This window comes from Cygnus atratus, chromosome 4 (genome assembly GCF_013377495.2).
Source record: "Cygnus atratus isolate AKBS03 ecotype Queensland, Australia chromosome 4, CAtr_DNAZoo_HiC_assembly, whole genome shotgun sequence".
Classification (NCBI taxonomy): Eukaryota; Metazoa; Chordata; class Aves; order Anseriformes; family Anatidae; genus Cygnus; species Cygnus atratus.
The window spans coordinates 71,399,901-71,462,530 of NC_066365.1; the positions used below are offsets into that span (position 1 = coordinate 71,399,901).

The 62,630-nt window shown below is 45.5% G+C and overlaps 1 protein-coding gene across 17 annotated transcripts; it reads right to left on the bottom strand.

Annotated features, from left to right (window-relative positions):
* Positions 1–1,878: 1,878 nt before the first annotated feature.
* ST3GAL5 (ST3 beta-galactoside alpha-2,3-sialyltransferase 5) lies at positions 1,879–28,577 on the bottom strand. 17 transcript variants are annotated; one of them, XM_035547383.2, is made up of 7 exons: positions 28,434–28,577; positions 14,336–14,447; positions 12,956–13,070; positions 10,046–10,389; positions 8,478–8,664; positions 5,819–5,977; positions 1,879–4,545 (listed from the first exon to the last, which is right to left on the bottom strand). In XM_035547383.2, the coding sequence occupies exons 1-7, from the start codon at positions 28,468–28,470 to the stop codon at positions 4,282–4,284; spliced, it is 1,218 nt and encodes a 405-aa protein (XP_035403276.1). In that variant the 5' UTR covers positions 28,471–28,577; the 3' UTR covers positions 1,879–4,281. The 17 variants fall into 17 exon arrangements, with proteins under 17 accessions (XP_035403276.1, XP_050566455.1, XP_035403284.1 ...); XM_050710498.1 differs by having other exon boundaries at positions 12,962–13,070; positions 14,326–14,447; positions 28,434–28,553; XM_035547391.2 differs by having other exon boundaries at positions 14,326–14,447; positions 28,434–28,553.
* Between the last annotated feature and the right edge of the window lie 34,053 nt (positions 28,578–62,630).

The window sequence follows — 62,630 nt, forward strand, 5'->3', positions numbered from 1 at the left end:
TTTAGCAAGAAAAGTGCTTTTTTGTGCCCCCCTGCCCCGAGGGAAGTTGAGGAGCCCATCTTCCAACGCCCCGTGAGACATGGGGCAAGGCTGATGACAAACTGCTCAAACCTGTTGCAACCAGGACGTTCTACACTGGTCTACCAACTTAACTCCCAGATGCCTCAGGAGCCTTCAGGTCAAGAGCCGTGCTGCTTCAGGAAGGCAAACAGTTCCAGAGCTGGGAGGCTGCAGAACAAAGAGGTTGCATTTCACAGCCGGGCTTAGATGTTCCTCTTCACTTTTGTCCTTTAGTTCACGTTTGGACCTGGCCAACGTCACTTCGGGCAATGGATTTTTTTTCAGTGACGCGTATAAATATCATGTTGTCCAGTTATTCTCCGGATCCAGGGGCCGCCAACATCAGGTTATTTGTACAAAACCTTGCTGCTGGAAGACTGGAGGAAGAAAGTCACAGCAGCAGTGCCCCTGTGCTAGAGGTACATGAGCTCTTCCTTTACCTGCCCTAGGCGACAGGCACAAGAGACCTTGCTGGTGCTACACACCTGCCCCTTCCCATCCCCTCCCGTCTCTTGCTGGAGCTCCAAATGCAGGAGGCTAAGTGAAGTCAGAAGCACCCAGAGATGCTGAACCACCCGTCCTTATCAGTTCCTTATCAGCATCTCAGCCAAGAGCCCTGCGTGCTCAACATCCACTTCTGATGTCAACTGGTCAACGCCATGGCCCAAAACCACCCCCTCCAGCACAATCCCACACTGCGGACAAGTGGCTCGCGCTCCTCGTGTACCTCTGGCACACGCTTGTGGTATCGTAACAAAAGAATTGTGACCTTACCCACGGTACTTTTCCAAGGTGGCATCGTTTTATCTCCAGCTCAAGATAAACTGCCTGGGCACGGGATTCACGTATACTTGAAAGACAGCACCGTAAATTCACACTTAGTTCCCAGCATTTGTTTGAACAAACGGGACCTAGCCAAAGTAGACAAGCTGCTCATCTCTTTTGCCATTCTCTAAAGAGCCACACAATTCTGGAAAAAAAAAAAAAAAAAAGGAAAAAAAAAGCTTCACAAGTTTATAAATCCTGAAAATGCTTTCAGTTGTTCAGTCCTAATGTGAGAATTTCTATTTATTTCACCCAAAGGTGAGAACTAAAGCTTAACAATTATGTAAGTACTCACAACCACTCTACAGTGAAAGGAGGAGAAAGTTGAAGCTGTGTTTAAAACACACACACAAACCCCTGCACAGGAACCAGGAAAAAAAAAAAAAATCAACCTCATCACAGGTCAAACACACAACTGTGATTCCTCCTAGGACAATTACCAAGAGCAATTCTGTTGTGCAACACAACAGGTGTATCGCAGCTCCCAGACTCTGTTGATTTGTTGATGTTTTTAAACAAACACTAGTAATGCGTATGTACAAACGACAAGGCACTCTTTGCAAAGCCTAAGTTCTGGGACACAGCGGCACAGACACAACTTTTCTTGTTAACTCACCTCGAGCAAGATTGAGGCACAGACCAGGAGACACAGAACTGTCTCCACCTCCTTAAGGAGACCCATCGCTGAATTTAAGGCCAGTGCTAAAACCCGGTCTGAAATATTCGCATCCACATTAACTTCAAGAATCTGGACGCCTGTGGCATGGTCATTGTTAAGATGGGTTAAGATGGATTCCCTCCTTCCAGGCACCAGAGATGGAATTCCAGTGACAGGTATCAAAAAGGCATAAAAGAAAGGAGACAGACTGAAGAACCAGCCTGAGATCTTCTTCAGTGCCCGGGATCGCACTGAAACTTTAAGCTGGATCCGTAAAACATGTAAGAACCTCAATAAATGAGGCAGAACAAATGACAAACTGTGAGACAAATACATAAATAGAAAGTGGTTTCATCAGTTTATTGCTTTTTGCAACCCGAACTTTGCTGCCATTTCACGTATGGTCGAGTCTGTGCAGGAATACTCAATGCCATATACACTACAACAAAAAACAATGTTTTATCACGAGCCATACAACTGGTGGGAAAACAATCTAACCCCACATCGACATCATTTGAGAATCTGACAATAAATACATCATATCTCCAAAAAAGCTACTGGCATTTACATTAATCAACTGATTATTTTTCAAGTTACTGAATAAAGCAAAACTGGTGAGGGATCAAGTGCTCTGAAACGCATGCTTTTGGTGTATTCAAGACATCCTCCCAACGCACACATTCTGAACTCTTCCATAATTTCATTAATACCTAAATAAAATTAAGGTACTTTGTTTCCAGTTTAAATACCAGGAGAAAATAATTAGCACATTTCAATATATTAACTAAAAGACCATCTGTATAAAACTCTTCACACACGAAATATTTTAAATTAAACAATATAATTATTATACTTACAGGAAAACAAACTAGAAATTTATTGCTAGTACAAAAATTAATGTGTTTTGAGGAGAAGTTAGATTAATATTATTGCTATAAACACAAACAGTGCCAGAGACAAGAATCTGATTTTCATATTTGCTTATCATCCACAACCGGCTTTCAAGGACACGCAGGTACGTGGGACTTAGGAAAGCTGAGCTCCACAACTTCTTTCAGAATTCTGCTTTACGATCTGATGTCATTTTATTGCCTTTTAGTGTAACGGCCAGAATCAGTCTGCTGCTCCTGTGGTCTAACATTATCATTCATTAGATCTCCTCTCCGTGGAGAAAATAACCCTCGAAAAATCGGCAACCACCATGATCTTGCTTTCCCTCGTTAGTTGCTTGAATATTTTAAACTCAATACTGCTTTTATGTTAGCCCACAGCAAAAATAAACAAGTGGGAATGTTCACTATGTGGAGAGTCCATAACAATGTTTCGATGGCAAACTTTGATCAATTTGCTAACAAGCTTTCAATCCCCCCAAAAAAGCATTTTTCACATCCAGTGGATTGCGTAACAACACTACTCAGTGCAAACCGTCACACCTGCTACTCCACTAGTAACAGAACCAAAAGGAACGACACCGGCTCGCAGGTCTGCACGGTCCAGTTTCTTTGCAATGCACTGGTTTCCAGTCACAAGAGCGTATATTCACATCGGTTGCTTTTTTTTTTGTTGTTTTAGAAAAGCATGGTGCTTTTAATGGCCACTTAGCTTGCTGCTGGGTCATATTTTCTCACCATTATTTTGTGATTTTCTTCTTACACACACACAGCTAGTTGTTGACTTAAAAGTTGATCTGGAAAAACTAACAGTTCAGCCTCTCCATTCAATTAAACAGTCAACACTGGAGTTCATACGGGTTATCATCAGGGTAAACTATTAAGATTACAATAGCTGTAATTAATTACTAAAGGACTGTGAAGTAAATCAATGGAAATTTTAGCCTGGTCATAGATTCTATTATTGCTAAATGAAAGGTTTATACAAACCAGTGTTTTATGGACCTAGCAATTCTCAAGTCACTCAAAAAAAAAAAGTGTTAAAGCCACTTCTTTAATCGGGGTGGCTGAAGTCTGGTGCAAATCAAGTATTTAGAAATAATTGTCTAGGTCTGAAGGAACAGAAATGTCCAAGACCAGGTTCAGGTGAAAGCCTCCTACTGGTCACATCACCTTACAACATGCCATGGGATCCAAGCATGCCTCACGATAAAGCAGGATTCTAACCCGACACATTAATGCACCAATGATTTTAACATCAAGCGTGAACGCTAGAGTACTTACTAGACAGTTGTTGCCACAACAGTTCCTTTTCCTTCACCCCCACTCCCACATTCCTCCTTCCAAAAGAAATATTAGCACAAAAACAAAAGAATATTCATATTTGAAGGAGAAACAAAACAGTCAAGTTGCAAGTGAGAGACTTGAGAAGCACACGCCTTTCTTTTCTTTTGAAAAGGAGTCATACAGCAGGAACTGGATCCACAGCGACAGTAGTTCAATGGAAAATAATTACTGTATGCTGTCAGACAACTGAGGCTAGCATTGTGCGTACCACATACATCTGAAAACAAAAACTCTTCCACAACTTAAAATATTAAATATTTTAACCGGATCTCTTTGAACTCCACTTTGTATTTACATAGCTATCCACAATAACGTGCAAAAGTAAAATTCAACATCAAAATAAATTTAAAAGTCCAACAAATTCAACTTGACATTAAAAAAGGCAGCAGAGGTTCCGAGTCCATTTTGTACACAATTTAAAGAGCTACTGAAGACAGTGAAAAAGTTGTTCCAACGAAGCTTCTGGGATTTATCAAATCCAACTGTTGGGCACTTCCACCACTAGCTGTCTTTGCTGCAGAATTCACAATGTATCCCACCAGTGAGGTCTTTAACAACTTTTTCTTTGACCAGTTTCTGCAGTAATTTTGTTTCGCCTGTCACGTTGTGCATAGTTTGTCTGTTCATGGCAGCCATGCAGAGGTTGTTGTAATAGTGCAAAGGAGTACTGGGCTGATCGAGGTCATATCCAAATCCTGCTATGCTCACTTCATCACATAAATGCGTGGCTAGAATAACCGCCATGACCCCAATTGTGGGTACATTCTAAAAAGCAGGGAGGGGAAAAAAAAGCCTGTTGAATTCAAATGGCTTCACATATTCTCCTTTACCAGTTTTATAACACTTCACAGTATTTAATACATTTGACTACTCCCTCTACTCACTTAAAAATTAATATCAATTAAAATAATAACCAGTTAAAATTAAAAATCAAGTAAAGATCAAGTGAAACTAAACATTTCAGGGTCAGATATCGATATAACTTGAGTATTTGCCTTCAGCAGTAATTTTGGCTTTCGATGCTACATTTTTTTCTGTGAACTGAAGGCAAGACACACTATTGCTAGGCAATTTAACAGCAAGTAAACTCTTACTCCAAACACTCAAACTGACAGGCAGTTACAACTTGGCATTGCTTGATATGTGCTTGCTTCAGTCTTGGACAACAAGCACTCCAGCAGTATTCTTCAGGAAACTACTTTTCACTGAACAGCCTCTGAAGGTGAGTATACTCCGATACACGTAGAAGATAAATAGCTTGGTATATTACATTATTTAGATAAATAAACATTCCAAGATGTGAAAATCCTTCAAAACATTTGTGCAGCACGTTACCATTAACAGCCTTCCCACAAAGTAAAAAGGCTACTGCCGTTCAGTACTTCTCATAGCTCAAGAGAACTACTGATGCCCAATTTGTCAAATAGTTGAAATTTAACAAAAATGCAGTGCTTAATTAAATCAGGCAATTCATCACTCTGTCCCACTGCCAAAGCTCAGGACACAGCGGGAGGATATAGCAGCATTTACTGCTGAGCACTAGGGCATACGCAGCAATTCCCACAGTCAGAAGTACCTGCCAGAGGGAAGCCTGCTTTACGCTTCTCATCCTTTCCCCACTGCTGGAGACAGATCTGTCTGTAGGGAATCTCTGGATTGACTTAACAGGGCTGCTCTTTACACACCACTCAATCAGATGTCTGTTTTGAATATTTAACACCAATCAAAATGACGTGTGAGTGAACACCCTACTGGAGTGAATTTGTGCCTTGCTGCATCCAGATGCTCTGTAAAGCAGGCCATCTCATGTCAGTGTGCACAGGCATAACACCTCATCTGAAAAAGGTGAACTGAAATCCTGATTCGATTTTATACAAATAGAGAAAATGCAAGTCTTCTGAGAGACAGTTAATTTCCCATTACTTCAGACCAGCTGACATCCCACAGAAGAACTATACTGAAAGAACCACCAAAACCTTTTTTCAGTTTCTTATTTTATTCTTTTATACAGTTTCTCTCCTAAAATGAAACTTCTTACCTTATCCCAACCCCAGAATATTGATCGAGGTTTGGGGAACTGTAAAATGTCCAGAGCTGTCTCTTTAACAATGACTGGATTCAGAATCCGAAACTGTTTTGATGTAAAAGGAATTTTCTTAGCAACCTCCTTCCAAAAGAAAAGTCGTATCCACAGAGACTAAGAGAAAAAAAAAAATAGTTGACCAAACGGAAACTCTGACACCATGAAGTGTACAGCAGACATGGGGCATGAGTTATAGAATTCACCATTGATACTGAGAAACTCAGGAAACAGCTTAGAGCCGATTTAGTTCAGAAATACCAGCATACTGTTTGAGCGATTGGCCTAGAAGAGGAAAGACCTTCAAAGTATTTGGAATTGCAGAGGGTAGCAGGGGGAAAGTTTGCTTATTCTGAATATTTGACTGAGCTTGGTGTTTAATCAGTCAACATATCCACCAGCTCCTCCAGGTTCTCTGGACCCTCCCCAGCACAACCGAGCAGCAGCAGTCTTTGAAGAAATGGGAAAGGGAATCAGTTTTCCACAAACATTAACCAGGTCGTTCTGAAGCGAGCGCTGGACTTAAAACAATTGCTCAGGCTTTGAAGTGAACAGCTGTTGTTTGACAACATCCACCTAGTGATAAATGTACCACTTCAGAAGAGGATTTACACTAGACTCAGCAAACTAGTCTCTGATCTCATGCCATGTGCAGTCAATTAGATGCATATGAATGAAAAAAAAACACACACACCTCAATCAGGCTCATTTTACAAATCTCTCCACATAACATGTAACACTACACGTATGATAAAACTGACATAGCTCCAACATAGGTCTGTGTTTTATAAACAGGCTTCTTTCCTGCTCCAAGGTGCAACTCCACAACAGCTTAAACTGATGTAGTTGGTAAAAAAAAAAAAAAAAAAAAAAACATTTTGCTGTGGTCCCATCTTTCTACCTGTGCTCTGAACGCTTCAGTAAAGTACCAGTGCCTGCACAGGAAGCTGATCCAACTGAAAGCCTAATATTTGAAACAATAAGTAAAAACATTCAGCTTCCAGAGCAGTTCCCAAAACTGGCTCTCTGTAACAGCAAACACACCAGAACAAGGAAAAAGGTGGGAATGGACAGACACTGATGGGGACAGAGCAGAGACATGGCAGTCTGGTCTTGAGTTTTGATTAATTTAAGTTGCTCTGCAGCAACCCCAGCAATCCCATTTCTTTATGCTCCTTTTCAGCACAAATACAAACATCGTGTTTAGTCATCTACAGCATGTGAACAGTAAGAAGGAAAGAGCTTGGGAAAAGAGCAGGATGCCAAGCCTAACAGAGCAGGACAAGGAGACTGGGACCAGACACCAGAAGACCAGGTACGGGGATAGACCTGGGTTTTCTATTCTCCTCTTCAATTGGGTATTTACATAACATTGATGCATATTAACCCAGTTCTGCTCCTAAGACATGCAACTCAATAAAAGGTACCTTTTTCATAAAACATATACTTGAACTCACTGACAGAGGACGTTGTAGATGCCAAAAAGCAACCATACTTTCATTCCCCAAAAAATAGATTTTAATTCAAAAAGGTGTCCTCGTACTAGTCATTCTTGAAAAACAAATCTTTCAAACATGAAATAGCAAGACAGCTTGTACAACAAGAGAGGGATTCAACTTAAGTCAGAAAGTTGCTGGTTGGCAAAATTATCACGCTCCTGCGGGACCAACAGGACAGACCAACATTGTCTTGTCCCTGGTAAAAAATCATTAGACAGCAGCAGCTCTTAAATTTGCACTCAGGAATATCTCCTCTATAAAAAAACATACCCTGGTTATTCAAAACAAGGCCATATCCCTGGACTAAAGCAGTAGTAGATAGTCATAGTCAATATTAAACAGGCCTTCCATATGCCTTCATGTCATAAAAAAAATAAATCACAGAATTAAGAAGGGAACTTGGAGTACCTAAACTGTTATGCATCATATTGTTAAGAGAAGAAAGGCTGTCAAATTTCTATCTCAAAAATGTAGAGCGGTTGTTTCCAATCCGTGGACAGAAAACCCTAGCTAGGGGCTTTCAACTTATGGAAACTACCTGCCTGCAAACTGAAAGAGCCAAAAACCACTAGTTTAAAGAGTTTGGAAACACAGAGCTCTTCTATCAGTTCCTTAGGAATCCCTGCACTTCTGTAAATATTCAATGAGAAATGAGTAATTTCTTAATTCTGGAAGACCACAGACAAATGTGAATTAACAACTGCAGTTCTTCAGTTATACATTAACTGCAAGTATGCCACTGAAGGAGCATGGACCTCAGTGGTTAAAAACGTGGAACTAGCAGCCAGAAATCTCATTGCTATTTCAGGCTCTGCAGATTCAAACAAGTCACTGAAACCTAATGTGAAATTAGTTCTACTTTATTAAACACTCAATATGTCACATAGCTTAGTGTCTGAAATCTACCAGTATCAGTGGAAAAAACCGTTACTGTCAGCATGTGGCTTAACCGGAGTGCTGTTACCGACTGTAACTAGGAGACATAGCTAAAAAAAAGTTACATAAAAGATCCCCAGTATAATAAACCAGGAAATAGGGCATCAGTCAACTTCTTAAGCATTAGACAACAAAAACTGAACGGCAAAATCATAGGTACATGCCACTGCCACTTTACATACCAAGGTTTCATTTTTTACCATTGCTTGTAGCCAATTGAAATCAACACTTTTAAACAAAACAGCCACAAATAAGCTAGCAGGAGGATACTCGTGTTCAGAAAGCGGGGCTCCTTCTGGGTAAGTCATCCTTATCGTCGTTTTGTTACCAACGTGATCTGTGTATCCTTGGACTGGCGCATCATTTAACCTAACAAAAAAAGTTGAGAGAAACTGTATTTAATAAACAGTGCGCAACCTCATTAAAACATCAGACACTAAGCAAAGGACTTGTATTTGACCCTCAGATTTTTATTTTTAACAGAGCAGAGGACAGTGTTTTCTCAGTATCTCCGTGTTCCTCACCTCTCACACTCATCCATCCCCTATCTTTGAGGAGAAGCCAGTTCTATTTCTGGGTTAGCTGGCAAAAGAGCAAAACTTCAAAAGGAAGAACTTGAATAGAAAAGTGACTTAAAAGAGCATTGCAGAATTTCACATTCACTGCCTTGTGCTAACTCAGAATCTTAACAGAAGGGAAAGAAAACACACAGACAGTTTCCTGCTTTCTTTTGTTTACACACACACACGAGTATTATACACAGCAAAGGCACACAAATTATCCCTTCACAAACACACAGGGCAAAGTAACACATCCTGTGGGTTTGCATCATTCCAGCTCACAAAAAAATAAATCAGAAGCTAGCACACTGCTTACAAGAACAGTGTCATCCAGCTCCATCAGTTCTGCAGAACAGGAGAAATCTCACAACCTTTTCTGTATCAACAGGAAAGCCACTTTCAAGCAGCCAGCCCTGATTTCAAAGAACAGCTAGCGCAAGTTCTCTGCCCCTCTCCATGTCGAGATTTGTTCACTTATATATAAGAGGTATTGACTTGCTGTACCAATTCTTCCCTTTGTAAAAGGAAGAAGTCTTGCTTTACAAAGCTACTTATGGAAGTGCTTATATTACAAATTTGTGATTTCACATGATTCAAAATACAAAGAACAGCTCCAGCAGTAACATTCAGAATGCACAAACAGACCATATTCTGGACTTTAGCAAATACAGGTAATCATAGAAACCATGCACTGTTCCTGTAAACATAAGGAAAGATAAGCAGCATGCTCTGCAGTGTGTAAGCAAGCTGTACACTGAAACACTAATGCATTTTTATTGTGCTTAAAACAGCTATTAAAAAAAAAATCATATAAGCTTCCCAACCAAACAAGGGGAAAAAGACAGTCTTTAGGACTCCTTTTTATCTCAGAAAGCTTAAATATACGAATAAATAAAAACACTACTGCTTATTTCTGTAAGATCTCATTGGTTTCTACTTCAGTTGTGCCTGTGCTTTTTGGTATCTGAAGTCCACAAATAATTACACTGAATTCCTGCCTTGTGAACACAATGTTATTCTGCTCTTAAGACTCTGAATTCTATCAATTCACAAGTAAATTTCAAAAAAGCACTTTCAGAAGTAGTCTGATGTATTGCATAAAAAGTTGGAGATATTTTCCCCTCAAAAACCAACATCAGTTCATAAAGTCAAGCGGAAGTAGTTTGAAGCCTGAAATAGAAAATACATACCTTATAACAATATCAAACTGATTCAGTAAGTGACCTAGCTCAGATCCATAAAGAATTCCACCACTGCCAACAACAACACAACGTTTACAGTGTTTTGACTTCAAATCTTCTGGCAGATCATGCTCAGGTAAGAGTTCGAGGAGATTTTTAAGCTTATCAAAGAACCTGTGAAATCCAAAGGGAGGTCCGTATTTAAATAAAGCTTCATCTTCATCTATGTTTTTTCCTACAAAGGGAGATATGTCCATGCTGTATTTCTCTGCAAATAACTTTCCCATTTCTTTTTTCACATAAGAAGGTCGGCACTGTTCCTGCAACACAGCACTGGCATATTGTTGTGCTCTCTAAAAGAAAATAAACATGATTTCAGTTAGGAAAGCTAGCTTCAGGAACAGAAAAAGGCATCTTAGAGCAACCCGCCAGGTGACAAACAGCAGTTAAGCAAACACTGGGTTTTGTAAAGAAAACTTAAACATGGAAATATAAAACATTTTAAGAGCAGCACAAGGTAAAAACCTGCAAGTGAATGTCTCTCCATCCAATCATTTAAATCTGGATAGGAGGGGTTTTTTTACTAGGCTTGTTTATCCTTCAGAAAAGAGGGAAGTGAAAATGCTACCTTTTTTCAAGAAAGATCTGCCCCAAAGGCTGCTGGAGAATGCCTGCACTGTTACTCACACAGAAAAATTAAATGTAAAATTACCTTCACCCATCTAATTCAGCAGTGAGACAGCAAGAGGAATTCTACACCACTGCTCAACTGCATGACCCGAATTTTGCCTGTCGTAGGTTTATACCAGATACACACCAGCTGGTTAGAAGTTGTCAAATGGCAGGTTGGACTTGCTTACTAATCAAAATAAAGCAATGCTTCTTCCAGAAGTGTTGCTAATGGTATTGCTAATGACTAAACCACAACTCAAAGAATGCAAGGGGGATGGGGAGTGGGGGAGTTTTAGGTCTTGTTTCAAAGACATGCCACCAAAATTAAAGGTTGTGGTAACAAACTCCATAAAAATATTAAGCTGTAAGATAAACCACAGAAATTGCTCTGTAAAAGTTAATCATACATATATTTCAGAAATCCATAGGGGCAAACTGGTATCTGAAGCAAGGAAGAAGAGAAATAGCAAGATATTTTTAGTCACTGAAAATAATCCTTTTGCATATCTTCTTCCCTGCTTATCTTTCCTCCACTTTAATCAAAACAAACAAAAAAAACTACATTAGGCAAACACACAGGTCAGAGAAAGATTCAAATCTAGTGCTAACGCAGTTCCCCTTTTGTACTGCTACAGAAAGGGAAGTGCCTATTTGGGTGCACAAAGGGTGGCACGGGAAGCAAGTTTTGTATATATTTTATTTTTAAAAAAGATGAATCTACAGAACTACCTCTGCCACAAAAGGCTCTGCAAATCCAGGCATAAACACCAAACTTCTTCCTGGGCAAAGTACAACTGAGCAGCTTCAGGCTGCATTTCACCAAGTGCATCTTCGGGAGAGCCTCATTTTGCAGGCTGACAGATGTGCAGCCTACCAGTGAAAGCTAAGGCCGGTCAGCAGACGACTGCCCCCAAACAGCTTACAAATGGCTACTGCCTTGCTAGACAAAAAGCAACACCGTTTCTCCTCATCCCGCATCTAACACAAACAAAAGGAATTGTGGGACGGCAATAAATACACATCCACACAGTCTTTAGGCTTGCTTGGATTAAGGTGGTGGTTGTTTGGAAGCAGGAATGTGTTCTTGAGAAAAGAAGTAAGTCAAATGAAATGCGAAGGGGAGGCAAAGAGGTTCCCAAGGTGAACCTGTAAAAAGCCTACTGAAGAAGGTGGGGAAGGAAAGACACACACAGTGATGCTGAGATACTAAATCAGGGCTTCTGCTACATGTAAATTGTGTCTGAGGTATGAATGTAAAACATTCAAACACAGAAAAGTAACAAGTCTAAGCCAAGGTAAATACTGTGTTGTAAAGAGCAAGCAGGTTAAGTAGCAAAGGCAGAGAAGTGTCAGCAAGAACTCTAAGAAAGCTTTATTGGCTTTTGCTTAAAAGACACATGCAAAACTGCAGCAGAAGTATGTGCTACCTTAAATGCACAATTAAATAAAGAGCTGCACCCTCCTGCACATTAGACTTGTGATTCCAAAAACATCTGAGCGGCTACAAGGTAAAGCAGAGCGGGGCCTTGGTAACTACAACCTTTTGGTTAAATGTGTTGGGTCTGATTTTAAAAAAGCGTTACTTTCTATTTGCATTAATTTCCTGATCACGAGCTTTGCACCGACACCACAGAAAGGTAACAAGCAAGGAGCAGAGGAGACAGCTCCCTGAAACTGAGCGTCAGCTGGAAGCCGGCGTGACGGTAGTCTCCCCTGGGGCTGTCCCCTCTAGGCAGCATTCGCCTGGTGGCAGTCAGGCAAGGCCTCTGCTCCTGCTGAGGCACCACACCAGGTGGGCCCAGCGCTGAGGAGCTGTGACCGTGGCTGGGCTCAAAGCCCCCCTGGGGCAGGAGCCCAGCTGCAGGTGCCTTTGTGGCTGACCCAGTTCCCAGGGGACTGGAACAACCCGACGGGCTCGCTGCTCTTCGCTTTTCTGAAGCTTGGTCTCACGCAGTAACCATGCTAGGAAGGCGTGGCCATTTCATACATTACCCTTAAGTCACACAGTTGGATCATTTTACCCCTAAAAATCTAGTTTCCTTTTGCACTTCCACAGGAAGTAGAAAACAGACAAACAACAAAAAAAACAGTTCTACATCATGAAGAAAACATGAACAAAATATGTTTTCCCCTCACAGGATGATCTCAGCATTCAAGTCCTTCGTTACAGACCCTTATAACACTCATACTGAGGACTAATAAAACGTTTTTGTTTTAACCAAGTAGAAAATACCAAAAAATACCAACCCTTACACGATCGAGGTCCACATACGGTGTTTTTGTTCTGTCACATTCTTCAGGGTAAAAGTGTAACTTGAGGATATAAAGAAAGCACCCTCCAACCACAAACAGTACAAGAAGTCTAGAAACAAACAAGTTCATGTAGGGGTTAGGAGAAGGGGAAAAAAGCAATCCTCTAACTCCTAAATAGTATTTTTAAACAATTTCAAGACACTTGAAGAATTTCAGGTGAATATTCGCATTTGATTCAAACCAAGACAACTGATGGCTTTGTTTCCTCCAAGTCTTTCACAACTCTTTAGAGCTACTTGCAGGGAAGTATGAAAATATACAGATGCTTTGATACGAAAACCACTGCATACTGATTTTACATATTTCTATACCTGCATCATATATTTTAAATGCCTCTCTGATGGATCCAAACACCTCTGATCATATAAAGAAACCATAAAAGTGACTTCTACTATAAAGGAAACGCTATTTTGAAATATGCATTTTCATGCAAGTTGTGTTTTTTTTTTTTTTAAGCAAACAAAAGAACCGCAAATTGCAAGGTTTTCAGATAACAACCACTGCTCACAAACAAAATTTCAGCTCTCTGGCAGGCCAGACCGCAGAATTTAGATGCTTGGGTTTGTGCTAAGAAACCTAGTTTAATTCTTTTTTCTTCTGCATGTTTTGGGTGCTTAGTTCACTCAGTTTTAAAGGGTTATCTGTATTTTTGACCTACTCATTTATCATTACTAAGGAATCTCACTGTTGATCTCCAGCGTTGACTCATGTGACATCCAAACTGATTTGCAAGAATTACATCATTATTTGGTTAGACTGTGGTTGTCGCTCAGGTATATAGTTTGAGCCTTACCATTGATTTTCATTTTAAATTATTTCCTACGGTTGCCTAAGGACTGCACGTTTGTTTAAATGTTCTAAAAAAATATATAAGCTGCAAAGTATTCAGTGCTTCTTGAAACTCATTCAGACAAATTTAAATAGAGGTTCCTGAGATTTTAGGGAGGGAAGCATAAAAAGCTTGTATAAATAAATAAACCCACTAAACCTCACTGCCTTTCATTTTCCCCAATTATCAGACCTTACAAAGGACTTAACATTGTTACTTATTCGGATCCAAAAAAGACTGGAAGCACTTGAGAGCAAAATACTGGGATCTCATACCAGCTAGGAAAAATACGTGTAATACTACGAGAGAGTTGATGCTCCTCCAAGTGTTTTAGGCACCCCAACAAAATCTGGGTGCCTAACCCTCCATTCAGGTCCTGTGGTAATCCCATACCTTGATTTTTGCATCCTTTTTGTAACTGCTCAAGCTAGGGGGAGAGCAACTGCCTCTATATTACCACTGCAATGACACTTACTTGGGAGTACCTTTTAAAAACCAGATTGGTCTTCTCATCTTCATGTGCAACTACCTTACACCATTGCACAGGAGGCGAACGATCACTTTTCAGCTTTACAGAGGTATTGTCACTCAGCATTGCTGTAAAAAAAAAAAAAAAGAGGAAAAAAAGGTTTTATCACGACTTTTTCTGAATAGAGAAGTTCAGAGGACACTCAAATGTTCAAATGACTCAACTTGCTCCATTTGCCAGCAAAGACTGATTCTTTCTTTCTGTGATTATCATGTTAGGAATACTGAATCACTCTTGACATCCTTATGATCGGGAACATACTCATTTTGGATGCAGTGCCAGGAAATGGTTCTAAAAACACGTAAGTGTTTCTATGTATAAGTCTAATAACTGCAACTCTTGTCAGACACTTGTTTGATCTCAGTCAAACACCAGTTTGTTTGAGCATTCTTTACAATTCAGACAGAAAAATCTGCGTGGTATGCTTAGGGTTATTGAGGACGCCTGAATCAAGATGTCCAAGTACTGTAATACCCTGCAGGCTTCAAGCATGCTCCCAGCACGCAAAACCTGTGAGCACCACCCCATCCCCAAAACTGGAGCCCACAGCTCCCATCAATTTCCCAAGGCTAATTGAACCTAGAATCACAGAATATCCTGAGTTGGAAGGGACCCACTAAGACCGTCAAGCCCAACTCCTGGCTCCACACAGGACCACCCAGCAATCCGCCCACGTGTCTGACAGCGCTGTCCAAACACTTCTTGAACTCCAGCAGCTCGATGCTGTGACCACTGCCCTGGGGAGCCTGTCCCAGTGCCCAACCACCTCTGGGTGCAGAACCTTTCCCTCACACCCAGCCTGACCCTCCCCTGTCCCAGCTCCATGCCGTTCCCTCGGGTCCTGTCGCTGTCCCCAGAGAGCAGAGCTCAGTGCCTGCCCCTCCGCTCCCCTCGTGAGGGAGCTGCAGGCCGCCATGAGGCCTCCCCTCGGCCTGCTCTGCTCTGGGCTGAACAAACCAAGGGCCCTCAGCCGCTCCTCACACACCGTTCCCTCTAGACCCTTCCCCACCTTCATAGCCCTCCTTTGGGCACTCATAGTTTTATGTCCTTCTTATACTGTGGCACCCAGAACTGCACCCAATGCTCAAGGTGAGGCCGCCCCAGCACAGATCAGAGCAGGATTATCCCTGCCTTCAGCCAGCTAGCCATGCCGTGGTTGGTGATTGCCCAGCCCTCTAGTCCATCGAGATCTCTCTGATCATTAGTCTGACCTCTTCAGAAGCCCCAGCAACACGGCCGGCAACTTCAGCAGCAAGCACCAGAAGGGACACGCAGAAAACTCTGCCTGGAGGGCAGCAGGGCCGGGAGGCTGCCAGCACAGCAGCAGTTTCTGTGCCCAGCAGCAGCTCCCCCCAGAACACCACGAGCCCAGCAGGGGTGCACAGCACTCCCGCACAGATGGGCAAGTCACTCATCAGTAGCTAAGGAGAAGCAATCTCACCACTTTGCAGGAGGCAGTTTGTAAGCTCCCACGAGTTTCTATCGGCGTGCTCCAATTCTGATTTTGGAAAGAAAAACACAGGCTGGCACGTCAACTTCTCATAGGCTGCTGCCATTAATCTAAGATGGGAGCAAACACAGAAACGCTATGCAAAGCCTAACTACACAAGTTTGCTGTCTTTGCACTGAACAGAGAAGGGACACAGGCAAGGGTTTTAGAGCCTTACTGACCTCCTGAAGCAGCTCCCTTTGATCAGCCATCCACAGGACAAACAGCCTGATCCTCCGCAGCAGAGCTCAGCCCTACTCACTGCCTTTGATCTCAGCGCTTACGGCTCCCTGCTCTCCACTGCAAGGACGTTCACACTCCTGCTCTCTTGCCAAGAACTCTGTCACAGGGAAGTTTTTTTTTTTATTGGAAAAAAAACAAAAGCAGGTCTAAGAGAAGGCTTTTATCCAGAGGCAATTCCCAATTCTCTCTTTTCTGCTCCACCTCATTTGACTTTATATGGGGATATTGCCCGCTTAAATTAGCCTGCACTGCCACTCTGACCCACTGCCTATTCAAACAGCCAACCGATGTTCTCAGACACAAGGATGAAGGAGCTGGTGAGACGGACAGGTCCCCTCCAGTCCTCCAATCCAGCCCACTAAAATCTAGTTCAGCAGATGACACAAAGGCTTCCTCTTTGCACCACCACATATTGTTTCTCAGTAACAAATCCAAGATTCACCACAGTAGGTCAAAAGCCACAAACGGTAATAGCAGGGCAGAGATCAATGCCAGCATCTTCCATCCTTTGAAGAGCAGACAACGGTTAAGTGATGCTCTCTAGAGCCACCTGCAAGCAGTCACATACCACAAAACAGTTTAAAAAGAAGCCTTATTTTTTTTTTGCCAGCAGAAGATTTCACCACTTACCTCTAACATAACAATATTGAAATAACCAAGCTGCCTAAGAACCTCAAAATACCCACCTAGCTGTATTTCTCAATGCCACAGACTCTCTGAGCTGTCACAAGCATTTGCAGGCCTTTGTAACAAAGCAGCAATACCTTACTCAAAACAACGCTCCAGTAGGTCTGAAAGCACTGAACAAACAGGTCGGTATCATTATGCTTGCCATGGAACATGGCAAACCAAAACCCAAGGGTTAAGCAATGGCCAAAGTCCCCCAGAATGCTAACAGTTAAGCTGAAAATCAATTCCAGCTCTCACACCACCTACGAGGACACAAGGCCGCAGGTCACAGGGAATCGATCAATCGAGCAATATCTCGTCTCTTCTGACTGCATCTACACAATTGAAAAAATCAGCACAGAGGAGGAAAAATGGGTGTTGACACCACCAGGCACCTACAAGTCCATTTTGCTCTCACCAAAGCCCACGTGGGTAGAGACTTTGCAAGCGTCAGGAAAATTTGCTCGAAGGACCATAGCCCAGAGCCAGGATGGATTACCGAGCTGACCTGCTCTGCCTTGAGACGTCCAGCACTACCCCAACAGGAGCTGCCCGATCACCTTACATTCCAAACACATCCCTCCCACCACGCTACACAGACACCACAGCTAAGCACCCCTCATCATCATGGACCCAGAAATTTATACCCACATGGCCTGGAGACCAGCTATCACACAGAGATCACGTTGCCAGCACGCACTGGGAGCAGCCCCGGCTCAGGGCCGGCATGGTCCCACAGGGTGCAGGAGGCGAGCGGTGATCAGAGCCTGCTGCAGAGTGGGAGGAGAGCATGAGCAAAGGCTTGCAGAACACGTGCAAAGTCCAGGATTGCTCCACGCACACGGAGCCAGGTCACTGCGGAGACTGGCTCGGAGCAGCGCAAGCAAGGGGCACTCGGCGCTGTTTAACAAGAGGGAAGCAGATCACTCCCTGATACAGACGGCTTTACGGCACGGACGTGATCACCCGGTGCTGCACGTACAATAAAACAGTAATTCCATCTGGTGCTTCCACAGACACAGCTGGGGCAAAGTATAAAAAAGGGAGCCTTTCTTTGAAAAGGTAAAAAAGGTTGATGAAAAAACAGGTAACAAGCTTCAGCAATTTGCACTACGGAACAACGCACTAATTATCTCTTGGATAAGCAATATAAAGAGGAGATTTGGTCACAGTCCATAGGACACTAGAGCAGAGCATTCTGCATGGAAGAACCACTGCCAGACTAGGTACGGAAGGATCCTGCTGCAAGGGAAGTATTACAACAACACACCAAGTGATGCAGGGAGTTCTGGCCCTAGTACCAGCAGAATTTATGCAGGAATACGCTCCAGATTAAGCACACGTTATCCAGCAGTTTGAATCAAATCCATAAAGTTTTATGGCTTGAAATACAAGGGTAGGATGAAAGCCTTGCTACCTTTGCTTCGTTCAAAGCAGATTTTTATTTGTTTGCAGATCAGTCTTTCCTACCCTAGGACCCAGGTTTCGTTGCAATTTGACAACAATGCTTGTGAAAACCCATCCGATGTATATAAAACATGATACTGCCTAATGTAACAACATGCTCCTGCAGCATGGAATGCCACGGCCAATCTCCTCTGCAGCATAAATCATCAAAAAGCAGTCTGCAAGCAGTCAGCTTTCAAGAATTTCCACGGACAAGAACCTCCTACTACAGCACTGCACACAGAGTTCCTACAACAGACACACATTTCACGAAGCCTTTCAAAACAAAGAAACGGGAAGGCTGCAGACATCTGAAAGAGAAGGAACCGAAGAGATGGAAAGCGGTGAAGACAGAAGGGGATTAGCGAGGAATGCAAGGCTGCAATGAGCAGGTACTATCAGTCTTCCCTACCTCTGAGCAAAATAAATTCCAGTTCGCCTCACTCATCCTGGATGTGCAAGAAGAAAGCGAGCTTATTAAACAAGGAAACAAGAGGATTTCATTAATCATCTCGGCACAGTCTCTTTGAGTCCAACTCTTATTATTTAGCATACTCAGTATTTTTATTTAGTCTGTTTATATGACAAATAACGTCAGTTTTCATTTCATCTGCAACAGTCTACTTCAGGCTGACTTTTGTCAGTTCTGTTTACTTAAGATGATCCCTTTGCTGATGAAGTAAAAATATACATATCTACGTTCAGTGCAGCGGTTTTTTTATTTTATTTTATTTTTACAAATTGTTTGGAGTTTGATCCTGCACTTTGAACTGAGTCAATAAGGCAAGGCTTCCCCAAGGGCAAATCATGCCTGCCCGATCTGGTGGCCTTCTGTGGTGGAGGGACTGCATCAGTCGACAAGGGAAGCCCGACTGATGGCATCTACTTGGACTTCTGTAAGGCCTTTGGAACAATCCCACACAACAACCTAACCTCTAAATTGGAGAGAGACAGATTTGAAGGGTGGACCATCCTGTGGAATTGGCTCGATGGCTGCACGCAGAAATTGCTGGTCAATGGTTCCATATCCAGGTGGAGGTTGGTGACAAGCAGTGTCCCTCAGGGGGCTGTCCTGGGACCAGTACTTTTCAGTATCTTCATCAATGACATAGAAAATGGGACTGAGGGCACATCAGCACGTCTGCAGATGGTACCAAGCTGAGTTGATACCAAAAAAGGAATAGATGCCATCCAAAGGGACCTGGACAGGCTGGAGAAGTGGGCCCATGTGAACCAAAAGAGGTTCAACAAGTCCAAGGGCAAGGTGCTGCACCTGGGTGGGGGCAATCCCAGACTGGGAGAAGAACTCATGGAGAGCAGCCCTGCAGAGAAGGACTTGGGGGTTGTGGTGGATGATAGAACAAGGGGGTCTTAAGGGGAGTCTTAAAGGGGGAGGGGTCTTAAGGGGAGTCAAACTCTTAAGAGGATAGATTTAGATTAGACATTAGGAAGAAATTCTTCACTGTAAGGGGAGTGAGACACAGGAACAGGCTGCCCAGAGGAGCTGTGGGTGCCCCATCCCTGGAGGTGCCCAAGGCCAGGCTGGATGGGGCTTTGGGCAGCCTGGGCTGGTGGGAGGTGTCCCTGCCCATGGCAGGGGCTTAGAACTGGATAGGCTTTAAGGTCCCTTCCAACCCAAACCTTTCTATGATTCTATGAATAAGTGCCTTCCACTAACTGGAACTGCGTAAGAGTGCTTAAAAAGGCAAGGCAGGCAGTAACACCAGAGAAGGCACCTCTCCCACAATCTTCATAAGCTTCAAAAAAAAAAAAAAAAACACAACTAAAAGTCTTCAAGTTTACAGAGAAAACCAGTTAAGTTTGCAGTTAAGAAAGCAAGCAGTGCCGAACAGCTATGCCTGCAGTGCAGTACATATATTCCGATGTTGCCATTTGCATTTAAATGCCACTATGTCCCTTCAGAAAGGGACAGTGCCACATTTGCTTTGAGAGCGGTAAGTGTCTCAATTTGCTTACAAAAGATGTCTCAGTAGTAATGCTGCCTTACAATCACATTTTGCATTGACATTCCCACAGCTACCCATTGTGGTGTAATTAGTGAAGACTCGAGGGACTTAAACTTGCTTTTCATCTACTGAACTTAAGTGATCCCTGTAAAGCTGCTGTGAAAGCTAAATTGTCCATCAGTAGGAGCACACTCCAAAGCTTTTTGTGGTGTTATTCTTCTCACCATAATTTACTTTTGTCTCATTGTTATTCTTAAGTAGACAAGATTTCCACACTTAGAATATTTCAGAAGCAATTAATTTAAGTCTTCGGGACTTAGTCTTTTTATGTGGGAATGCTAAGCAACAAAAAGCAGCGTGTGTCGAGTCGAGCACAACCACTGCCACACCCTGAACAATTGCATTTGGTTATGTCGAGCACCTGCATATACCCGAGGACAAAGGGAAGGACTCTCAGCCCCGTTGTTCAAGCGCTACCAGCTCTGTTACAAGGCACGGAGACAGAACCAAAGCAGCCTCCAAACAAGTGCAGGAGGCACGCTTACATCCCTCACCATCCTCTTGTTAAGGACCCTGAGCTGTAACCCCACTCAGTGGACGCAGTTTCCACTTACCTCCCTCATCTGTCCAATTAAAGGACACTCCTGTCTCCTCACACGCTGAGGGTCACATTAACAGCCTCCACAACTGAGCTCAGGATTTCATGTTAGCAGTTACTGTTCCAAAACAATCTCTGTGTAGGCAGGGACTGGAGCCACATTCTTACTGTTAGGCAGTAACTCCATTCGTGCAGGAATTTATCCATCCAACCTCAGCAAGTACCTGCACATGGACAGATATCAGCAGCGTGCAATTGCACACGGGATATCCCGAGCTGGAAGGGATCCACAAGGATCACTGAGTCCATGAGGAAGCTGCCCTAGGCAGAAGGACAAGAGATATCTTGTTTTACAGCTGTATAGCATCTAGTTCAACATTAACTATACCTGAAGTCTATAAGAGTTGAAAATACAAATCAATATTGTCTCTCCTAGTACTACCAGGAGTAGAAACAGCAAGCTTTATGAGTCATCCACAAGACAGTCCATCTCAAGGTCTTGGTGCACAGCTTTTGAAGTTCATCTACGAAGACCAGAAAGTTGAAGTATAAAGTCCAGGGCAACTGAAGAAAAGACACACCCTATATAAAGTAATCACTAGTCAAGAGCAATAGGGCTTGAACAGGCAGTAAATCAGGTGGTAAAACTAACACTAAGCACCCCAGAAGCACCTGCTCATTTCATGTCCCCTTCTGTAAATCAGATACGCACAATTTACTTTAGAAACGTACTTTTAAAACTGTAAATGATAAAATGAAACTTACTTGGTTTTAAGCAACATTTATGCTTCAGAAAACAAAGGTGAAATGTAAAAGGAAGAGGTGTTTGGACACAGAAGAAACTCTATCAAGACATTCTTCATTAAGATGCTGCACACATTATCACTGATGAATTCTGCATGCCCTGTTCAAGGCTTGTTGTTGGAATGGCGTTTTGCTTTTTTAAACACTGACACACTCCAAAAATTCATGCAAAGCGTTAGAAGAGTACCTTTAAGGAAGCTTTAATCGCTTACAGATTGTTTCCTGGGACAGATTTGAGGAAAACAGATGACAAAAAGTAAGAGACAACTACACCACTAACCTCTGTGACTGCTTGCCAGGGTTGTGCCCATGGAACAGATCACACATTTTGTCTGTCTTCGTTATTGACCAAATAGCTGAGATACCATATTCATCTTGAAAGCCTTAATGAAGAGCAATACGCAAATAGAATGCTATTAAGTAACAAAAGGAAAGTTACTTTGGTAAAATTTATAGTTAGGATAAATTTTGTTTGCTTCTGCACTACTAAAACCCAGAGATCAAAGAAGATAAGATCTAAAATCCAAAAAAAAAAAAAAAAAAAGACCCACAAGGGGAAAATTATTAACTGGCTAGTAGTTTGTGGTTTTGCCTTTTTTTCTTCTTTTGAGATGTACAAAATGTTTAAGAGCCATCTGTTAAGCAGAGCCTCTCAGCTGAAAAAAAACACCTAAGAAATTAAAATCTTTTTTAAAGAAAAAGAAGATTAAAAAAGTCAATAAATACATTTTTAAAAAATTGAAATTATGCAGATTTTGGAAAACTTGGAAAGCGCTCACAGTTCCATCCCACATCCTCCAAACCTGCCGAGTTCACTGTAGTGAGCAAAACAGACTTGACTTGGGGAATTTCTACTTAGCTGAATTTATTTCTAATTAATGCAACTTCTAACCACAGACTCAAACATTGAGGGGGAAAAAAAAATAATTAACCCATGAGTAAACACCTCTCTCTTCCCTTTCCCAGACTTCCTCATCTCCGTTTCCCTTCCTTTTGCCCCAGGCTGCACACGAATCCCACCCCAACTCCTCCGGGGAGGAAACGGGCAGTGCAGGAGTGGGGGGCCGTGTCCCCCAGAGCATCTCCTGCCCCTCATGGCTTCTGCTTGCTCTTGAAAATGTCTGAGCAGGGTCACCATCAGCTCTTCCGACTAGAGGTTTTGGCACCTGTGGGTTATTTACACGTTTCCGAACAAGCTAGCGAACATCGTGGCCCACCCAGGCTCCCTCTGCTACAAGACCCCCTCATTTACGCTCAATGTGCTCTCCCTCCCAGGCCTCCTGCATCAACCCGTGGCTCCTTCAGAGCCTTCCCATGCTTTCAAACTTCACCATCTCTTGATTGGAAAGAATAAGCCATTATGAAAGAAACTTTGCAAATAAGCTCTGTCCTGTTGAAAAGAAATCATTATAAACAGTCTTCTCTTTTAATCGACAGTGGATGAAGCCCCCTCCCAACGATATTCAGGGACAAAAATGATGATGCAAAGAATAAAAGAGTTGAAGCTAAGTCACACTCCTACCTTACAACTGCAATAAAGTAGACTATTTTTATCCACCCAAAACACCGAGTTTTTTCTTAAATATAAAACCAGTTTGGAAATACACTCTCCTGTGACTTACAAGAATTTGTTCGTAACCAACCAGCCTAGAACAACATACGAGCATTCTGCAGCACGAGAAACTCAAGAAACTGCACGCCAGCGAAGGACTGCCTTTCTTTCCAATGGCAGCTGCAGAAGTGAATCCAAATTTTTAAGCCAAATCTCAAACACAGGTTTTAAAGGCCAATTGAAAAGTTGCCCAGATGCTGAAATTGGATCTCAAACCTACACAATGGAAGTAAAAATCCTTTTATCTGAATGGGCCCACTTGTCCAGAGTAACAAAATACACAGGAAAGAGTGGGAAATGAAAAGAAACAGACAATTTGTTCTAAAGGAACTGTTTCCGACTGGGAAATCTCTTTCTGTAGCGCATTAAAGTTTTGAATATCTTCCTTAAGACTTTTTTTTTTTTTTCCAGCAGCACATGACAATAATCCCTTAAAACCAGAAGCACGAGGAAAAATTCCTGAGATATTAAAGATCTGAGGCAGACTTATCAGGGACTTGCAGCAGCACGAAAGACTGTTGGGTTACAATCTGTAGCAGTGGACTAACTATTGGATGTTTATCTTCAAATAATCCTCTGATCATCACCTTACCACTTCTTAGCAGAAATGGTCGTAAACAAGAAGAGAGTAGTCTAAGAGCTGTTGCAATTTCTTACCGGAGGGGGAAAAAAATGGAACTAAAGGTACAAAATTGGAGACTTCTGTCAAATATTTCTTCTGTTGCCACTATATAAACCCCACGGTAACGTGGGTACTTTAACATACTCAGACATTTGATAAACCTTATTTAAATATCATCAGCTTAGTACATATTACTACCGAACGACACAAAGAATGAGTATTTGACAGATATGCCTCTTCTGATGAGCAGTAGAGTCCGTTGTTGCAGCTGATTTAATAAAGTCAGTAGAAACAATACTTCCTTGATGGCAAAGAGAAGTTTAGCCTGTAATACGGTTATAAGCACCTACAACAGACATTGATTACATTACTGTATAACGTGTCTTACCAAATGAACTTTGACTGTTAAGGCTTTTTAATCAGACAATAGAAAGTAAAAAAAAACAACGTACTCTGTGCAATCTCCGATTCATTTGGTCAAGATCTGTCTCCTCAGAAAACCAGAATGCAGCAACGCATCCTACACGTGTGGACAGAATTGGCAAAAAAGCAAAAGGAGGAGTCAAGGAAAACTTCAGGGCAGTTAGCAGGCACTGCCAGAGAGAGGTTCACGGGCAGGAGTTTTTGTTTTGCCTGAAGCCAGGAAAACCAGCAAGAAGCAAGAGCAACTCAGAGGCAACATCATTTTTCTCTCCTTGCATTTTCTTCTAATTGTTTAATGGCGGATTCCTACATCCTCTTTGCAACATCAGCCACAACTAGCTCATGAAATCATTAATAACCTGAAATTATCGGGTCTATTTGCCCAGTCTTTTCCTCTAGGAAGGATACACATAGTTAGGCTACGACTTGCTCTTAACCTTGGGTCAGCCAGATCCCAACACACAAAAATTTGTTCCAGCTCAAATCCGGTTCAATTATTGACGCAATTAGAGATGTTCAGAGGCTAACACCTCCTGAAGGAATGCTTCCTTCCAGCAGCATTCCCAGGAAGCTTTCTGGATATTAAGAGCTTCCGTTAAAATAATGTTATGGGCAAAGACGTTCAAAACGGGGCTCACCCTCACGGTTTCACTCCTGCCTTGGCACCTTCTCCTCTAGTCCAGCTCTCCAAACGTTTCTAAGCCTTGCTGTGAAACCTCTCTCAGGTACTCCGAAGTGAGCGACAGCAAATTATCTCCAACACAAACGCAAGAATTATCAACAAGATGTCCTTGCAACGCCTACGGAGGCAACCGGTGCTCTATGACAGAAGAAAACTGCCTGAATTTGGATTTTAGCTGACCCTCAAATGAGCTACACAAAACGACAGCGTTCCAGCCAAACAGGAACCAACAGGTGAGTCAAAGAACTGCCGTTGTGAACAGCGTGGTATTAAAAAGATAGATTTCTTTCCTGCACAGGAAACTTTTGAGCTTCCCCCTCCCTTTTTTAATTTAAACAGAATTTTAAAAAAAAGAATGCAGCCAGCAAATGCCAGTTTTTCGTTGTATAGGTTACCAGTGTAAGAAACGGTAGCCTGTCTGCACAGGATGTTCAGAACCCGAGGTCAGGCGCTCCTCTGAACTTGAGCCGAAGCAGGGGAACGTGCACGAAGAGCAAAGCGGAGTGTCCCCAGCCAGCACTCAGCCACCCCTCCCAGGCACATCTCGCATGCTCCTTTCTGCCACACGTTCTCCTCTCCGAACCACAAGCCCTGCATCTGCGCGAGCGCCAGTCGGTGCTTTGCGGATGAGCTCAGCAGCCCAAAGGGGAGGAAAAGAGCACGGCGTATCGGCACGGCACCCACCCCTAGCCGCGCAAGTTCATCTCGCGCAGTGGAAGGTATTTCTGAGCCCCTGCGAGGAAGCCAAAACAAACGAGATCTTTCCCCTTACATGGGAAGCTTGGAGAATAAATCATCCCTAGAAGAAACGGTCAGAAAAGACAGGGCATAGCATTAATCTTTACTGGGCTAAGGAAACATGCCAGCAGACTTCCACGGCCAAGATGTTTCATATTACATCTGAATTATGCAGCAGAATAGCACCGAACAACTAGTAATTATGGAGCAATGTTAATGGTACAGCAGCATTTTTACCACAGTATCATCTAACACCCTAAGAGACCATGGCAAAACTCACACTTGAGGCTATACAAGCAGGAGAGTCCATGCCAGACGTGTCCCATGAAGAAAAGGCTTAAAATTAGTTGCAATATAGCAAAAAAAAGTTGCTAGAATCAAATTTAGTGGCTAACTTCTGAAGTCAAACCTTCAGGACTTAACAGGTTGCAGAGCGAGCAGGGAATGATGAGCTGCTCCCAAGGAGAACCAAGGGCTCAACTTTTTTAGCTTCACGCAACAGGCTATGAGTTCGTCTTTAGACACACCAAGCACGTAAACACCACAGAGGAAAACAAATCAAACAAAAGGAGAATATCAGCACGCAGGAAAAAGTGGTCATAAATATATATGGACTAGGAGCATAGGACTCCTGGGCAGCAGAGGAATAATTTTCCCTTAGTCCTATGGGAAGGCAAGAGCCTATGAGACGTTTTAAGAAAGTCCTTAATAATTCATGAACGACCTCACGAGAGAGTTGCCTGCAGCAGGGGAGACGTCTCTGTCATCAGGTCCTTCACCTGAATTAGTGCTGTGCGGTTTCAAGGCATCGGATGCACCCGCTGCAGGTGCTTTAAGCTGTTGCGTTTGATCAAATTTTGTCCAGACTCGCCTGTAATGAGAAAATTACTCCGCGACAAATTTGAAGTATTGGTTGAGTCTTGTTCAATAACTTCGCCTTGATCAAAGCTCAAGACCTTCTGAAGTTTTCCAGGATTTCTTCCTCAAGCAAAACAACCTTCACATCAAATACCAGAGCTCTGCAGCAACCTTAGCACGTAACAGCCCTTTCCACATCTCTCATCTCCAGATACCCGTAAAACAAACAAAATTAAACATTTTCCCGTTTTCCTCGCTGAAAGGAAGTTGCTGCTACCACGCTCTCTTTTCCTACATCCTGCATCCTACATCTGTCAACCATTTGGCTGACTTAATCACGCTCCACAGAAGGACAGAGGTTACATCCCCAGCAGCTCCAGGAAACCACAGCCCAGGTGAGCCTGTTCCTCACCAGCCCAAAGGAAGCGGCCAAAGCGCCAAACCATTCACACACGCTCTAACTCCTCAGCCGCATTTTGACCTTTCAGTGAAATTCCCTGAGTTTGCTGCCTCAGCAGAGGGGTCGGCAGACAGCTCAAGGTTTCCTGGCGCTTGAGCTAGAAGGGAGATAGCAACCTTGCTGCAGCAAAACGGAGTAACACGGTCTGCGGGGAACCGGCACGCACATCTAAGCCAGGCGCTGCGTCTGAACGGCCCCACCATAAGCTGGGTTTAAAAATCCACATCCACTTTAGACACGTAAACATATATCCACACAAGAGCATTTACCTCAAAAAGCTGTCTTCAGGACAAAAAGAAATACGCATCTGTATTTTCCCTTAATCTCCGAGTTACGGCAAAGCCAGCCGTGGGAAAGGCATTTACCCCCACCGATTTTATGAACATTTCCCATTAATTTCCATAATTTAAGAGAGACGTACAATAAACAACTCTCCTCCATCACCCTTATATTTCGATCTTATCTACCAAAATAAAAAGAAACAAACCAACTCAGCATGAGAACTCCTCTCCCTGGGCAGCGCTGAAGAAGACAGGAAGGTTTTGGCAGCGACACCAGAAATAATTGCTGGTTTGCCTCCCGATCGCTCCAGCGCAGAGAAAAAATGAAAATCACCCGCAAAAACACTATCGCAAGCCACAGGCAAGCAGAAGCCTATACGTTTTATTTCAGCAGAATGACTCCAAACAGCCCCAGCCGCATTCCTGGCGCTGGGAAGAGGCCCGAGACGGTGTAAAGCTGGGGAATACCTGCATCTCCGCGCTTTCCCCGGGGCCAGCTCTCCGAAGCCAGGGCTGCCGTGGGGCCAGCTTTAAATAGGGGGCAGGGAAGGGGATGAGACAGGGGCAGGGAAGGGGCTGAAACAGGGGCAGGAGGGAGGGAAGGGGGCGGCGGCACGGCGCTCCCCCGGCGCTGCGAGGCCTCCCCTCGCCCTGCCCTGACCCCCCGGCAGGGCCCCGCACCTGGCGTGGTGGAAGCGACCCCACCCTCAAAAATAGTAATAAAAAATAAAAATTTAAATTAAAAAAAAAAAAAAAACACAGAGAGATCGGAGCCTTCACGCCTCGGCGGGCACCGCGGGGGAGGAGGGCAGCGCCTGTGAGGGGAAAGCAGCCCTCTGAGGGAAAAAGCCCCCCTCTCTGAGGGAAAAAGCTTCCCCTTCTGAGGAAAAAAGCCCTTCTCTAAGGGAAAAAGACCCCCGTCTGAGGGAATCAACCCCTCTCTGAGGGAATAAACCCGCTCTTTGAGGGAATAAGCCCCCCCCCGAGAGAAAAAGCCCCCTTCTGAGGTAAAAGACCCCCTCTCTGAGGCAATAAACCCCCCTCCGAGCCACACAGCGCCCCAGTCCTCCCTCAAAACCCTGAAACCCCCTCTATTTCCCCCCCAAGAAAGCCCCCTCCCGCCTCCCCGCTCCCCCATACCCGCCTCGCCGCCCCTACCCACCTGCGCTGGGCTCGGCCCGGGCGCCCTGCCTCCGCATCGGGGCGGGCGGCGGGGCCCCGCCGCAGGTAACGGCCCCGGCGGGGGCAGCGGCGGCGGCGGCACGTGGCGGAGCGCAGCCAATGGGCCCCGCACCGCGGCCGAGGGGCGGGCGGAGGCGGCCGGCGGCGGGGCCTGCGCTCTGCGGCCCTGAGGGGAGCTCTCCGCCCCTGACGGGGAGCGCTCCGCCGCCCCGTGAGGGGGGGACGTTTGGGTTGGGTTTGCACGCAGTTTTAGGGCTTCTTTCTTGCCTTTAACGCCTGTTTCTCCTCTTTTAGGAAATAATAAAATGATAAAAACGCGCGTGTGTGTGGTTTGTGTGTTTTTTTTCGCCCTCACGGCTAAGTGCGGGGGCGCTTCGTGCCGGCAGAGGACAGCAGCGCCCGGGGCTGGCTCCCCGCTCTCTCTCCCCCTTTGTTTCTCGCTTTTCTACGCAACGTTTTCAGCCTTCTTCTGTCGGGAAGCCGAGGGGAATTGAGAGATCTGCCACCGAAATCATGAAATTTTAATTGCCTTTGTTTGGCTCCGTGATCCCCACGCCTCGGGTGCGTGAAGGTTTTCAGCCCTCCCCCTGCAGTTGCTAGGGCCCTTTTATTTTCAACAAGAGTCGCATAAACCCTGCCACAAGCAGCGTAAAAATGCACCTGATTCAGTGGTACACTGCAGGCATCCAGCGGGTGCTTAACCTACAACAGAGGAGAAGCCACCCTGCAGCCCCATCTGACGTTACCATGGCACTATCAGTAACACCGTGAGCCACAAGGAAAAAAAAAAAAAAAAAAAAAGATCTGAGGAAAAAAAATAAAACAAAACACTGTAGCAAAGCTAAATAGGCTGTGCACCAGCTGTGGGCAAGAGCTGATTAAGCAAGGAAACAGATTAAACCATTACAGATCGTGCTAGCTAAGAGCTTCTCTTTTTGATAGCATGCTTATCGCTGTGGTGTCTAAAAAAATATAAAAAAATTATCCCCAAATCTCGAGGGTTACTGCAAAACAGGAACAACGATCATGGCTGGGACAGCCACTGGTCTCCGAGCAGCAGTGTTGTGGTGTAGGGCGCACAGCGTGGCGATGTGCCGGCTCTCAGGCAAAGGGGGAACGTCTGTCCATGGGGGTGACCTCCCCTTTCCAAAACATTCTTCAAAAGGCTCCTGGAGCAGTCCCACACGCAAAATGGAGCCGTGGAGGTGGTGTCGGGAGAGCGGGGTGGCATCCTGCATCAGCCGAGGGTTATTGGAAGGATCAGTGGAGGGACAGGGGTATCTGGTGGGTGGAGACCGGCGACAGGCAACCAGAGGGGGGAAATTGCACTCATGTGGTGTTTCCCCTGGGGTGTATGGGATTAGCGGTGTCCCAAAGCAGGAAGACTAAAATTCTTTGAAATTGTAAGCTTAACATAAATGCAGAAGCACTTTTTCACTGTATGTTGGTTTCTCCTTTACAGCTCTTGCTAAACTGTGTCGCTTAATCTCTACAACAGATAATACATTGCTTTTGTGTTCTGTTGGCTGTTGGTGTTAGATTTATAGACAGGACAGATTCTTGATCGCTGTGTGTACAATTCTAGGAAAATATATGTTTCACACACACACACACACAAAAAAAATATCCTTCTACATTTTTTTCAGCCGTTGCCATAACCAAACACAGAAGATTCATTGGGATCAGCTTTTATCTCTGCTCCTGTGTGACTGCAAGGAACCATTCATTGCTTCAGACTTACAGATGAAGCCAGAAGATGCAAATAAAGACCCCGACTGTGCAGCCAGGCGTGCCCCAGGGTGTCACAGGGTCCATCACATCAGGCTTCGGCCGGGAAACAACCAGGCTTTGCAAGCAGCCTCGAAGAAGAGCAGCTGCAACAAAGATGCATTATGTTCTTCCTTTCTCAGAAAACTGCAGGAGTGATCTCAGTGGATCGGCGGTGTGCACGTAGCTCAAACTGTGGGGCCATGCTGGGAGAGTAGATGGGGGAGAGATGGGCAGAATCTCATCAGACATTATAGCAGGACCATTCCCATGATCTCTGAGATCTGTGGTTACAGACATAGCGATGCTCAGAGACATTTAGATGCTTAAACATATAGCTAGGCATGGAAAGGGAGTTTTAAGTGCATCTGGTCAATTCTTTGCTGAATCAATGGGAGTTAGGCACCAGAGCACTTCTGAAAGCCTCACAATTTGTTTGTCCTCAATATCTTTATTTAAACAACCCTGAGAGCACCATCCCTTTGACATATGCATCATCTGCTCAAAGAAAATTATTTATTTGGGTCTGGTTTTAGGTTTGTGCTCTTGTGTTATTTTCCAAGTTTTGTGTTTGTCATTTGTTTGTTAGTTTGTTTAATTGCCTTCTTACTCCACCTGGATTGCTATTTTAACTGCCTCCTGGGTGAGTTTCTGTCTAACAATTTCTGTAAAATTTCCTGTAGTGTAACTAGGACCTTGGAAACCTTTTGGTTTTTAATGGTGAATCAAAGATCTCAGCTCTGGGCATAATTAGATCCACACCAAGACCTGTTTTCAGGTTTAATGGTCAATTTTGCCCTCTAGGAAAGAGTCTGAGTCATGGATTCTGCTGTCTACCACGTCCTAGCTGTCTTACTGGGATTGGGTGGGGTAAGGTAAATGATGCTCCACTTAAGTAAATGGCTCTCTCTTATTACCAGCCTTTGTAATTATTTCTGTGGCACAGTCTAATGGTTTTATTAAGCTGTGTTATGCTTTAATGTTTATTCTGATTGATGATTGAATTACAGAATAGTGGCACTGCTGTTGTACTAGAGAAGAAATGCTTAGACAGTCATGCTGTATTTCACAGGAAAAGCATTTTCTCAACAGAGGGCTTCTGTAAATAGGTGCTTGTTGCTATAAAAGCAGGCTGCATTTTCCACAGTAATTTAAAAAGGTGACGTTTCTCCTGTGGTTACACATAAATTGTATAGCTAGAACAGTGCATCTAATGACATTAGTCATCTGTATAGCTGGAATCTGTCCAATTTACATGGAAGACAAAAGCAAAATCACATAGATATTTATTATCTTCACGTCCTATATGACACTCATGCCTGGAAGGTGATTTTTTCTGTTACTGTTGATGGAAGATGCTTAACACCAGCACAAAGAAGTTGAAATATATTCCAGAAATGGTTAAGGACAGAGGCATGGAGAGAGGAATCCACCGTAGAAGCCCCCACACCTTAGCTATGCTAATAGAGGGCCAATTACCAGAAAAATTATGCAGTACGCCTATACCCCGTGGACAGCATGTAAAACCATGGCCTGTCAGTCTTCTTCCAAACAGAGGCAGGAGCCAAGACATTATTAATCTCAGTGGGAAGATACCATAATATTATTACCATAATAATACTCTTGACAAAGAACCACACTGTAACAGTAACCATAATGTCCTTAGATTCAAAACCCTTGTAGCATGGGGAAAAAGAAAATCAGTACTACTCTGCTTTCTTTTCAGAAAAGAGGAGTAATATTTTTTTAAAAAAGACTTTTCAATAAAAGGAGACTAAAAGGAATATCTAAAATATTTAAATATTTAAGGGTGGCATGGAGACTGTTTAAAGACGCTGTTCTGGATGAAGAAGAACTGCACCAGAACAGAGCATTTCTACAAGGCAGACTGTACAACTGAAAGCATGGTGAGGAACATTACAGGATGAAGATGTCTTCCTTCAACGAGTAGAAGTTGTATCCAAAGTAGGAAAAGAAAGGACTATAAGCTCTGATGGGTTCAATCCCAAAACATGATAAACAAGTCAGAAAAGAAGATTTGGGAGCAACTCAGAAAAGATAGGAAAGATAATAATAATAATAAATCTTTCTCTGAGCAAATCAAAAATCAGGAAGCCTGCCAGAGAGTTTGACCAGTCTGTAAGGCTAATAGATAGCAAAGATGCAGAAGGATCACGTGTGGCAAAGATACAGCCACAGAATAAATACTAAATGGATTTTTGCATTTACGAATGGCATGGGTGAACTGGGGCAAATTCCAATACTGGGAAACTTCTTTAAGGGGAGTGATTGGAAGACGTGTCAAGGTGAAGTGTAACCAGAAAAGAGGGTGGAATGTTTGAAAACTGAACAGTAGCAGACTGCTGAGGCCAGGTGGCGTTCAGCCAGGAGTTTTCAAGCAGCTCAGAGATGAGGAAGAGCAGGTACTAACTTCTGTCTCTAACTTCTCACTTAAAACTACCTCGGCATCACAGGGCACTGAGAGGTTGCTCATGGGACATCAGGTTTTTGAAGGGATTTCAGTGAGGATTTTGGAAACTGTTGAACCAGAAGCCTGACATCCTTACTAGACAAATAAGTAAAAATTTTGCTGAAGAACGGAAGAAACTTAGTGGACACATGAAGAGGACACATTAGGGAAAGTCAGTATAGCTTTGGTAGAGAAAATTAGTGTCTCACAGCAAGCTCATGGACCAGGAGAGATTCAATGAACTGCTTCTGAAGAAAAGCACTCAGATTCCTCCTGAAAGGAACTTTAAAAAAAATAGGTTGCTAAGGGATATGAGATATGGACAAATAACCGACAGAAATGGAGGTGAATAGTGACTTACAAAACATGCTGATGATACTTAAGCTCTTCATGGTAGGGCTAACTGTGAAGAGCTGCGAAAAACATTATTGATTCAGGGACTAAACGGCAGGTGAAATTCAAATCAGATAAATATGAAAGGGTAATGTATGAGAAAAAATAATCCTGGCTTTATATATATATATATATATATATATATATATATATACTGAGGAGCTTTGAGTTGACTTTTACCACTGAGGAAAAAAAATCGTGAGGTAACAAGAGGTGGTGCTGTGAAAACCTCAGCTCAGGGCTCAGGAGTGATCAAAATGTAAATTGAGAATTGTTACAATTGTGTTAAAAATTATTAGGAGAGAAAGAGAGATCAAACCAGAAAGAATAATTTTATACAACGTCATTGTATAAATCCCTGATGCACCTACGTCTTGAATTCCTTGTGCAGGTGTAGTACCCCTTCTCAGAAATAATATTGTAGAACTGGAAAAGACTCAAGACATTTAACAGAATGATCAGAAATAGCAGTAGGGCTTCCAGGTGGGGCATGGCTAACTCGATTGGGTCTCTTCAGTCTGCAGCTGGGGGGTAAGATCACAGCCTATAAAATTTTCAGTGGTCCAAATAAGGAGCAGGAATCAGGATTGTTCTCTAGCTTATCAAGTACAAGAACTGGGGTACATCAAATGAAAGCAGAACTTGGAAGGCTCAAAACAAACAAAAGGAGATAATTCTTCACATAGCCTGTAGTTAAGCTGTTGGTTGTTGTTGCTTTAGGATATTGTAGATACCAAAGCTTTACATGGGCTTTAAAAGCAACTGAAAAATCATCAAAGACTCTTGCTCTAGCTCAGCAAGTTCCTGACTGGCAAGTTGCTAGAGCTGGGAAAGTATCTGGGGGAAATACAGAACGTGTTTGCCCTGTTCTTACACTCTTCTTATTCACATACTATCAGCCACTGTCAGAAGGTGGCTGGTCTAGATGGAGCTTTGATCTGACCCAGTTTTTACGGTCAGTAAAAAGTATCAGTAAAGTATCAGCAAAAGTATCTTACCCAGTTTTTACGTTTTAATGATTATTTTAACAGTCAGCCTCAGAATATTGCTTCCCAACCCTGAGACACCCAGCTGCTATAATCTTCCCAAGCTTTTTTTTTTTTCTTCTGCAGCTCCTTTTTGTCTTTGCCTTGATCCCTTCACCATTTCCTGTACCTCGGTATTATATTTAAGGACACTTACATTTTCAGCACTCCACGCTATTTTGAAAAAAAAAAAATCTCATTAAAAGTGTTTAATGTGTTCTTCCCAGAAGCATTAAAAACAAATTAATGTACATAGATGTACTGCCTTTCCCACTTTCAGGGAAGACAGGTTGTCAGTGCAATCCTAAATAGAGCCTGGAAGAATGGGGCAGTGTTTTGTATGGTGTACTCTTCTGGGGAAAAGAAACAACACTGTATTGCAGCCAAGTCAGTTGTCAAAATGGGTAGATATGAAGCAGTTCGTTATTCCTCAAACACCCAAGCTGGCATTGTGAACTGAAGGGAAACAGAACAGAAACATTCATGCTTTCCACTTTGACTGGTGCAGACAGGCTTGGGACTATTGGAGTAAAGGAGTTTTAATACAAATATGTAATTTATAATGATGGTAGACCAGTTACAATCTGTATCCTTTTGCACTTCTTTTTCCTCGAAGAAAATATTTTCGTCCAGTTCATATCATTGTAAGTCTATTAATAATTGTACAAAGCCTTAACAGCAGAGATTGTAATGTATATATTAATAATGCATTTGCAGAGAAAAATATATTAATGCTTTCCTGAATGCTCGATTAAGCAATTACCTAATGCCACAAAACATTAGTGATAGAGAGCAAGTGTAACCTTAAATCATTTTATGAGACTACAGTTGTCTGAGAGTAGTTTTGAAGAGCATGTGGAGGAAAGTAATCCGGGAGGAGAAGAGCGCCCAGCCTGCTGTGCCAAACAGCCCTGGGAGGCTGTAACAAGGCGAGCCCCATGGCTCAGCTAGCCGGGAGGCGTATCTTGGCCACAGGACTGTCTGCAGACTGCCGCTCCAGAGAAGATAAAATGCTATCACACCAGCCTGAGCCAGGAGGAAGACTCTTCTGGCTTCTTTCGTCCCCCTCTTCCTCGCCTGACCCAGACCTTCACGGAAACTTCTACCAGGATGGCACGTTAAAATGGAAACTTAATCTTTAACACCCAATAAAAATCACTGGTACCATTTATTTTTCCTGAATTTTGTTTAGGCGGATTAGCAGTTTTCTTCGGAGTTAAGTATTAGCACTTATCAGTCGCTGGTTTAAATTCCAACATTGTGGTTTTGATTAGCCTGTTTACTTAGCGTATCTCCCGCAACCTTTGCCGTCTCTCTGAGGAGGGAACATAATAAAAGGTTGTTTCACTGGAAGTACATATATGCCACATACCACACTATTTCTGTGCCATTCTTTATCAGTTAAGCAAACATTCCCTTTTGTAAATAAACTACTCTGCAGATATACTTAAATTACATACATTGGGAACATAGGGCAATTCAAATGAGATGGGCCCTCAGGAGATCGCTTCTCCAAACTTCTGCTCCAGGCAGCGTCAGCTCTGAGGTCAGACCAGGTTGCTCAAGACGTTACCCAGTCAGGCCTTGAAAATGTCAAAGAACGGAGTTTTTACAACATCCCTGGGCAACCTGCCCTGCTATTTGACTCTCGTCACGGTGAGAAAGGGTTTCCTTATATCTAGTCAGAAGGTTTCATGTTCCAATTAATCAACGTCTCTTCATTCCCCCTCCATGCACCTCAGTGAAGATCCTGGCTCCATCTTCTCAAGTTTTGCTCAGGAGAGCTGCTCCCCACCCTGTCATTCCCCAGCCTGTGTCATTGCCAGGCGTGCTTCCTTCCCCAGTGGCAGGACTTTGCACAAGTTCTTGTGGGATTTCATAAAGGTTCTGTTGACTCATAAAGGTTCCCCTCCAGTGTATTAGGTCTTTCTGAGTGGCAGCCCTGCCCTCAATAACATGGACTGGTCCTCCCAGCCTTGTGTCTCCTGCAGGCTTGATGAGAGAGCACTCTGTCACCTCCTCCAGGTCACGGATAACACGGATAATGTTAAACAGGATGGGTCCCAGGATAGACCCCTGCATTACCCCATCTGTTAGCAACCACCAGGAGCACACGTCTTTAGCCACCCTCCGACCCTGATCATCCAACCAAGTTTTTACCCATCCCATTGCCCCCCAATCCAGACCATAACATCTTAACTTGGATACAAGAATATCACTAGAGATGCTGTTGAAAGCAAGCTGAAGTCAAAGTAAATGGGATCTGCTGCTCTCCCCTCATCCACAAATCCAGTCATTTTATCTTAGAAGGGAATAAGGTTGATCAGGCACGATTTACTCTTGGTAAATCCAGACCTTTTGCTAGACCTTTCTCCTTCAGGTGTCCAGAAACACGCTCCATGAGGCCATGCTCCATGATTTTCTCAGGGTCTGAAGTGAGACTGACCCAGTTGTTTTCCCCAGGTTGATTCTTTAGCCTTTTTTGAAAACAGCTTTGGCATTTGCCTTTTGCAGTTGCCCACCAACCTCCATGCCCTTTTGAAGATTATGGAGTGGCCTTGCAAGAACGTTCTCAGCACCGTGGACACAGCCTGTCAGGTCCCATGGACCTGTGTGTGTCAGGTTCTCTCAGACAAACCCCAACTTGACCTTCATCCATTGCTGGGTAAGTTACACCCTGCGGATGTTTGTATGAGTCACATTCCTATTTTCCAGATAAGTCACGGCAAGACTACGTTCACTCATGCAGATGTTCGGACACACAAAATGCTGCCGGTCTTGGGTGGCAACCTGGCAAAGCAGAACCGATGTCTTCACTGATTCAGCCTGCTGTGAGCTCATAACGAAGCACCACGCTGCTGAGAAAGCCACTGCTGTAAACTTCACAGCAGCTTTGCTTGAGGTACACCAGATACGTAGTGAGTGAAAAATAAATAAATAAAAAATAAAAATAAAAATAAAAATAAAAATAAAAATAAAAATAAAAATAAAAATAAAAATAAAAATAAAAATAAAAATAAAAATGAGGCTGTGACTGAAGGAAACTTCTGGCCCCTCACTCTCTGCAGCTTCCAAGAGCACCTTCCTGGTACCCAGGCTACATTCAAGACAAGCCAGAGAGCTGTGCTTAAAAAAGCATACCTTGTGTGAGCAGCAGAATGGGAAATTGTAAGTAAGGCTAAGCTGCTGAATAGATAAAATAGAGAACTGCACCAAGGCTGCCAGGCACAAACTGTAAGTCAGGGTGATGTAAAAGATACGAAGATGCCTTAGAAGGGGAGAGTGCTTATCAGCTCAAGTCCTGCTCTGCGCCAGGCCTGAAAGGACTTCTCTTCAGGCTTGGTAATATCTGGGAAACTGCGTGGACATGCGAGCTGTTGATCGCTTTATTGTATGCTTTCCCAGCAGTGTTCCTACCTACCAAAACATCATAAGTTAACCCTGCTATCATAACCAGCTGCCGCATTCCTGCCACATCTGCAGGCAGGGACCTGCCCTGGAGTTGAAGCCTAAGGCTTTGCTTCGGGAGGAGGGGGATTTTTACTTATGGAAGCTGCTGAACGGTAATCACTGACCTCCGAACAACCAAACATGCCCAAATATTGCTGTTTGTACCGCAATGTGTTGTAATTTCTCTGTTTTTATGTGTTTGTTTTGCTTTGCGAGCCTGAAGTAGCAAAGAGGAGGAGGAAAGCGGATTTAAAGTTGCTTGACAGACGCAAGAGCAATTACCAGAGCCCGTGGAGGCTTTTCTCAGCTGAGGAAAGTGTGAAGAGTGTATTTTGACAATGTGCCATAAGCAGACAGGGTCCTGCTTTGTATTACTTCGTGAATAAATAGGGCCTGGCCGTGTCATGAGTTTATACAGGGTTTTCAGGATCTGCTGAAGATCTGTCATCTAAGAGTTTCTTTTACTTCTCTGAACTGCATAACAAATTAAATAAAGTGTGCTCTCCGCAGCACACAGCTTTATTGTGCCATAATAGGAAACAGAGGAGGACAAAACAATTAAAAACTTTGAAAAAGAACAGGCAAGATGGAGGCTGTGCAGGGACAGATCGGGGCCAAAGCAGCCAAAACAGCCCCTTTTTCATTCTGGGGAGACGTGGCCAGACGCTCTGAGAGCAGAGGTTATCCACACCACGCTGAGCAGTTTTGACAAGTCTCGCATACGGAAGGTAATAATCCCACGGGTGATGTCTCCTCTCCAGGAACAAGGCTGTTTTCTCAACAATTTACCCCAACACATCTCTGTTCCTTTGCCCCACGCGCAGTCCAGCAGGACAGCATGGTCTGGGACCCACCACGCATGGTGTCCATGTGCCTCTGTCTGCCATCATGTTGTCAGACATGTGCCTCATATATGACCAGAGCACCTCCTGAGCAGGTCCACAGCATCTCCTTCTGTCTTTTGGTCTTCTCCCCAGTTGTCAGGATCAGGTTTTCTTCGAGGAGTAATCATCAAAAGGAGACCAGTCCAAGTCACTGCAAAACCAGGTATTTGGGATTCAAAAAAGAGCTGCCTTCCACTTTTTCTCTGTAAATCCATCTAGATATTACAAGAAGGGCCAGTGGGTGCCCACGTCTTGCCTAATGACACGGAGGCAGGAGGCAGGGGTGTGCACGTAGAGCTCAGCAGCGCTTTTAGGTCCTGCTCTGGATGTGGGAGTCACCTGCCAGCCTCTTCACTGCAGGGAGACCACCAACATTTCCTGCACGTGGAGAATGTCTTATCTTGACAGGAGAAATAAAGCTGCTCTTCCTAGAAATGTACAAATGTTAAATCATGCTCGCTTGCTAATATTGCTGAAGTTGTGCCAGAGAACAAAAGAGAAGCCTGGGCCAAGATAAATCAACGCTGACAACAGAGAACAGCATTACTTGCCAGCTCGAAACCAAGTGCCCTGAGCCAACACATGCCATTTCTACCCTTCCAGCTGCTGCCAAATGACTTGCTTAAGATGTGGTATTTCAGGTTGAGAAACAGAAATAATGTGTTTTTGACAATGTAATAGATTTATAGAGAATTCTTCCTGCAAAAGCATGTAACCTGAATACCCAGCTGCAGAATTGCTTGGAGGCACCTTTGGACCTTCTCCATGTTTCGGATACTGAGTGTGTTGTGACATGTCTTCATTTTGACTTAGGTTTGCATTGTCTTTTTCTTTCTATTTATTGCACTTTGTTTGCATTTCTGTTGAAAAAAAAATAAAAAATAAAATCTTTGGAGTGCATGTCAATTTCTGAACACTCTCTTTCTGCCAAAACATATTTTAATATTTTTTGCCAGTGCACAATCTTGAAATTGAAGGCAACTCCTTTGTCCATGTCATCTTCAGCTTCTATTTGAAGGGAAGGAGGGAAAGATTACAAGAGTCGTAAGGAAAACTTGTAAAAATGTCATTCATTATGGCTGCTTTAAGCTCCCTTTTCCAGACTTTGCTGTTCTTCCTTAATGTTATTTTACCTCTAGGCTTAGGTAAAAGCATCTTGACTGGATCCAGAAGACTTGGATTTTGCATTTTTCTTCTCTCTCCTCAGCAAACCCTTGCTCATCGTGCAGTTTTGGGATACTCTAGCATCTCTAAGCTTCTCTTCCACACCCTGCTGGCACCTGCCACTAGAGGTCTTCCCGTGTTGTTTAGCATTATCAGACGTGGTAGTGACCCTCCCCAGCTCTTGAAAATGCCCATAGCATTATAGGAATTGGATGCTCCAAGGGTACATCCTAAGTATTCACTGTTCCTGTAGAGCTAGTGTCCCGTAGCTGTCAGCTCTTGGAGATCAATATATATTTATGATTATCTTCTAAACCACAGTATTCTGCACAGAAATTATTTCAGGAGTTTCTCATTCAACACTAAGCAAAGACTAGGCTGGCAATGTTCCCTCTTGGTCTGACCACAGAGCTGTATTTATATTTTTGGTTCACTCAGGCGGTATCTGAACACCCAGGAGCTCACAGGCTTTAGCTGCTCTCTCCCAGAAATGAGCAGCAGAATGACTAAATCCCCAAATCTTTCCATAGAGCAGGTCTCCATGCATATGAACTTCCATCCTGAGGAACACCTCGTGTATAGAGGACAAGTATATTGAACTGAAAAGAGAACTGAGCTGGCACTAGCTGGTGAAGCTGCTGCCATGGCCAAATGTGATGTGTCCCTCGTTGCCACCTGGGAACATGACAGCAGTTGTGGGAACCCCACCAAAATGGTGCCTTGCTTTTCTGAGAGCCTTGTGCTTCGCAGATGGAAGAGGATTTCACTGCGTCCCTTGGAACATAGCAAGGCTGCCCACTCCTGCCCTGCCCTGCAGCACCAAGCCTGAGGGAAAGACCTGGGCTTTTCCTGGCTTTGCCTTTTTCCCCGTCACCAGCACTGCCAAATCCCCTCTTCCCATTATCCCTTCTATCCAAACTGCTCTTCCCATCCTCTGGCCATGCCACATCTGGCCTTGCAGTGCTCTCTTCCCTTGCAAGCTGAGCAGAGCCAGGGCATTTCCTTCTCCAGGAAGATGCCTGAGGTTAACCCAAGCTTTTTTATTTTTAGCTGAGACTTTAACTGTCCATCAATCTATGTGCTGACAATGCTAGCAGGAAGACAGATCTCTCCAAACCCATGGCAAATCTTAAGGCAGAAGAGGAGCTGGTTGCTTGAATGCCCTTTTACAGACTTTTCTCTCTCCTGTGGTTACCCTCGTAGCCCCAGTGAAGCTAGTTTTTTAAACACTTCCCCTTCTAACCGTAGGACAGCATGCAAAACCTCAGCCAGAGCAGGGCTTGCTGCAGAGCTGAGATGCTGCAGTGTCACTGATGCAGGAGCAGCGCTGCTGTACAGGTACCGCAGCCGGGCGCACGTGGGGGCAGCCAAATTACCCAGCACTTCTGCTTCTGGACGTGGCTTCAGCTCACTCACCAGAGGGTTGCAGTGCAGCAGGCAGCGAGCTCTGTTGGTAGGACTTTGGTTATGTCAGCCTGGCTTTTGATGTTACAATCACGTATAAACACCGTTAACTGCTTTCATTAGGGGTATGAACTCCTCTGACTGTTTGTTTGCTTTGCGGAGGCATCTACCAGGAAAAGCCACAAATATTATTAGTATAAACACGCTTGTATCATTATATTTAATTTCCCTCCCCAAATGGAAGTGCACTTATATCACTATTAAATACTTACCACTTTAAAGTTTACTAGTTTGAAAGCATTAGAGATAAAGTAATGCATTAACAAGTGGGAGGATGAAATGGCTTCAGAAGAAATACAGAATTTGCACGTTATCCTCAGTTTCTGTCCAATAACGAACACCAAGCACTAAGGATATTCACCACTGCTGTGGCCATAGGGGCCAGGCTCAGTTTTAGGCTTGTGGAGTGAAAAGATGAGTGTTTTCTGTGATTTTTCTATTTTAGGTGAGGTATTAGTGAGATGACTTCCCTGCAGAATTTCCTGGAGCATTTTTGGCCAGTGGGAACCACACTTGCTGTGGCTATGCTGACAAATGTTTCTGCCATAGCCTATATTGAAAAGCCCTTCTAAAACTCGTTGGAAACGTTCCTGCTGGTTTTAGGAGCCGTTTGAAGGAGTCACAAAGGATAGTGGGTCTCCTTCGTATGGCCAGCACAGGGTCTCTTCACCCTACATCGTTCTGTGATGGGCGGTGGATCCTGCCTTAAATACATCTATTTCTTCTGGCTGCTGCAACAGGAATCCCTGAGCGCCTGACTCAAATATCCTCATCGTGATGGGAGGCCTGGAGGTTGGGTCTGACAAAACTCAGGGAAAAACAGCATCAGATTTCAGATAAATAACGTCAGGCAAGCAGATACACAGACCTCGCCATCAGCAAGGCTGAATGGTATTAAAAGACTAGAAGAGGGCAAGAAAATGAAAAGCTCGTTTAATCAGGCATTACAAACCCTGACGGACAGTAACAGGGATCTGCAGAACTGGAGGCAAAAAAACTGTGATGTTTCAGCTGACACGCACATGAACGAGGATGTGAGTCACCTATCTGCAGCCCTCCTTCAGCAGCAGCAGCGCGCAGAAGTCATTTATCTGATTTCTCACGATACAGCCTATTTGCAAACCACACAGATGAGCCACAAGCTGGGGGTTATTTAAATCAAATTGGGAAGGAATTGTAAACTTTGCTGATAGCTTGTTTGTTTTCTATGATAATATACCTTTCTCTGTTAATTGCATTCATATGTAGGTTCACCTGATCATTTACATTGTGCTGGGGAGGGTAAATGTTTTATTGTTTCTAATGAAAGTTATGGAGAGTAAGGTGGGTTACTGCCTTGGAAAATTAGGTCTTTGGCTTTCTGCTAAATTAATATTGCTACTATTTAATTAGTGGTGAGAAGACAGAGCTCGGTGTACTCGCCTCAGCCTTCTTTACTTATTGCTAGTGAAAAAATGGGCTTTTAATACAGAACAACTTCTGGAAGGTCTGCTGAAGATGTAATTACCTCAGAGGCACCCTTAGTCCTTTCTATACTTGGAAGTGACACAATGTGGCATTCCTCGTGTGTGGGGATGAAGGTGGAATGAAGAGAGTTTGGCACAGAATTTCCATTTCGGCTCAGAGACAATGGAAAGAAAAGAAAAAAACAACTGATGCCGGACCGCATTTCTGTAATTATTTCTATGAATAATCTTTTGCCCATCTGCCTTTGCTGGAGCAATGCAGCTGCCAGGGATCCAAAAGCAAATGCTAAGCACAATGCCGGGTCCCGTGCCAGCCCCGGCACAGACAGGCTGGGTCCAGCCCCGTGTAGAAGTGACGTCTGCCCAGCTTCCCGGTGCTCGGTGTCTGCTCCAGCTGCTTGGCAGGGTTGTGGTTTTCGTCCTCCTTCTGGACAAGGCTCAGGCCATGGGCACTGCTCTGCGTCTGGTAGTCCTCAGCTTCACGGCCCCTGTGTTCAGTGGGTGCAGACTGGGTCAAGAGTGCTGCTGTTGATACATAACCTTGTCTTTGCACCTTAAGAGCTGCAGCTTCATCTTCTTTTTAACCACAAATGTTGACAATTTGCTTAGCAGTAAATCTGCCATAGCTTTTCGTTAGACAAAGGATATCTAAAAGGAAAAAAAGTGTCAATTTTAAGCCTGCTTTGCATCAGTAATGCACTAAAACCTGTGTTTTCACATGTCTTGTTTGCTGATGTTTCTTCAATTATCCCATAACAAATTGTGACAGGACCGGTATCATGCTCCTCCAGCTCCCTACACCAAATAACACTGCCAAAACCATTTCCAACCACAGGACTCAGCCGTGAGGATCCACTACAGATGACCACTTCACTGTTTTACACTTGCTCTTATCTGATGCTCCACGTTGATGCCAAGGGCGAAGCGTTCCCCTCCCAGCACCCTGGCTGACCATCCCCTTCTCTCTGCCTCCCCTGGTACAAAGGCTGTGAGCTCCTTGCTGGTCTGCAGGAAGGTGCAAGCGAGATGCTGCAGCTCTGTGAGCGGGGAGCTCCACGTGACGTGCAGTTTGCTCTTCCCCCTGACAGTTATTATTGTTTCTATGGAAGTAATACTAAAAATAATTCAAGAATTAGCCTCACTTTTATTATGAAGGAAAGAGTTTGGTTTGTTCAGATTTGCCAGTTGGGCACATGGAGATCTCTGATGTTTACTTTTTGAATCATAGATTCAGAGCACCATCGAGGTTGGCGAAGACCTTCAGGATCACCAAGTCTAACCATCAACCTGACCTATCAAGTCCACAAATATCCCTAATACCTCCAAGGATGTGGAAAAATTTATAACCTGGGCACTCAAAGAAAATAAAATACACAGAAGGAAGAATCCTCTTTGGCAGGTGACAGACCTTGGAAAAGGACTCTTAGAGCACTGTTCCTACAGGAAGGCAAGTCCTGGTCCTGCATAAACCTCTACTGGGTTTGGCCACTTTTCAAGCCTCTGACAGTGCTGGAGATTTCAGTATACGATGTAAGATTTCAGTATATGATGAAAGACAAGAAATCTCACCTTCCCGATGCTATTTAGTTCCTCATCACAGTTTGGCGACTCTCCTCTGGTTCTGCTGCCACGGTTGTGTCTCCTGCATTAATCATGCTGCTTCCCAGCCTGTGCAGTGGCTGGTGCTGGCATGCCCGGACCACCCTGCGTGCCTGGCCCCCGCTCCGGTACTTTTCTGGCTGTGCCTCCTGGATGCTTTATTTGCCCTGCTGTAGAGCAGATGCAGGACATAGCTCAGACAGAAAGTGTTTACTTTCTTCTTCCCTGTCTGGCTGTAGACCTGGAGCATTGAGCAACTTGTCTTGCAGCAGCACCCTTCTTCCTTATATCCCCCATCCCCAAGGTGTGTTTCTGTGACTGGAGTAGCTCACTGCCATCTCTGTGTCCCCAGGTCATTTTGTTCACGGACAGTCAAAAACACTGCACCAGAACTTGTTTTCTCTGTACCATGACCTTGTTCGACTTCACATGTAGTGCCCTGATGCTGTTCTGATAGCAAAGTGTGCTAGCCTCATTGCCCCAGCAGTGCCATGGTCTGCAAAAGGAGCTGCTGATGCTTAACCTCCCCCAGCACTCTGTCTCCCAAATCATTTTCTTCCTGTCTGGTTTCTATCCCATTTACAGGAAGGAGCATTATCATCTCAGCCAGTTTCTTGCTCCAGCTGGCTGGATCATGATGCTGTACCTGATGCCGCACTGACTCAGCTGCATGTGCACGGGCTGCAGGCTTGTGCTAGCCACAGTTTTCCATCCAGATGCTTTCTTATAAAGACCAGCAGCAGGTAGGTGTCTATCTGACCTGCAGGACACTTCTGAGTGTCCCAATGCCATCTCCCATTTCCTCCTCACTCATTGCTTCTGCTTCACTGCTGGGGTCCCCTGGAGCTGCATCTCCACATACTTGGCCTCCCAGCAAATCTGTGCTGGCTGCGTTCCTCAGAGCTTCACTTCTCCTTATCCCTTGGGTTTATGTTTTTGTTCTTGTTTTCTGGAAGAGCAGGACCATACTTGGCTGGAAGGAGAACTCAAAGGGGCTAGGGGCAGTGCCTATACAGACAAGTTGGAGGAGAATTCAGTTCATAAAAGGAAGCAGGAGGAATCGAGTGATGGAACTGCCATTTTCAGAGGGGTGGAGTGCCACAGAAAGGATTTTCTGCTCCCTTCAACCTAATCTTTCCAAGCTCAGAGCCATTCCTCAGAAAATGTATGCAGCCCCTAATTAACCAAATCTTAGCAGCTTGGAAAGCACCCATCTGTCCTGTCCACTGCCTGATGCACACATAATTTTGTCTTTCCCTATTATCTTTAACAACAGCAATTACTAGTCACGGATGGTAACATTGCTTATAATGATTAAAAAGTTGACATGCCTTCACAGGGAAGAAAAAAAAAATAACCGCAAGCAAAACCCATATAAAGTGCTCTTCAAAACGGGCAGAAAAGGCAGTGGAAGAGCCAGCAAGTGCAGACTGAGGCCAGACTAATTCAGATGGGAATCTCAGCTGATGTTTGCAGCTATAGACACAGGTCCACAGGTAGTTAGCTGCAATGTTTTCCCCATTCTTCTGAGGTCTTCAGATTAAAACAGATGCTCTCTGAAAGGAGTGTTTTAATAGATTATCTGCAGTCCTCCTGCCCTGAAGCAGAATGACTTCTCCCACACAGCATGACTTGTCAGATATCTATCACATGCCATCACAGCTTAACGTTGGGGCTTTCACATCAGATCACAAGTCCTTTGAGGAGCAGCTGAGGGAGCTGGGGTTGTTTAGTCTGGAGAAGAGGAGACTCAGGGCAGACCTTATTGCTCTCTGCAACTACCTGAAAGGAAACTGTGGGGAGCTGGGGGTCGGCCTCTTCTCACAGGCAACTAGTGATAGGACTAGAGGGAATGGCCTCAAGTTGTGCCAGGGGAGGTTCAGGTTGGAAATGAGGAGACATTTCTTCTCAGAAAGAGCAGTCAGGCGTTGGGACGGGTTGCCCAGGGAGGTGGTGGCGTCACCGTCCCTGGGGATGTTCAAGGAAAGGTTGGGCCTCATGCTTAGGGACATGGGTTAATGGTGACATTGGTGGTAGAGGGGTGGTTGGACCAGATGGTCTTGAAGGTCTTTTCCAACCTTTATGATTCTGTGATCACTTGACTGGAGGCCACCTGCAGTATCCACGTGGGATGGGAGCACATCGGTTCACATGCTGGGGCAGAAGACCCTCAAGTTCCTCAAGAAGGGGTGTTCAGCATGACTGGTTTACTCAAACAAGAAGTAGTGGGTGAGGTGTAGCTGGAACAAAATGAGATGCCTTGGTTTGTGATGGCCTGGCAGTCATTGTCACTTCTGACCTTAAAAGCTTGAGTTTATGAATCAATTAAGCATATATTATTGGGTGACATTGGCTGGGGTCTGTCTATAGGGAAATATGCACTAGATGGAGTTTAATTTGCCTGAAGTGATATGGACCTGCACTACAAGGGTAAGTAACTTGTCTTAACTCTTTCTTAAATTGGTTTAGCTTGTCTGCAAATTACTAAATTCTAGTGTAATTGATTTAAGGAAGGGTTAAATTGGGTTAAGTACATCTCCATTATGTGCTCTTAATGCTCTAATTAGGTCAATTTACAATCAATTTAGAAAACTTGCCCCTGCTGGTTTAGCTAATGTAGATCAGAATCTAGATATGGCGAAAGAGCAGAATAATTCATTGAGTCACCAATTCCTCATTTTTTTATGACCAGATGTCGGATGGTCTCCAGCCTAAATTTATGGTGTTGGTAAACCCAGCTCTGCTGAGACATGCCTGTGTGCTGGGGAGGGGAGGGATTAGCTGAAAACAGTTTGTCCCTACATGAGGCCTTAAGACTCAGGCCTGTCTGGGTTTGGCCTGCCTGTTTGAGGTTACAGATGTTCCCGGGAGTGACAGAGATAGCAGCCAAACCCTAAAATGAGGTGATCGCAGCTCTGCGACCTGCTGCACGACCTACACCCAGTCAGCCTGCTCCAGGCCTGCTCCAGGCCTCCACCAGGATGCCTGCTGAAGCAAGACCTGCCCACTGATTTGTGTGTGTTTCTTGCCAGCAACCTGGTGTCACAGGTGGTGAAGGTCAGACCTGAAGGTGAAAACATCCTTGTGGTACTAAATCTTGGTAAAAAGGGCTTCCAGAATCACCTGCTTCTGCAGCTCCTCCCCACCAGCGGTCATCATAAATTCACCTCTCCACCGAATGGACCACAAATCCTAAATGGGAAGAAGCATGGAAGATAAAGCTGAAGAAATTAGATAAATCACCTATTCCACCTCCAGCCAATATTGACTATATTGATTGCCTTCCTGACAAGGTGACAGGTAGAGCTCAACCTGCCAGGAAGGTGATGAAGGTGATGGAGAGAAGCTACAAGGACCAGCAGCCATAAACTCTGCGGCTTCTGCAGCATATCGCCCAGCAGTATCAGCCAAAGTACAAATGAAAGAAAGAAAAACTTCAATCTGTACCAGAATTAATTTGCATTCAACAGCTGGACTTCAAATCCCTCAAACCCTTTCTCCCAGGAGCTTGCTGGCATTCAGCTGAGTGAGAGAATTGGTTTCCTGTTGAAGGGATTTGCTCAGGGGAGTTGCACGTGTACACTGCAGGCTGTGCTAAAATGGGGACAAGTCTCCCTCTGGCCTTCAAGACTTGTTTTGTTGTTGTTGTTTACTTTTTTTGTAGCGGGGTGAGAAGCAGGAACCACTGTTGGTTTGCACATCATGGCATGGTGAGTGAAGGTTCTTGTCACCACTGCTATGCAGAGGGGTGATACTATAAACTGGACGTCCTTGTAGTCATGTATGGGGCAAGTCAGTATTGCCCTGAACCAGCTAACCATGCCCACATCAAGCAGTGATAATAAACCAGGGGAAAATCAGTCTGGTAGCTCAGAAGCCCAGGTTCTAAGAGCAATATGCAACAGGATTGGGCACAAGGGTTTGCTCTGGAGACTTTCTAAAAACAGTCACACTGCGTTGGGACAAAAAGCTCAGTAGCCCGATATTGGTCTCCAATCAAGTCGCAGCTGCTCAGCTGATATTTGAACGAATTGGTGAGGAAAAGGAGTGGGAATTCATTCATCCTGCACCTGGAGCAGAGAGAGGGTGACTGAAGAGAAAAGTGAGAGGTGGCTCCTGCTATGAAACTGTCCTGGCCATCCCCTGAGCATCAGTTTGGACTCTTCACAGCTGCTGCTTGAGCCAGACACTGCTGCCTTTCCTGAAATCCCTCCTTTGGCAGCCTGACCTGCCCCAGGGCTGCTGGCTGCAGCTAGCCCTGCACTTCAAAGCCACACTGCTGTGGGAAGCCAGTGTTTCCCAAGTCAAACTTTGCATCATTTTCCAAGCGTGTTTTATTTCGCCAAAAGTGGGTACTCTGGTGAAGGTGTCTTTCCTAATAGATAGGCAACAATTAATTTGCTTAACCCAGAACTGTGGTGGTTTTGAATTCTCAGCCAACTAAGCATTTGGGAACAAGTACTTCTGTGGGGTGAGATCTGTGGGGAACCAGTACTCTCTCTGGGGAGAGACCTCTCGTCTCTCAGTGACTGGAGCAGCTTTTTCTCTGCCCTCAGCCAAACTCCCTGGCTGAAACCTCTAAATCTCCTCATAAATCACACTTCATTTCCCACAGCTCTCCATCACTGAGATGTGTCTCCTCCAGATCCAGGCTCTGCTTTTTGATATGTCTTCATCAGAGCCAGAAAAGCTGCAGCTTTGGTTTCTCAGAGGGAAGCCTTGCTCTATTGTTTGTCTGGATGGATGTAAAGACAACTGCATGTGTGGGGCCATGGGGATGTTGCTCTCTAATCCTTCCCAGCTACTTATTCACAGCCTCGTAAAGACATTGCAAATGCAGCCACCGGTCTCATTGCACGCATAGTCAGCATAACTGAACATGCAGATGTCCAGGCAAACCTCAACCTCATTGTTTGCAGGAATTGTTAGTCTTGCTCAGCAAAGAAACCACTGCAATTAATTTCTTCACGACTAGGTGGACTAGGTTTTATTATATGTTTTCATATGCATAATTGTCTGCATGCTCACAGCTGTGCAATTTTTTTTAAAGGTGGGTCATTGGGTCCAGCACTTCTTGTTTGCTCACCAGAAGTATTATTTGCATCTAAATCTTTCCTGAAAGAATGAAGTGATACAATGCCTCCTCCCCTGTGGAAGAGGAAGAAAAAAAAATACATACTGACGAGTGTTTTAGAGATAACAGGTTGGAGATAACTGCTCTGCTTCCGCTAACAAGTGACCACATAGCAAATATAAATCTATGGAGAAAAAAAGGAAAAAAAAAAAAAAAGCAAGAAGGGAAGATCCATGAGAAAGCAACGCGTCTCCTTTGTAGCAGCCAGAAGAACAAAAAGGTTTGTCTCTCAGCCTGGAGATAAGACTTAAAAATCCCCTGGTGCAATACAAACAGCCTGTTAATCAGTCACACCACTGCTAAGCTGGGGAGCTGACAGCAGCTGTGGAGTGCCAATGGTCTCGCACCCTGCAGGCACCGACCATGAAAAGTCCCCAAGGATGTCCCTACCTGCTCTCAACCACTCCATCTATCCATATGGGATTGACCTGGGATGGAGAACGTGCAGGTAGCTTGGAATGGGATAGGAAAATGTGGTCCCAGCCCAGTGTGATGAATGATTGCTTGTAAGGAGTGAGAAAAGCCTCCAGATTCTGCCTGCTTGTTCTTAATTTGTTGTGAGCTCTTTTATCTTCTGGCCATGGAACACCAGTGGAGGTGTCCTTGTCTCACCAGCTGTGCTGAGAAGGGGTAGGCTTTATTTAAACCTGCAGAACCCATCTCCCAGACAGGCCCAGGGCTGGGATGGGTTTGGGTTGTCCTCAAACAGGCCTGAAAGAGCCCACACTGAGTTCTGCATGCCCAGCTTTGTAATGGCTCAGGGTATGTACGTTAAATTGTTAGTGTTGGGGTACAGGTGGGAGCAGAGAGCCCTTTCTAAGGGCGCTTTCCTCCCCTATATCTTTGCCTTCTTTTTGCTTGCTAACAACATTTAAGCCCTGCTTGAAGCCAGTATCAAACCCTCATCACACATATATATATTTTTAAGACTGGTTCTATCTTCAAAAGCAGCCCTTCATGTTTGGCTGCCAGTCCCGGTATGTTTTAGGTCTAGAAGCTGGTTTCAGCCAGCTCTGGAGTGGAAAGACTCTGTTTTGGGGGGCTTAGTTCACAACAAGTGGCTAGGGCCACAGGGATGTTCGATGAGCTGCACATCTGGGACAGCCTCAGCAGATGCTGGACCTCGGCCAGCAGCCCCTCACAAAAACAACCAAAAACCAAGGAGGCTGGCACCATTAGGAGGAGCTGGGGAATGGAGAACATGCTGAGAGGTGGACTGAAGGATGCAGAGGCAGAAGGAAATGTTTCAGGGTGGGAAGACACAGAGGTAGCGGGGCTGAGGGACATCGGGATTCAGGACATTGATCGGGGCCCTCCAGCCCTTGCCGTCCCCTCTCTGACTGTCCGGCCAATCCTGCACAGAACGATGACAGAGCTGTGTTAACCACCCTTCCTCTCTGATATTTCCAAAGTAAACCCCATATATTGGTATTTCCCAGGCAGTAAAACCTCACCTAAGGAGAGGGCATTTTGTTCCAGCAGTTAATGATTAGCTCTCTCATGTCGCCCTGAGGTCCAAAGGACTCATCCCCAACCCAACAGCTGCAGGAGAAGGAGGAGGGGTGACATTGGCTTTCCCCTCCCTATTGGTGACCCCAGAGCTCGTGTCCCAGGGCCACACCAGTGGGGAAGCTCACAGACCTGCTGCAAACACCGTGCTTCTTCACGTTATCTGTAGGAAATCACCACTTTCCTCCTTCCGTGCAGCCTTGGGTGTGTTTTCATGGCGGCACTGCCCTGGGGAGCTATCACAGATGTGTCCTTGTCCCCACTTTCCTCCCTGCATGGCAAGTTCAACGCTCCCAAAAGTGTATCCTGGACCTTGGAGCCTCAAAGACACTGGTCGGGGAATCAGACAAAAAAAAAACCAAACCCATCCAAGCAGGAAAAAACATCCTTAGCTGGGAATCCCACCTTCCTTGTAGCTCCGTCCAAGCCAGCAGCCAAGGGCGATGGGCAGGCAGGGATGCTGGTGGAGGGCAATGGCTCGCCGAGCCTGGTGACAAACCTCTCAGCAGGAGGTGGTGGTGACAAAAGTGACGCGGGATACAACCCAGCTCGATGGTTTGGCCTCTGGTTACTCAGGAATAATTTCCATGTTTCCATTGAAAATATATCCATGGATTTGCTGATTGGAAACCCAAATCATTAATTCCTTCCTCCCATTCATTCGTCTGTCTCTTTTTTCATCTTCCTAGCTCTTTACTACTAAACAAATGAGGTGTTTCCTTGCTTTTAGTATTAATTATCCCAGAAAATCATAGTCTGAGGCTAGCCAATACCGTAAGATTTCCTAAAAGTAACACACGGGGAGTTTACTTTGTTTTCTGCCTTCGGTGATCCGAGTCCTGATGTTGAAGTCCTTCCCTGTAACCCTCACAGTAAGAAACTTCCTCTTTCACAAACAAAAACAGTTTTCAAGAACTCAGACCTCCATGAGAAAGCTCCCGTCGCTGCATGACATAAAGCCATGATAGTTATCACCTTCGTGGCTTTTTAAGAGGGGGAAGCAATCACAGCTGGAAAATCAAACACAGACCTTGCAGATTTCAGAGCAGATTTAGAAAATTGCCATTCCTTTTTCACCCAAGCCTTTGGGGCGAGCTGTGATTTCATACTGAGAGAAGGGAAGAGCCTGATCAGAGTCTGGTGTTGGATGAAGCCATTCAGTCCTACCTGTTTCCAAATTCTCCATAGGGTCATTGAAGAGGCGGGGGAAATACAGGAGTTCACACTTCAAACTAGTGAAATTCCCATTAGAAAACCGAAAACAACCAAAGCCCAACTGGCTAATGGGTGAGCAAATTCAGGGACCCAGCAGGGCTGCCTGGTGCTCACAGGGAGCTCCTGGGCCCCAGGCTGTGCCCAGCACCTCTCGGCCTGGCCCCGGGCACAGTGACAAGGGCCTGGCCCCGTGCTCCCTGCAGCCTCCCCTCGGGGGTTTATGGACATGGACGGCACCCCCTGAGCCTTGTGAGGCACACAGGAGACAGAAAAGCACAGGGCTGGGGAAGACCAGGCCTATGGGTCGATGGGGAGAGGAACGGCTATGCTGGCAGTGACCTGGCAGAGCAGGGGTTTCTCTCAGGAATTGCCAGGTTCTTACTGCCTGGCTTCTGGAGATTTCCCTGTCCATCGGCACCCACACATACTGTGCCCCTGTGCTGGTGGTCTGCATTTTCTCCCCAGTACAAAAAAAAGACAGGGATCTCCTGGATAGAGTCCAGCGGAGGGCCACAAAGATGATATGGGGCCTGGAGCATCTTCCCTATGAGGAAAGGCTGAGAGACCTGGGTCTGTTCAGCCTGGAGAAGAGAAGACTGAGAGGAGATCTTATCAATGTTTACAAATACCTTAAGTGTGCAAGAGAGAGGGATTTGGCCTACCTCTTTTTAGTGGTTTGTGGGGACAGGACAAGGGGCAATGGCCACAAAATGGAGCCCAGGAAGTTCCGCACCAACATGAGAAAGAACTTCTTCACAGTGAGGATGACGGAGCACTGGGACAGGCTGCCCAGGGAGGTTGTGGGGTCTCCTTCTCTGGAGATATTCAAGGCCCGTCTGGATGCCTACCTGGGCAGCCTGCTCTGGGGAACCTGCTTTGGCAGGGGGGGTGGACCCGATGGTCTCTCGAGGTCCCTTCCAACCCCTACAATTCTGTGATGCTGTGATCTCATGGGGACTTCCTGCCATGGGGAAGATGTGGTTTGGGTTTCTGCACTGGAGTCATCAGCTGAAACTGATTAAAAATAGAGAAGGCACCCAAGCCAGCATCTTGCACTGCGACACCAAGCCCAGCTTTAAGCAGTGCAGCTATGGGTACAGATCGGGCTGGGGGGTCTACCTGGCGACTGATGAAACCTAAAAATATTCCTCTGATCCCTTCCCTTGGGGACTCAGTTGCTTCCTCAGTATTTTGTCCTTTGCAAAGTTTAGTGTAAGGAGTAATTGCCTGTAAAACACTACAGAGACCAAGTGTAATTGATGTCTGGGAATTGAGTTAAACCTCGTCAGTGCCTCATCACATCTCCCTCTCCCGGAAGGGGATTATCTGGCAGATGGAGCTGCCTTCAGATGGACTGCCTGCTTCCCAAACACCCTACTCTTCTTGTCAGGAGGGGCAGAGCAGATTATAGCAGTCTGCAGGATGCTAAAGCATGGGCTGTCGCAAAAACACCCGAGTCCTTTGCCACGCCGTCAAGGTTTGCAGGCACAGAATCACACATCCTTGGGGCTTTCTGGACTGGCCCCAAACTGAACAGCAAATGCAAACAGCAAAGAGGAAAGGGCAGTGGTTTGTTAGGCTCCAAATCCTCCTTGGACCCATCATCTCGGAGTCTGGACCAAGACAATTCCCAGTGGTTGGAAGGCAGGAAAGAGAACTGAGAACTCCTAAGCTAAAAGCACAGCTGGTGCTCGCAGGTGGTGACTGCTCCAGTGCTAGGAAATGTTCCCTCTTCCTCGGACCAGCAGAGCAAAGGACTTGTGCATGACAAAGACAGAAATGCTTACAGAAATGCCTCATCTGTCTTAATCAGACAATATAGTAAGGAGCTTGGACAGACTGCTTCCTAGCCATCATTCTGTTCTTGCCAAGCTGAGCAAAACGCAGGATGACTGGTTTGCAGGGTGCTAAAACAAGAACTGACTCAACAGTGCCAGCGAGCTCTTCACGGGGCTCTCAGAGTTCAGCACAAACAGCACGCTGTGTCTCTGAGGCAACCAGAATTGAAGCTGAAATGCACAGCAAATGCAGTCAGGAAGCAGGTTTATTACCCCTTACTTAGAAGCAATGGCTTCTGCTGGCAAACCTCAAAGCGTGCTGTGAACTATTAGAGGAATATCAACTGCATCTCCCCCCCATGCATGAGAAGTGATGTGATTTGTCTGAGATCACATGAGACATCTGTGTTTGAGCTGGGAACAGAGCCCAGATCTTGTGAGCATTACGAACACTTGCTCTGAGCACACAGCTTTCCTCTTCCCCTTAGCATCTGGGCAACTTGGAGGTGCTCTGGCCTCACTGTGTGGAAAGGGAGCCTGAGATGCTCTGCACCAGTCCTCAGCTAACCAGAGACAGCATTTTATTTGTAGCGGCGCTGCTGCTGTTGAGCCAGACAAATAAAAAAGGCAATGCAAACCGCAGCACAAAAACGCCCATGCTGGCTAAGAGCTCACCTTTGTGTTACCCCACATCCATCACCTCGTCCCGTTTTCGGGTCGTGCTCTGGGGTAATCACCGCTTGGCTGGCATACATTCGTGTCACTGCAAAGATGCATGGTTAAGAAGTTTTGGAAACCTTTTGGTAGACTTGGAAGGCTTCATGGAAGCACGTAAGAGTCGGTTGCTGATGTATTTTTCTGACACAGTGGGAAAAGCCTGGCAGTGACAGAGCGACCTTCACCCCCATCGAAGACTCTAAACCCAGCAGCTTGGCTGTTATGGCAGTGCCAGGACACCACTCATCCTTTCCACTCTTTTTTCTCCCACTGCTTATCTCAGCATGTTTATCCAGCATTTCCCAGCCTGTTGTCCCAAACAGCCTCTCTAACACACCATTCAACTTCTACCCCTCTAAATTCATACCACTTTCAGTCGCACCACGGCTGAAAACTCAGTTTCTAAGCCATGTAAGGTCTCATGAGGACACCAGGGCCACAACGCAGGATGTAGTGACTGTGATGGTGTTGTTGGCACCATGCAGGACTGCAGGCATCCTCACCAGCCCTCTGATCAAATTTAAGTGTCCTGGTTAAAGCCTGAATAAGTTGTTTGCATCCCAGTAGCTGCTGGCTACCAGTAACATAATATAAAGGTCTCAGCCTAAGGAGAGAGCTTCTCAAGAAATACTCTCCCATGAGAAATAATAATAATAATAAAAAAAAAAGTCTTGATTTTTACATTTGCATTGGGAAAAAAAAAAAAAGAGTTAAGACTGAGTGCAGCCTCCAAGGAAATGGGGAAGAGAAGGAAATTGCATCACCTCCTCCCCTGGGATCACTTAAAGCCTTCCCAGAGCAGCCAAAGCAGCACTTCCCTGCAGCTGGGCGCAGGGCTGCTCTCCACCGCCGGCCAGAAGCAGCAGCTGGGTGTGAAGGAGTCGATTCCTGGCACTGCCACGGCAGAAAGCAGAGGTGAAAGCCCTGCGGTGGACTTCTGCAGGCTCTGGGGGAAGCCCAAAGCGTTTCAACGTGTTGGGAAGAGGCACATAACAGCAGCGAGGAACCACCGAGCAGCCTAGCGGGGCAGAGGGGTGCAGCCTTCCCCACGTTTGGCAGGCGGGTGGGAAGGGGAAGAGGTTGTGGCTTTCCAGCCTCCCCTTCCGACTTCTCTCCTGGGAAGAGGCCAGCCTCCCTCTCGCCGAGCCAGCACGTCCCACTTGCCCACGCCGAGGCATCCCCGAGCGAGGACAGAGGTGGCAGCCAGAGCACTGGTGGCGAGGAGCATGTTTTTGGGTGGGTTTGGGGCTCTAGTAGGGGGATTCTGGCTGATTAGCACAAAAATGCTTAATATCAATTTTCCAGGAGGGACAAACAGCCCCAGGAAGGGCAAGCTGCATTTTTCCAAGCGACTCGAGCCCCAGCAGCATCCATCCATCTCAAGTTTTCCTTATTTAATTGCATGCGGATGTTTTCCAAATGATTTATTATGCAGTGAATGAACTCTCTCATATCCACGAGACTGATGCCGGATTTAGAAAATAATGCCGGGGGGGGGGGGGGGGAAATCAAAGAGAAGTGAAAATGTTGAAAACTGGTTTTATTCTGGTCTGTACAAACCTTCTCACATCTAAGATCACTTCAAAAATTGTACAAACCTTCTCATATCTAAAATCACTTCACAGGTTTTCTAATACCTCCCCTGCACCAAGGCTCAGCTGAAATCCTTTGGTTGACAGTAAACAAAATGTCTGGTTGCCTTGTACCCGGAAAACTGGGATTGTGCTCTGGGGTTTGTTTGGGTTTGTTTTTTTGTTGTTGTTGTGACCCAAGGAGGTGAAAAGCCAAAGTCAAGCTGACCCTTGAGAACGGCTGCGTTCCTCCCCTCGGCGTTCCAACTTTCTTGCCTGTAAAACCCTATTTTACATAAGATGCAGCGCTGGGGAGTCCAAATCCTATTGCACTCTCATTTCATCATGCTGAAGAAAGCTTTGCTTAGTAACATTTTTCCCTGGAACAACTCTGATTTTCCAGGCGTTTTTCCTAGCTACATCAATTTTGTGTCAAAAACTCATGTCTCATCTTAAATATTTCCTTTACAAACTAGCAGAGAGCCGAGGAGCAGAAAACGTTGATCCCGTGAGGCTGTATATGGCAGCCCCAGCCCTTTCCCTTCCCATCTGCACTTCCCTTGTGGTGCCGCAAAGCCCCACACTGCGCGTGGGGCCGGCCAGCAGCACAACAAAATCCTCAGCTTATTTCAGTTTGTCTCCCCAGGCTGTAAAGTTGGAGGAAGGGGATTTCCCCAGACAGAAAGGGAATAAATGGGTGTCACTTCCAGGGCTCCTAACTGCCCTGGGGCCTTGAGGGAGCAGGGGCCTCCTGTGGTCATGGCCCCCGCAGCTGAGGGCTCAGGAGCGATGGAAAAGAGGCAGGGAAGGAATTTGGGCACTCCGTGGCTCCTCATCCATGCCAGCCCCGCTCCATTGTGTGTGCTGCCCCCCGGCACCATCCCAGCAAGGACCTCGGCCAACCCAACATCGACGGGGCTGGGCCACAGGGAGACGATTTGAGTCAGTCACGGGGCAAATAAAACCAAAGAGGGATGTCCTGCCCCACAATTTTTAGCAGGGCCATTTAAGTTGTCCTAGGCGGGAGCTGGAGCCCTCCAGAAGATCTCTCAGCCAGCAGCGTGGGTGCAGGGTTTTGGTTTCCTACTGAAAGGGAGCCGGAGCAGGCGGGCAGGCATTAGCTCCGGCTCAGATAAATGAAGGCAAAACCAGCTCCCAGGCCTGTAATCATACACACAGATAAGGGAGCAGCCCTGGTGGGTGGAGGAGGGGAGGCGGCAGCATCTTAAAACAGCTGCTTCAGCACCACTCATCCATCCCCCCAGAGCCCTGGCCTGGCCCCAAAACATGATGCAAAACACGAGAGCTGCTGCGTGAGCTTTGGTTACCGCCTTCACTCCTCGCCAAGCAGCAGGGAAGAGCTCACCCAAAGGGTTACAGCGCCGTGACTTCAGCTTCCAGCCTCACGCCCGCAGGGCAGCAGCAGCAGAGCCGAGCCCTGAAACAGCAGGGGCAGCACACAGAGCTCCTCGTTCCTCTGAGCCGGTCAGCAATGCTTCTTGTTCCTAAGGCCCTGCGGGATCTTTCTGGTCCTAGAAGGGCTGGCAGCAACCTGCATGGGCAATTTCACAACGGGGATGTTGTAAAATTACGTAGCAAAAGCCCGTTTGCTACTCAGCCTCACTCGGCCCCAGCTGCACCACGAAGCTCCAAGGCAAGAGGAAAGTCTGCAGCCAGCCCCAAACGCTGCCCAGCCCCGGCTTGGCGAGAGCAGGAGCCCAGCCCCAGACGTCTTCCCCCCCCCCCCCCCCCCCCCCCCGTCGAAATTCGGGTCCGGAGCTCCGTCCCAAATTAAAGAACATCCATTAAGTTGCTATTGATTGAGGGCGCAGCCCCGTTTTGCAGAATTATTTACACTCATGAGGCCGGCGGAGCCGAACCGCTTCCCTAAAATTCTGCACCTTCCAGAAATAACGCAGGCTCCCGTGCAGCGGAAATACAGGATAATGGAAAGCAGAAGCACCCCGGATTGAAGTGTTTTACAGAGCATTGATTTCTGTCCAAGGTATTGCCCTGGGAGTTTTCTGCAGAGCTGCTGTGCTGTCAGCGCACGATTTGCTCTACTCACCCTCTTGGTTTTAATGTGCCATTAATAATGCAACTGCGTATTTATTGCAGCTCGCGTTAATGTTCTGCTCGTACTCCTTGATCACTCGTTACCCTCGCTGTAGCGCTAGGCAGGGCTCCAGAACCCAAACAACTGCAGCAGCGATCCTACGGAGCAGGCTGCAGCCCCACCAGACCCAGCGCAGCCCCGCGGGGAGGTCGGGGGCATTCCTGTTCCCAAAGCTGGCCGAGCACGCTGCACCCAGAAGATGGGAACAGCCCGACATCCTCACCGGCTCCGCCGTCAACCCTCGGCTTTTCCAGGGCAATTGCATCGTCGACTCTTCTGAGGGATCCCAGCCAGAAAACTGTAAAAGATCATTAACGAGCAGCTTGCTTAACCCTGGCTCTGTGACATCCGCTGGAGCGGGAGCAGGCTCTCCAGCTTGCTCTTGCCAACTGCTCCGCTTGGTTCGGCGGCTGCGCGGGGTGGCACGGACCTCCAGGGGAGATGTGCTGCAACACCTGCACCCTCCGCCTCCCCGGGAGGAATCCTGCACACAACCGCAGGATGCCTGAGGCTGGCAGGGGCCTCTGGGGCCTTCTGCTCCGAGCCCTGCTCCAGCAGGGCCACCCCGAGCAGGGGGCCCAGCCCCACGTCCAGGCGGCTCCTGGAGATCCCCAAGTTGGGGGAGACTCCACAGCCTCGCTGGGCAACCTTGGTCAATGCTACATTGCTACACAAGCCTCTGCCCCTTGGCTCTGCAACCACCAGAGCTCTGTAAGTACCGTGACTTCTCATCCTACAGCACTGAGCACCCCATCATACCCCCAAACACCCCATCATACCCCCAAACACCCCATCGGCTCAGCATCCAGGCACCTGTGTTGCTCTAGCACTGCCCACCTCCCACCAGGAGCATCCTCTGGGTCTCACCAAACCAGTACGACACTACAGTGCGAACTGGGAGCAACACAGAGAGGCGAAGGTGGAGCAGGTGGGCGACTGCCTCACCTAGGGGTCAGAGCTTCGTCTGTAACACAGGGCTTCAGTAACCCTCTTCTGCCTGCAAGGCCTCAAACCCTCGTCTTTCACATCACAGCAGAGTGCCTTAAAACCCTGGGAGGGAAAAAGATATTACCATAATCTTGTCCAGATGCTGGATTTCTCTCTGCCCTTTTGGATGAGGCAGCACAAGGAAAAAGATTTCTCATCTTCCAAGAAAGCCCAAGGGACCGCGTGGCCTAATTTTCCCTACCTTCCCCTGGGAACAAGGAACTAACTCCTCCCTTTCCTATCCCTACAACCAGTATGTTACTTCCAGCAGCGGCAGCGAGCTTCACAGCAGGAAATCTGAAGCTTCCCTGTCCCATGCTGGGCCTCAAGCTGGTGGTTGGGGTGCTCAGGAGGCAGGCTGAATCCCCACGGGGCACCACAGAGAGCCAAAACCCAGCCTCCCACATCCTCAGTGATCACTGAATCCCCACAGGGCACCACACAGAGCCGAAATCCAGCCTCCCACATCCTCAGTGGCTGCCCTCAACGCTGGGCTTTTAGGAACAACCATGCGTAACCACGCCTCCTCTCCCCTGGCTGTACTTAGAAGTTGAATTTGCTCTTTTTTAGTTATATTATTATTATTATGCCCTTACCTAAAGCACACAACCTCGGGAGTCTCAGCATCAGTCTCAGCACGGTTTGGGTTGGCAGAGACCTTAAGGATCATCCAGTTCCACCCCACTTTGCCAGGGGCAGGGACACCTCCCACCAGATCAGTGCAAGTGTTTAGGGTGAGGAAGTATCCACGCTGCATAAACCGCAGGAAAAGCAGAGGCTGAAGCCGAACAAGGTTTCCAGCACTCCTGTCTGGCTAAGCCACAGGTCTCCTCCTCACCTACCACACAGTGCTTGTCTTCACACCTAAGGACCGCAGTCTTCACATCTACCTCAAGGTCAAGATTGCCATGGTCAGCACGGAAACCAAAACACTTTCCAAAATTCCACCTTTGTGAGCGATGTCCATGAGTTGTCCCGTGTCACCTAACCCCGGAGAAGAGAAAGGCTTTGCCTTGGCCCGACCTGCCTGCAGCCAGCTGCACCAGCTGGAGCCGGGCGTGTGGTCCGGCCACCCCAGTGTGGCCTTGTGCGAAGTGTCCCCGAGGTGCCACATGCCCGGGTGCTTGCCAAAACCCTTAGCTCATCTGCTAAGGATTTAGCATCCAAGCTTCAGCGCTTACCAGTACACTTCAAGTGGCTTGTGCAAGAAAGGCTCTGGATGATTGAAGATCTTTCAGAGCTGTGCCGCTGCCACTGCTCGGTCACTGACATACACAAGCGCAACAACCACCACACAAACAAACTTTTCTGCTCCTCGTCTTCTAACATTCAGCTTCACTTCTGAGATGAAAGAAGCGCTAATTCCTATTTGTAAGTGTTCTTGTTGCCTGATTTGGATTTATTTTTTATGGCGTACTGACAAGACCACACCTCTGATTATGATTTATTAAGCTTCAGTGTAGCTCACTTTCCAACGGCTGTACAAATAAAGGCAAACTGCTTGAACATTACCAACAAAAGGAAAATATTTGTTAGCCCTGTCTTGTCTGCAAGAAATCTGAACCAGTTGGTTGGTCTTTTGCACCACGCAACCAGGACACATCAAAGCAAGCACAACAAGGAGATGTCCCGGATTTCACAGAATCACAGAAACACAGTTTTTGGGAATTACTACTTCCCTTCCTGTCTCAATAACTACAAGTTCCTTTCACTACAGTTTTAAATATTTTTAAATCTATTACATCCTCTTCCCCCAGCTTTCATATCTGCATATGCTAACCTACCAATTCCTGGAGCGCGCATTCAGCCAAGCTTAAAACCTTCAGCGTGCCAGACAGATCGTATGGTATCGTTAATGGAGAGAACGCATTTAGAAAGCAACTCTGTAAGCTACTTTTTCTTCTCTCGTCGCGTTTTCACAGTCTTGGGGTAACTTGGCACCATACAGCGCAGCAGATGGTTAAGAGAGCAGCTGGTTCGCGTGGAAAAAGCATTACAACACCACCTGCATCTGACTGCGAAATCACCTACAAAAGGAAGTGCAGCATATATGCATAAACCACAGGAAATCATCACAGTTTGACCATTGAGTACTAGTCTTGCATTATTTTTGATAATTGTCAAAGTCACGAAGTCAAAGACATTTGAAGAAAGACTCATAAATAGTGTGCGTTCAAACTGAGCCTGCAGAAAACAGTCAGAAATAGCAGGAGGGATTCTCAGTGCTATTTGTCGTGGTTCTTCACCACTTCTTACTAAGCGAGCTTCATCTGCCACTAGAGAGAACCAGGACAGAAAACAGAAAAAAGGAAATCTGCTGGAAAAAAAAATTTACACCGAATTCTGATCCAGAGCAGTAAGACACTTTGTGCGTGCACCATCCCAGTTACGAATTCTGATTTTATTTAAATATTAGCAAAGCTTGATTCTCATTCTGAAAGCTTCAAAGAGGCTTTCTAGCCATTCTTCCATCCTTTCAATCACGATCTCCTCTCCTCTATGAAATCACATCTACTGCCAACTCTTAAGGGCTGTTTACTCCAAAACTGACCCTGCTAGTCTGTTTTGCACAATTACAAAAGCAGCAAGAGCACCAAACATTATTAGAGCCCTCTCCCAGGAGGCTGAGGGCAGGTAGCTCACATCCTCAAAAAGAACTGTACAGCACCAGGAATTGTTGTGAGGAGCAAGGAAGAGAAAACTGTAAGACGTGCGAGGTCTAGCTGTGGAGAACTACATGTCATACGAATAGAAACACATTTTCTGAGCACAGGAAGCCAGACATTGCTTCTACTTCTATTTTCTGCACACATGAATGTCAAGAAAATTCAAACTCTTCCTGTCTCAGAAGAGAGTGCAGTCGAGCCCCTGAACCAACATGCTCACCCTACGGACTAGCATTAATTGCTACCTCAGCTGCCCTTCTTCCAGTACAGAGCATGAAGAATCACAATGTAAACCAACCCCACTTATATGCCAAAATATGCACGTTTCTCCGTCCCTAGACAAAGCTGAGGCCTTGCCATACTCTTTCCCCTATCCCTTTTGTCCCCAGGAGCAGCCACCTACTTTGTTTTTCTCAGCAGACATTAGTTAAGATCTGGATTGTAATGTTAGGGGCTTTCCTAGAGAAATAAGTCTGACTTATTACAGTACCAATAAGAAATACTGGCCTCTACCTAAACTTTAAAGACAACTCAGAACTGAAAGCAAAGCTTGGCTCATCCGGCCCCAGCCAGAGCAGACTTTCCAAGGGCTCTATTTAAGGTCTCCTCACTATTAGCCTGGTGGCATGCCTGCCTGCTGAATTCATCACAGTTTCCTGCTCAATGGATTCTGCAGGGACCAAGAACCAGCTCTTTGACACACAATGTTCGCTGAAGGACAATCATTTCGGTATCTTTTCTCAGAACGTGACTGTGCAACATTTACAGGCACCTCACCGCCCTTGGTGTCCACCCCTGTCGT

Bases quoted from the DNA above. Each gene is read 5' to 3' on its own strand.
- ST3GAL5 (XM_035547380.2), bottom strand. From the start codon at position 15,935: ATGGCAGCAGCCTATGAGAAGTTGACGTGCCAGCCTGTGTTTTTCTTT. The intron at 14,448-15,820 runs GTGAGATTGCTT...TTTTTTTTACAG, and splicing joins AAACTGCCTCCTGCAAAGTG to CAATGCTGAGTGACAATACC. The intron at 4,546-5,818 runs GTAAGAAGTTTC...CCTGCTTTTTAG, and splicing joins TATTCTGGGGTTGGGATAAG to AATGTACCCACAATTGGGGT.